Source organism: Haemaphysalis longicornis, unplaced genomic scaffold (assembly GCF_048455015.1).
Source record: "Haemaphysalis longicornis isolate Haplotype H1 unplaced genomic scaffold, Haemaphysalis longicornis Haplotype H1 scaffold_3, whole genome shotgun sequence".
Classification (NCBI taxonomy): domain Eukaryota; kingdom Metazoa; phylum Arthropoda; class Arachnida; order Ixodida; family Ixodidae; genus Haemaphysalis; species Haemaphysalis longicornis.
The window spans coordinates 211,593,397-211,665,485 of record NW_027526335.1 but is presented as its reverse complement, the minus strand read 5'-3'; the positions used below and the strand labels follow the sequence as shown (position 1 = coordinate 211,665,485).

General features: G+C 46.7%; 1 protein-coding gene and 1 non-coding gene across 2 annotated transcripts; both read right to left on the bottom strand.

Moving 5' to 3' along the window:
- Positions 1-11,809: 11,809 nt before the first annotated feature.
- Trnaa-ugc (transfer RNA alanine (anticodon UGC)) lies at positions 11,810-11,881 on the bottom strand. The gene has a single exon. It is a non-coding gene; the product is annotated as a tRNA-Ala (tRNA).
- Positions 11,882-30,719: 18,838 nt separating this feature from the next.
- Positions 30,720-52,157, bottom strand: LOC144175952 (uncharacterized). Its single transcript, XM_077705019.1, has 5 exons — positions 51,824-52,157; positions 46,701-46,762; positions 33,488-33,583; positions 32,027-32,047; positions 30,720-30,838 (listed from the first exon to the last, which is right to left on the bottom strand). Exons 1-5 carry the CDS (start codon positions 51,891-51,893, stop codon positions 30,740-30,742), a joined length of 348 nt encoding a protein of 115 aa, XP_077561145.1. The 5' UTR covers positions 51,894-52,157; the 3' UTR covers positions 30,720-30,739.
- Between the last annotated feature and the right edge of the window lie 19,932 nt (positions 52,158-72,089).

Genomic DNA, 72,089 nt, shown 5'->3' with positions numbered 1-72,089 from the left:
AAGCATTGTAGAGGGGAGGGGCTCACATAAAAGATCAAAAAACGATGTCATAAGCACGCGACAAGTGTTTAACCATTGTACACAAACAAACAAACACAGTAAAGAAAATAGAGCAGATGCACTAGACGGAGCCGTACACGCAATCACTTTTGGAGCAAAAGAAAAGCAAATGGTAAACGTACATCATTCGCCGTAAAAGAACACAGAAACGGCCGATCGACACAAGCGTACAATACACTAATAAAGAAAGAAACAATACACAACGAAAACGAAAAAGCACTCCTTACTAGGAAGTAGAAGACAAAAAAACAACAAATTTGAATTTGACAATGCTTCCCGGAAATGGTCAGGGTTAGTAATGCAAGCTAATGAAGGAGGCAGGTGGTTCCACTCACGGCACGTTTTCGGTAAAAAAGAATGGGAGTAGGTGACAGTGTTTTGGTGCGGGATATGAACTTTGTGACGATGGTCAGGACGTTCAGATATGAAACGTGCGGGTTGTATCCAGCGTGATTTGAGTACATGGTTGTTATGATACACTTTCTGAAATATGCACAGACGGGACAGTTTTCTACGTGTAGCGAGAGGAGTCAGGTTCAGGCTGGATTTCATAGAAGTTACACTGGCCGTACGATGATAGTTAGAAAGTATGAATCTCGCAGAACGGTTTTGTACAGCTTCAAGTTGGTTAGTGAGATTAGTATATCCAGGATCCCAGGTTGACGAAGCATACTCAAGTATGGGGTGCACGTAAGTAACATATAACTGTTTTTTAAAAGAAGGTGCTAAGGAAAAATTTCTCTTTAAGTATCCAAGCATGCGGTTAGCCTTAGATGTTACAAAATCAATATGTCGGCACCACGAGAGATTGTTAGTGATGTACACACCAAGGTATTTTTACTCTACTACGGACTCTAATGGGGTACTGTTAAGAAAATAATCAGGAAAAAATAATTGATTACGGGATATCCTCATCACTTTACATCTAGTTATGTTGAGCTTCATATGCCAGAGTTTGCACAAAGTAGAAATATTATTAAGATCAGATTGTAGGCATTGAACGTCAGAGGAACTAGTAATGTTACGATAAAGCACACAATCATCAGCAAAGAGTCAAAGAGAAGAAGAAATATTACTAAGTAAGTCGTTAATGTATATTAGAAAAAGTAAGGGTCCTAGAACAGAGCCCTGAGGTACACCTGAGCGCACAGGTACCTCAGGGGAGTTAGTTTGGTTGGCAGACACAAACTGAGTTCGGTTAGAAAGAAATACTTCTATCCATTGTAAGACTTGGGGATCAATTTTTAAATTACGTAATTTCAGTAGGAGAAGTCGATGATTAACTTTATCGAACGCTTTGGAAAAGTCTAGAAAGACACAGTCAGTTACAAAAGAGGAGTCAAGAAATGCATGCAAGTCATTGGTAAACGTAATTAGTTGAGTTTCACAAGAGGCGTTTTTTTTTAAACCTCGTTGGAAATTATGAAAAACTGATTAGACTCGAGAAAGTTAACCAAATGAGTGAATATTATGTGTTCCAGGATTTTACAAGGGATTGAAGTAATGGATATGGGACGGTAGTTTGAAGGGTTATGCGCGTCACCTGACTTGTAGAGTTGAACCACCCTGCCGGTCTTCCATTCCCTGGGCAAGTAACTGTCGTCAATAGATCTGGTGTAAATGAAGTACAATATAATTGTACTCCTTAGTATTCTGAAGGAATTTAGAGTTAATGTCATCAGGACCACAGGATGACGACCTTGTTAGTTTAGATATTATGGCTGCAATACCAGCAGGATCAAGAGCTAATGGGTCCATAGGGAAAAAATTACTCTTGCATGTGGGGGAAATCACTGATAAAGGGGTCGGAAAAAGAATTGGCGAAGCTATTGTTAAGTACAAAGGCACAGAAATGGTTCGGAATTGGTTCTCCCGACATGTCTACCAGACAAATGTTACAGTCCTGCTTTGGCTTCATAGTGCTCCACAAACGCTTAGGGTTAGTTTTCAATAAGGAGGGTAAGGTACCGTGGAAAAAATTACTTTTAGCCGTTTTTAAAGCTTTCGCGTAGGGTGCTGCTGCTAGCTTATAGGTAGCCCACCGCACCGGGCTTGACAATTTTTTAGCAGCACGGAAGAGCCTGGCTTTCTTATTAGATAACCTTTTAAGATATCGCGTATACCAAGGAACATTAGTATATTGCTGTACACATTCCTTAAAAGTATGTATTTATTGATTAATTCTAAAACCTTACATCTGTAAGAGGACCATAAGTCTTCACTGCTTTGTTCCATGCCGGATGGCAGCAAATTATCCATAAAGGCGAAAAATTCAGCGTTTATAGCCTCGACGTTAGCTCTGTTACAATCTCTGATTAGTTTTAGCCGCTAAGGTTTTCGATTGGAAGGAAGAGAAAAAGTAAAGTGAAGCACGGCGTGATCACTTAACCCCGGCACGTGCGTAATGGGGGATGTTATGCCAGGGGATGACGTCAGAATTAAGTCAAGCAAAGAAGATGTTGTAGGCGTGACACGTGTTGGTTGATAGACTCGCTGTGATAAACTAAATTCGGCACAGACATTAAGAAAACACGAACCCTCGGCAGAAGCAGGATCGGCAAAGGGACACGCATGCGCCCAATTGATTGCTGAAAAATTGAAGTCACCGACAAGGAAAAGTGGCACACCCGGAAAACGCACGGCAATCTGGTTCAAGCAATCGTGAAGACTCTCGTAAAAACCACCAGCACTAGAGGGGGACCGATAACAAACGCCAAATATGAATTTTTTGAAATTGTAAGTTATGCAACACCAAAGAATCTCTAGATTAGAATGAATCATGATTACAAATGACTCCAAATGGTCACTAACAGCAATTAAAACACCACCACCGACAACCACGGTCACGTCTATATACCCCGTACTTTTTGTTGCACTGAAAGAGCTCATTGGACGCTATTTTTCTTGACAGCCATGTCTCGGTAAGTGCAATAACATCAGCCTCGGATTCATTTATTGAAGCACTAATGCTTTCCTTTTTACTGTACAGGCTACGAATGTTTGTGTAGAGGACGGACACTTTATTCTCATGTTGAGGACCACCACCCCTCGCGCACTCCTAGCTGCCGCTCGGCTGTCCATACACGCGTCCTGAACGCGTCGACCGTGGGGATGATACAGCAGCTGTTGACGCCAAGGGTGTCGGCTTACGTTCATGCACGCAGTCAGCGCTAGCGTTGTACACGTAGTTCTTACCGCAAACAGAGAGCCTATCGTGGCGCAGTTTGTAAGAGGTGTTAAGACCTTTCCCGTACTCAAGCAATTTCTTGCGGGCAGTTCTTGTGGCTACTGAAAGGTCATCTCTAATATAAAAGTCGGTATCGTCCAGCAACGATCGCTTTGACTGCACCAGCTCTTTTGTTTTGTAAGAAGCAAATCTTACTACAATAGGCCTCTTCTTATCTGGAGCATATGGCCTATCCTATGAGCGCGCTCGATATTTTCTGCGGCGATTTCTAAGCCTAGTTTTTCAGAGGCAAACGACAAAATCCTCTGTTCTGATTCCTGACAACTTTCCTTGGGGTTGTCTGCGAAACCGAAAAACAGAAGATTGTCGCACCGCGAGCGGTCCTCGGCATCGTCAAGCCTTCCTCGTAGAGTAATTATATCATTAAGGAGACAATCAGTTCCGCGTACAGAAGCAGTGTCACGCTGACACCCTTCAAGACTAGTAGCCCGCTTCTCAACGTCGTCGAGGCGGGTATTGATGACAAAAATAGAAGCAACGACCGATTCATGAGCGACTTTAAGTTCGTCGACTGCCTTTGAGAAGCTCGTTTGGTTAGCCTCAATTCTAATGCAGCGCTCATCAGTTTCCCTTACCAATCGCCGTATTTCCTCATTGGGACCCGGGTTTACCTCAACGTCACCACATAATATCAAAAATAAGGCACAGAATGGATCAAGCAAGGCTTCTGGGCATGGAAGCACGACAATACAGAGGTCATCTGACCTGAAGCATTTACAAGGTTGGATGGAAAGGGGACTAACCTGTGCAACGAAGAATAACGGTGAGTACATTGCTGTTGCCGTGCATTCATGGCCACTGGCGTGGTCGCCGCTGGAGTGCCCTTTTATGTGGTCCGCCAAGCAAGCAAACGATGACGTTGAGGATGGGATCCCGAGAACGAGGGTATCTTGACAGAAAGCCGGGGGGACCAGGCCGGTTCTGTTCACCAACGATAGGGCTATCGGAATGCATGCGGACGGCTGGCAAAGGAAGTCCGTAGCCGCCACACAGCAATTGTGCGTCGATGTACACGAGTGCGCAGTCTCAGAGGGGGCGATCCAGCTGCAGGCCGTGAGGAGTCCAGTGAACTGCGCAACGAATAATAACGGTGAGTACATTGCTGTTGCCGTGCATCCATGCCCACTCATAATATTAGGGCTGCATAAGCCCATAAACCAAAAATACAGCTGGAAGTAAAAGTATAAACCGCTTTATTAATGAAGCAATTACGACATCTGGCAATTAAAAAATTTATGTTGAGCTAAGGCATCACTTCTGCATATTTTCCTAAACGACGTGACTTCATGAACCTACAAACAAAGAATGAGCTTCGTAGTGCACGTATTTAGAGATTTACAAGCTTAGGAATAGAACTGAGACCGCCATTTTTTTCAGCCTCAGTGTCATAATTTCAACTTCATCACAGTTTTCTTCTTTTTTGTATCGTGTAGCTCCACAAAAATGAAATAACAGTAATATCTATCGCAATAGGCATAACTGACGGACAATTCTCCCCAAAACTACCAGTTTTGGTTTCGTTCTCTGTGCGCCAGAGGAACATATATGTGATGGCGTCAATTGACAACACCAGGGCCAAAAGGGTTAACACCGGCACTAGCATGACTCATCAAGTGCTTCTCCGTGTGCCTCGGCCCATAATACCGACGTAAGGGCTCCCAAACGTAGCCAAGACTGGTTGCTGTTGGTGTGCGCTTCTCAGTCTTTCGCATCCCGTCACAGTTTTTGGGACTGATGTCATACTGCCAAGGTGCGTGCAACCACAGCCACAATGAGAGCACGTCCAGACGGGTTCTGATGTGATAAGAACAGTGGTATCAAGACTTCCATCGTGTTAATGCAGCAACCTCAGTGCTCATTTTATCGAAACAAAAATGAATGAACAAAGCTGTATGTAATTATTACGCTGCAGTTGAACATTTAACGTGCCATTCTACGCTTATTAAGCTGGTAGGCACCCATTGCAGCAAAAAAGACTAAAATAATTGTGTCATTACACCTTTAAAGAGCCACTAAAGGCTGCACAACTCTAACTCGAAGATCCCAATTCATTTAACCATTGGGATTTGCACAATGAACAATGGCTAGCGTTGTTTGAAAATTAACCTTTAAAGCTGTCATTTCTCTTACCTGCACTTCTTCTTTCTTGCAATGCTAAACAGCAAACCACAGACCGCCACACTAGTGCCTTTGTACCAAAATGGCACTAAGAACACCTTATACCTTGTGATTTAGGTTTTTTTTTTTTTACGCAACGCATCTCATGCTCGCCCCTCGGACCTTCCTGCGTCTGTCCGGCGTTGTCCGCACAGCTGCGCCTCTCCTCTCCTCTCTCCGATAGCGAACACTCTCTCCCAAACAACTGCGGGTTGGCGCAGCGCGCTCTCACTCCGTTGCTAGGCGCCGGTGGGTGGCGCTGCGCGCGCTGCGCATGTGCAGTACTCTCTCTCTCCGCGCTCTCCCCTCATTCGGGTGCTGTGAATATAAAGCCGCACCGCGCTCTGACGGTATCAGTCGACGGTCGTCCGCGTTACGCTTGCACTCTCTCGCAGTACTCGACGATTGCTTGATGCAATCGTCGAGCCCCTAACTGTGCACTTTACGGACCACAAGGCACTCATTCTCGTCTGCAATAAAGACCGTACCTGAGCATACGTGTACTGAATGTGCATTGCACGGTGAAAATGGAAAATTACGCCCACGTCCCCTTCGCGTGAGATCCCTGCTATAAGCGTAATAAATACGATGGAAAACGCCAATGGAACCCCCCATGAGATGCGTTGCATCACACCAGGGTTCCCGCGAGGGGAGGTGGGCGTAATGTTTTCATTCATTCAGGCATTTGTTTATCCAAGTCTTCTACACAGAGTTCTGTACAAGAGGAATTAAATTACAAGCAGTATTAGGTATACATGCTTTGTTACACATAATTGCCATTGTAAAATATGCAATCCATGCAATGGGCACGTTTCCCCGTCTTTCTGTACTGTACAAGCAAGCAAAGAGAGTTGAAACAGCAGTGCTCTAATTTAGTCCGGGAGTCGCCGCAGATAGTCCAAAATTATTCGGGGGGTTCTTCAAGCCTTAGGAATACATGGAAAAAGCCTACCGGAATTACCAGTCGGGTTAGGTGTCCCGACCTGCACTGCGTGTGCTAAAACATCCCCCTCGCGAGGGGCACGATCAAATGCAGAGCATTTCTGCGGGGGGGCGCGCCTGCAAGTCGTATGGATTACGTATTGGTTGTTGTTGTTGTAATTGTTGTCTTCCAGCGTAGACATTGTCGATGAAGTCGATGGTGAAACGTGCCGTGAACCCCCTGCCGCGGCTATGACGCAACGTGGAGCGGCTATGACGCAACGTGGCGCGGCTATGATGCAACACAATCCACTTTAATCCAATCCAATCCAAATCCAAGCCAATCGAATCCAATCCAATGCCCCTCGCGAGAGAGTGTTATAGCGCCGAAATCGCCACCACGCGAACGCGTGATGCTGACGTCACGATCACGCCACAGATGTTAGCGACCGCAGCGCGCGCGAACGACATATGTGGTTTAAGCGCGAACCGACCGCGGCGAGAGAGCGCGATGCGAGCGCCCCACCTGTTCTTGCGCGGGAACCTAACGCGGCGAGAGAGGGTGTTGCGCACGTCCCCACCTGTTGTGCGCCCGAACCGAACGCGGCGAGAGAGGGCGTTGCGAGCGGAGAGAAGGCGAGGAGGACGCGGGGGAGAGGGCGCACCTCTGGCCGACGGTTGAATGAGTCAAGGATATAAGGCACGTTCGTAACCTTTCGTTCTGTGTCGGCTTTGTGGCTCACTTTGTAGAGTACCGTGCACATTGCGTTCCGCCCGCAGAGTCGTAGGATCGAAACCTGGCGCCGGCAAGTATTATTTTTTTATATAGTGTAGGGGGAGCGATGCGGACGCGGACTACGGACGCCAACGCGGGTGACATCGTGAGTTACTGAAATGCTCTGCATTTAAAAGTTAGGAGAGAGCATGACGTCACGCAGCTAGCCTTCGCAAGCCCACCGCCGTAGAAGCCGCTCCCTACGCCGTTTCCCTTTCTCAAGCCGCCGTAGTTGGCCCAGCACGTGACCTCCATGGTCGGCTGGGCCGGCAGCGGCGGCAATGGGCGGCGGCGGTCTCCGACTCCGGCGCATCTCGCGTGTTTGGTTGGCGGGAGCTTTTCCCGTCCTTCCTGCATTTGCCTGCTCGGCGATCTCATGCCCGCGTGCGGGCAGGAGTGCCGCGTACGTGCGAAATACAGAAACTGTGAAAAAAAAAAAACCAACATATAGCAGGCTTCGCGACAACGGGCCGCAGAGCAGTTTCGAGCAGACGAAATTGAAGAGTGCGCGGCGGCCCATACGGCGGCGGCGCGGTGGGATCACGTGTTGCAGGGACGCCTGGGCCGACTTCGATTTTACTTTTTGTGCATAGGCTTCACGTTTCTCCGGTGACGCCGTCTCCTAACTTTTTTTCTTCCTCCATGACAAACAGCTCCACACAGAAACGTTACCTTGCCGCAACCATTACTTCTTCATTGAATTACAAGTTTCAAGGAGCGAAATTTTACTCAGAGCGAAGTTATGACATTTCCGAGTACCGCGTCGGCGAGAATAGGCAGTTTTAGAATATCGTACCGTGTTTGCGTTACCGTTTACCGTGTTACCGGAAGCCGCTGGCGGTGGTGAAGCTTACCGGTAAATTACCGTTCGCGGTAACTCACGCGCTCCGCAGTCGACTCCCGCAAACACGGTAAACGGTAACGTAAACACGGTAACGATATGCTAAAACCCTCTAATAAGGAAGCTTCAAACCATGCCTATGAAAGCACTGTGCCGAAAGGTACGCATGGTAACGACATTCAAACACTGCAACATAGTAATAGGTAAGAGAGATATTCCTTGTATTTCAGTGCTTTTCGGGTGATTCATGCTGAACGTTCCCGCGCAGAAGAAAATCAAGAAATAAATAAACGAAACGTCTTACAAAAACACTGTCCGTGAACTACAGCAAAATTGAAGCCTTCCAGAGGGTTAGCGATTTAAAAAAAAACCGTTAAACCGTGTGATCTGGTGCTGGCAAGACGAGAAAGTGAGGCACCAGAAGTGGCAAGAAAACGTTTTAAGTTGAATAGGAATACAGCATGCAAGTGAAACACACGTAAAAAAAAGACATTCAAGGAGATGACTTACGAGGAGCCTTAACGCTCCTTGCAAATGTAGTGAGGTTCACTGCGCTAGTATTCGTTTCCGGCCAAGAACCACTTTCGCTGTCGCAAACCACGTGCCCACAACAAATGAGCTATTTCAGCACCTCGCCTTAAGAAAAGTATTTCGCTAAGCTTTACGTACTAATATTCTTCGTTTAGCTTGAACTCGATGACATAAAGGTTTGGACAAGCGCTAAACAACATTTTCGAAGGTAATACGTAAAGCTAACAATAACTCGCACAAAGCCCCACTGACAGCCATCACCGCACATAGACCCGAGGCCCAACGTCCTAACCTCGCATTTGAAGCACAGTACAAAGAATTTTACTTACCAACGGCCAGAATGAATGCAGCAGCAAATTTGCCGTCTTCCCATTCAATCTCGACGGGCTCTTTTAGCTCTTTAGGGCACTTCGGGTTATCACTCGGCCTGCACTGCAGCTCCACCGATTTCAAGCTCCGCAACGGATAGACGTCCCATTTGGCGTCGTTTGGCCATCTTACCAGAACGTGTGCCGCCATAGCCTCGCAGGGGAAATACGGGACGATATTAGAAGCCAAATGCGGGCCCACCTTAAATTTTGGGCTTTTATTCCGAATTTCTGTTCCACAGCACAGAACGGTGCTCCTCATAGCGATGACAATTCCGCTGCAAGCTGCGACGGTCCCGTGGCGACAAAAGTAATGTGGCAAATGTGATAACGGGAAAAGAGAACTAATCGCTGGCAAACGAAAAAAAAAATCGTCTGACTTATTGCTCATACACGGTCGTTGAAAAATTTTGTTACGGTCATTTTTAGGCATTTTTTTATGTAATTACAGCTAATGAATCGGCGTTGTCTACATAGAGCGCTGGTCTTGCGTGGAAGTTGCTTTAGTCTAAAACAAAATGTCGGCAGGTGCCTCGTAGGCGTTGTGAAATCCCCCCCCCCTCCCGGCCTCCTACCCCGAGACGGCCGCCGCGACAGCAGTCTGTCTTGATTTCACCTAATCGGCGAAACCGCTTCCGCTCACTGACTAGGCAGCGTCACTAGCAATAATTAACCGTGAATCTGGCTAGTCAGTGAGCGGAAGCGTTTTGGCCGGTTAGGTAAAATCAAGACAGACTGCTCTCGCGGCGGCCATTATGCGACACTAAAGGCCCATTCACACTGAGACGAAAGTGACCAGAATTTCGTCGCTTGGTCGCGCGACGACAAAAATTGGTCCAGACCATTCGCAAAAAACGGTCGTTGCGCGAGAAAGCTTCGTAATTTCTGTCGCTTTCGCTCGCTTTTGTCGCAAGAGTTAACGCACCTAATTACGCTGTCGGGGCACGTTGGCGAGCGAGTGCGGCAATTTCACGACGCCTCACGTGTACGCCGCCGGGGTCACCCTGTTGACCCCCCTGACCCTCGAGACAATGACGACGACCCCGGCGTATTCGCTCTGTCGGACTTGCTCAACATGGCTGACCATCAGCGCCGTGATCCGTCGCTTTACAAGATCATCCAACGCCTTAGCTCCGAGCCGGCCGATCCTTCTACGCGTGAATTTATGCTTCGTGATGGCATCCGCCGAAACTATCGCGAGGACGGGCCTGACGAGCTACTTGCACTGCCTCAGCATCTCCGCTCTGACGTCCTCCGCGAGCTTCACGACGCGCCCACAGCTGGTCACCTTGGCGTGGCTCAGACTTACGGCCGCGTGCGTCGGCGCTTTTACTGGCCGGGCCTATACCGGTCCGTGAGGCAATACGTCACGGCATGTGATCTATGCCAACGCCGAAAAACGCCTCGTTTGCTTCCAGCCGACACCCATCAACCAATTGATGTTCCCACAGAACCATTCTTCCGTGTAGGAGTGGACCTTCTCGGCCCTTTCCCCTTGTCCCGGTCGGGCAACAAGTGGATTGCTGTCGCCACGGATTATGCTACGCGTTACGCTATCACGCGTGCCCTCCGCAGCAGCTGTGCCACAGACGCAGCCGACTTCCTCCTACATGATGTAATCTTGCACCACGGGGCCCCTCAACAACTGCTTACGGATCGTGGGCGGTACTTCTTGTCCCAAGTTATTGATGACCTCCCCCCTTCCTGCCGTACGAAGCACAATCTTACAACCACCTATCATCCGCAAACAAACGGACTTACTGAACGCTTCAACAAGACGCTCATGGCTATGCTGGCCATGTACGTGTCCGCCGACCACCGCGACTGGGACGTACCACTACCCTACGTTACGTTTGCTTATAATTCTTCTCGCCTCGACGCTGCTGGCTACTCCCCTTTCTTTCTTCTTTTTGGGCGAGAGCCTGCCTTACCATTGGACACCGTGTTGCCTAACTCGGGGACATTCACAACCGAATACGCATGAGACGCGGTAGCGCACGCTGATTTGGCCCGACAGGTTGCCCGCGCCAGGATATCGACACCACAATCAGCCCAGAAAGACCGCTATGACCAGCACCATCGCGATGTGTACTTCGCCCCTGGCACTTGGTACTCCTGTGGACCCCATCGCGCCACGTCGGCCTGTCTGAAAAACTGCTTTGTTGTTTCACGGGCCCTTACCGCATCCTACGCATGGTAACTCCCGTGACCTACGAAATTGGACCCCTCACGCCTTCGCCGTCATCTCGTTCAACGTCACAACTTGTGCACATCTCCCGTCTGAGCCGTACCACTCCCGCGATCCAGGCTGCCTCTAACCTTGTTCCGTTTTTTGCACCGGGTCGGTGCTCTCGCCGCCGGAGGTTATGTCACGGGCTTTGGCAGATTGGCAATCCAAGTGTTAAGCTATGGCCAACCTCCCCTTCAGGGATATGCGCCACTGCCAAGATGGTACACAGCCTCGAGAGACGACGACGACGCTGCTTGCCTTGCGGACGTGCGCGCTGTTCCGGGGACATTCGAGCTGCTTTGCCCACTGGCTTGTATTGGACTGTTAATACATCTTATTACGAGCAGTGCCTTCATTGCCACGTCACAATATATATATATATACATATATGTATATACCAGAGCGTGATCGCGCTGCACAAGTGAAATTCTTCGGCTAGTTTACTTTGAACTGCTTGCCTCTCGATCACTCCTCAGCGAATTCAGTTTTTATGCAACTCAACCCCCTGATATATATATATATATATATATATATATATATACAGAAAGATAGGTCAGCAGTCTACAACGCCAAAGGACGCATAGGGGTGTGGTTAGGCTCTTTTCTTTATCACTATGGGTAAATAAGTAAACATTTTTTTTAATTATACAGAAGAAAGAAAGAAAGAAAGAAAAACACGCGCCCAGAGTGGGGACCGAACCCACGCCTTTCGATTGCATGTCGAATGCCTTACCAATTCGGCTATCTGGGCGACTGTGTGCTCCTTCACTTTCTCGGCTATTTATATTTACTAGAAGTGTATCTGACGCTTGAGGGTGGTAGCCAGCGCCACTCTCACTACACGGGGAGAAGGGACCTTCTTTTTAACCCCCGGGGCGTGACTCGAACGTCTACAGCCTGTCATGAGCGGGTTACTGGCTGGAAGCCCTCTTATGCTCCCTAGGCATCTAGGCTGCCAGAACCGAGACCCTCGCTAGGCTTTCGCAGAATAATATAGTGAGGAAATGAGGGGTTTGTTGAGGAAATACAGAAAGATAGGTCAGCAGTCTACAACCCTAAAGGAGGCAAGGGGTGTGGTTAGGCTCTTTTCTTTATCACTATGGTTAATTAAGTAAACATTTTTTTTAATTATACAGAAGAAAGAAAGAAAAACACGCGCCCAGAGTGGTGACCGAACCCGCGCCTTTTGATTACATGTCGAATGCCTTACCAATTCGGCTATCTGGGCGACTGTGTTCTCCTTCACTTTCTCGGCTATTTATATTTACTAGAAGTGTATCTGACGCTTGAGGGTGGTAGCCAGCGCCACTCTGACTACACGGGGAGAAGGGGACCTTCTTTTTAACCCCCGGGGCGTGACTTGAACGTCTACAGCCTGTCATGAGCGGGTTACTGGCTGGAAGCCCTCTTATGCTACATAGGCATCAAGGCTGCCAGAACCGAGACCCTCGCTAGGCTTTCGCAGAATAATATAGTAAGGAAATAAGGGGCTCGTTGAGGAAATACAGAAAGATAGGTCAGCAGTCTACAACGCCAAAGGAGGCATAGGGGTGTGGTTAGGCTCTTTTCTTTATCACTATGGTTAATTAAGTAAACATTTTTTTTAATTATACAGAAGAAAGAAAGAAAGAAAGAAAAACACGCGCCCAGAGTGGGGACCAAACCCACGCCTTTCGATTACATGTCGAATGCCTTACCAATTCGGCTATCTGGGCGACTGTGTTCTCCTTCACTTTCTCGGCTATTTATATTTACTAGAAGTGTATCTGACGTTGTAAACTGCTGACCTATCTCTGCTGACCTCTTTTGGCGTTGTAGACTGCTGACCTATCTTTCTGTATTTCTTCAACGAGCCCCTCATTTCCTTACTATATTATTCTGCGAAAGCCTAGCGAGGGTCTCGGTTCTGGCAGCCTTGATGCCTAGGTAGAATAAGAGGGCTTCCAGCCAGTAACCCGCTCATGACAGGCTGTAGACGTTCGAGTCACGCCCCGGGGGTTAAAAAGAAGGTCCCCTTCTCCCCGTGTAGTCAGAGTGGCGCTGGCTACCACCCTCAAGCGTCAGATACACTTCTAGTAAATATAAATAGCCCAGAAAGTGAAGGAGAACACAGTCGCCCAGATAGCCGAATTGGTAAGGCATTCGACATGTAATCGAAAGGCGTGGGCTCGGTCCCCACTCTGGGCACGTGTTTTTCTTTCTTTCTTTCTTCTGTATAACTAAAAAAAATGTTTACTTAATTAACCATACTGATAAAGAAAAGAGCCTAACCACACCCCTATGCCTCCTTTGGCGTTGTAGACTGCTGACCTATCTTTCTGTATTTCCTCAACGAGCCCCTCATTTCCTTACTATATATATATATATATATATATATATATATATATATATATAGGAAGTAGTAGAACTTTGAAGATGGTAGAAAACACAAGAGAAGAAAAACACGCCACATATTTAGGTTACGCTGTGTTGAGGAATGTGAGAATCGAAGGTCTGTGTGCTGGGAGCAGTGTAAAAAGAAAAGAATTTACCCTTTACTTTCCCGTACTGCACAATGCTTGAGAAAGTTGACCTACGTTCCGACTCTCCATAAAAAAAACATCCCCCTCGCGAGGGGCACGATCAAATGCAGAGCATTTCCGCGGGGGGCGCGCCTGCAAGTCGTATGGACTACGTATTGGTTGTTGTTGTAATTGTCTTCCAGCGTAGACATTGTCGATGAAGTCGCTGGTGAAACGTGAAACGTGCCGTGAACCCCCTGCCGCGGCTATGACGCAACGTAGCGCGGCTATGACGCAATACAATCCAACACAATCCACTTTAATCCAATCCAATCCAAACCAAGCCCAGAATAGATCCAATCCAATAGAATCTAATCCAATGCCCCTCGCGAGAGAGTGTTATAGCGCCAAAGTCGCGCCACCACACGAACGCGAGATGTTGACGTCACGATCACGCCACAGATGTTAGCGACCGGAGCACGCGCGAACGACATATGTGGTTTAAGCGCGAACCGACCGCGGAGAGAGAGCGCGATGCGAGAGCCCCCACCTGTTCTTGCGCGCGAACCGACTGTTGATCAGCGCGAACCCAACACGGCGAGACAGGGTGTTGCGCACGACCCCACCTGTTGTGCGCCCGAACCGAACGCGGCGAGAGAGGACGTTGCGAGCGGAGAGAAGGCGAGGAGGACGCGGGGGAGAGGGCGCACCTGTGGCCGACGGTTGAATGAGTCAAGGATATAAGGCGTGTTCGTAACCTTCCATTCTGTGTCGGCTTTGTGGTGCAGTGGGTAGAGTCCCATGTACCTAGCGTTCCGCCCGCAGAGTCGTTGGTTCGGAACCTGGCGCCGGTAAGTATTATTCTTTTATATAGTGTAGGGGGAGCGATGCGGACTACGGACGCCAACGCGGGTGACATCGTGAGTTACTGAAATGCTCTGCATTTAAAAATTCGAACAAGTTAAAAGCACGATTGTGGCCTACGTTTTAAGAAAGAGAACTTGCTTTCCTCAGGGCAATCTCTCGCCTGGCAGGCACGGTTTATATAGGGGTAGGACCCCAGGTGAAAGGAGAGGGAAAGATGGAAGGGAAATTGAGCAAGCTGATTGGTTTGGGAGTGTGTCGGGGGAGAGATTGAGGGGCCGACAAGGTTGTATAGTTTAAGCCGCGAAGTAGGTCACACGGAAGTCAGCTGCTGGTTGATATTCGTGGAATTTTTGGAGAGAAAGGATGAGAGGGTGTTTATTGACCCACGCGAGGTATAGGGAAAGAATCTCAGAACCGCCGGAAGCAGACCAGGCGGTGAGGGTGGGGTCCTTATCAGAAACTATCTGCGAGCCTCAGGTCAAAAGAAAAGATAGAGACGGGGGGAAACTAACTAGGTGAAGGAAAAAAGAAAAAAAGGAGAAAAAGAAACAGGGAAGGAAACCACATAAACCCACACACAAAAGAAAAAGCAATGACCCGGCAACTGAAATGGCACGTGTCACCCACGGCAACATTTCTGGAACAGGCCTGTCCTGAAACTCAAAAACGAAAAGAAAAGTTAGAGTGACGTACGGGGCACAAGACCACGCGGAGTACAAAAAAAAAATTGAAATCCAAAAAGCAAAGGTTGGAGGGATGAGGGCGAGTATTAAGCTAGACGCTAAGGAATGAAAAAAAAATAAGAAATTAGGTGACCAGGTACAGAGCAGAGTGAACGGTCATAGTCTTTGGATGAGGTATATGCACGAAATTGCCTGATGCTGTATTCCCGGGGAATATCGCAAGGATTCCAAGTTGCCCTTAGACGCATTAATTCCAGCAGGTTCCATGGAGTTGAATTTGTGAATTAAGTAGGATTCTCGGTATTTCCTGTCCCTAGGACACTTAAAATTTGACTGAAGTATATATAACTTAAGGTCATCAAAATTCTGGCCTGGTTGGTTGAAATGCTGCGCTACAGCTATGGAGGATTTGCTAAGAGTATCTGCCCGGTGAACATTAAGGCGTAGGCTCATAGGTTGACTCGTTTCGCCTATATACTGTTTGTGGCACATTGAGCATTCCAACATATACACAATGTTGGATGAAGTGCACGTAAAACTTGAATTAATCTTGTGGACATAATTACTGGCTGTGCTTTTTACAACGCAGTCTGTTAGCAGGTGCCTACAAGTCTTGCATCTGGGGCGGGAGCAGCTGGCTATGACTGGTTGCTCTGAAGGCCCTGTTTTAGCATGCACTAAAATATCTTTTAGATTCCTGTTTCTCCGGTAGGTAACCCTTGGTGCTTCCGGGAAAGTCTTTTTAAGTCGGTCGTTACTGGCTAAAATGGGGTAGTACTTCCGCAGTATATTGTTTACGTTTGGGAGGGCGTTTGAAAATTTAGTTATTAGGGCAGGTGGCCTGGCGCTTTCGTTTTGCCACTGTTTGTTGAGAATGTCATCCCTTTTGAGATTAGCCACACGTTGGTACACCTAATCGAGCGAGCTTTTGGGGTGGTTCCTGTTCATAAGGGTGGCCTTGAGTTCGTCTAGGTGCTCTATGTAGTCACTGTCATCACTGCATACTCTTCTAAGCCTGTTGGCTTGTCCTACAAAGATCCCTTGTTTGCAGTGACTGGGGTGATGGCTTTTATAATCTAGGTACTGCTGCCTGTCTGTTGGCTTTCTAAAAAGCGTGGTTTTAAGTTTACAGTTGTCTAGAATGACGGTAGTATCCAGGAAGTTCACTTCTTTTTCAGAATACTGGCAGGAGAATTTAATAGTCGGATGCGAAGAATTGAGATGGGGTATAAACGTTTCTAGAGTCGCGCGACCGTGTTCCCAAATCATGAAGATGTCTTCTATGTAGCGGAGGTAAACCTCAGGTTTCTACGGAAAAAAGCTTAATAGGGTAGCTCCAAGTTGCCCCATGAAAATGTTGGCATAGGTCGGTGCGAATGGAGTACCCATGCTAGTTCCAAAAACTTGCAAAAAGTAAGAAGAGTCAAATTCAAAATAATTGAGAGTTAGAACTAGTTTTAACAAAGTTATGTACACTTCTGGTGCACGTTGGTGCGGGTTCACTGATAGAGATTTTGAAATCCCTTCAATTCCTTCGGCGAACGGAATGTTTGTATACAATGCAGCAACGTCAAGAGTAACAAGGAGGGTTCCACTGGGTAGGCGCCCGCCCATATTTATCTCTTCTATTATGCGGAGGAAGTGGGGGGTCTCCTGAACGAATGAAGGAAGAAGAGCCGGAATGTCGGATCGGTGATGATTCAGAAACAGATAGTGCTTCGGTTGGGGTATTGTTATTCGAAACTATGGGTCTGCCAGGAATGTCGGCAGTGAACAATAATTCTACGGGGACTTTATGGACTTTTGGGAGGAGGTAAAAACGTCCTGAATGCTTATTATTCGGTTTCATGAAATTTAAGTCAGTAGTCGTTATTAATTCTCTAGATTGTAGATCTGTGAGGCTCTGAATGATTGTTAGGCTGTATTCCTGGCTCGGATCATTATCTAAGGGCTTGTAGGGGCAAAGGTTATTGAGCTGCCTATAAGCTTCATCTTTGTATTTTTCCATAGGTAAAACAACTTCACTGCCACCTTTGTCGGCTGGCTTTATGACTATGTCGGTTCTGGCTGATAGGCAATTCAGGGTAACTTCTTCCGACGGAGTTAGGTTCTTGCGCTTGTTTGATTGCTTAGTTGTCGCCAATATTTCTCTTAATACTGATTTTAAGTACAGATCCAATTCTGGAGATTGATCTACATCTGGAGTCCAAGTGCTAGGAGGGTGGAGGGTGCATTCGTGAATGTCAGGTTGGTCCTGCTTCTCCGAAAAAAACTCGCTTAGTCTCATTCTCCGAGAAAATTCAGTGAGATCTTTGTGTAACTCGTACTCATTCACACTGTTATTTGTGGGACAGAAAGTTAGGCCTCGTTCTAGGATACCTTTTTTCGTCGGCCGTAAGTGTTTTGGAAATGTCAATAACGTTGCTGGGGCAGGTAGCGAGAGAGATCGTTTTTTCTATAGGATTACTGGCTGGGGGAGGAGGTTCTATTAAAGCGATCTCTGTATCGAGGGGGAACATTACATGACCTGTACTTCATAGTCCCGGCTATTGAGAGGCTGATCTTCTACAGTACATGCTGCATTTTGCGAGGGAAGTTGGTCACGCTGAAACTTAACCGCTTGCTTATTGCTAAGATCATTTTCCTTACGATTTATGAAAATATTGAGATCTAGTTTCTCCTGCTCGGTTAGTGGAAGAGCTTCAATCTGGTCGTTGAAGAGGCTGAGTTGGCTAGTACAGTGCTCTCTAAGAATTTCTAGGAGGGAAAGAGAAGCATTATTCAGAATATCTTGCCACCTGGCAGCTAGTTTAGGAGGGAGCTCACCAAGGGCACATCTAACTTTTAGGCGGAGGCCTTTGGGGATATTTTTGCTTTGGAGATACGAGGAGTACGTTTTTAGATGAAATCTGTAGTTGGTTTGTTTGCCGGCTAGTTTTCGAGCTTTGAGGAAAGAGCGGGATTTAGGGGTTGGAGCATTCGGCCTACTCGGTGGTAGTCATTTGTGTTTGTTCCGAGCAGACCTCCGGGGTGACACTTTTTTGCTTGGAGTCAGTAGTTTAGTCAGTAGTAGTTTAGTCAGTATATATATATATATATATATATATAGGGAGTAGTAGAACTTTGAAGATGGTAGAGAACACAAGAGAAGAAAAACTTCGAACAAGGTAAAAGCACGATTGTGGCCTACGTTTCAGCAAAGAGAACTTGCTTTCCTCAGGGCAATCTCTCGCCTGGCAGGCACGGTTTATATAGTGGTAGGACCCCAGGTGAAAGGAGAGGGAAAGATGGAAGGGAAATTGAGCATGCTGATTGGTTTGGGAGTATGTCGGGGGAGAGATTGAGGGGCCAAGAAGGTTGTCTAGTTTAAGCCGCGAAGTAGGTCACAGGGAAGTCAGCTGGTGGTTGATATTCGTGGAATTTTTGGAGAGAAAGGATGAGAGGGTGTTTAGTGACCCGCCACGGGGTTTACGGAAAGGATCTCAGAACCGCCGGAAGCAGACCAGGCGGTGAGGGTGGAGTCCTTATCAGAAACTATCTGCAAGCCTCAGGTCAAAAGAAAAGATAGAGACGGGGGGAAACTAACTAGGTCATGGATAAAAGAAAAAAAAAGGAGAAAAAAAAACAAGGAGGGAAACCACACAAACCCCTACCCAAAAGAAAAAGCAATGACCCGGCAACTGAAATGGCACGCGTCACCCACGGCAACATTCCTGGAACAGGCCTGTCCTGAAACTCAAAAACGAAAAGATAAAGTTAGAGTGACGTACGGGGCACAAGACCACGCGGAGTAAAAAGAAAGATAAATAAAATAAATAAAATGGAATTCCAAAAGCAAAGGTTGGAGGGATGAGGGCGAGTATTAAGCTAGACTCTAAGGAATGAAAAAAAAAGGAAATTAGGTGACCAGGTACAGAGCAGAGTGAAGGGTCATAGTCTTTGGATGAGGTATATGCACGAAAATGCCTAATGCTGTATTCCCGGTGAATATTGCAAGGATTCCAAGTTGCCCTTAGACGCATTAATTCCATCAGGTTCCATGGAGTTGAATTTGTGAATTAAGTAGGATTCTCGGTATTTCCTGTCCCTAGGAGACTTAAAATTTGACTGAAGTATATATACCTTAAGGTCATCGAAATTGTGGCCTGGTTGGTTGAAATGCTGCGCTACAGCTATGGAGGATTTGCTAAGGGTATCTGCCCAGTGACCATTAAGCCGTAAGCTGATAGGTTGACTCGTTTCGCCTATATACTGTTTGTGGCACATTGAGCATTCCAACTTATACACAATGTTGGATGAAGTGCACGTAAAACTTGAATTAATCTTGTGGACATAATTACTGGCTGTGCTTTTTACAACGCAGTCTGTTAGCAGGTGCCTACAAGTCTTGCATCTGGGCGGGAGCAGCTGGCTATGATATATATATAACAAAAACTAGAGTCCGACGCAAGTCTCAAAAAGCAAAAACACACATGTTTACTAACGTTTCGACTGGTGGTCCAGTCTTCATCGGAGTACTGGAGGGAAGCCCTCTTATGCTACCTCATAAGAGGGCTCCCTCCAGTAACCCGCTCATGACAGGCTGTAGACATTCGAGTCACGCCCCAATGGTTTAAAAGAAGGTTCCCTTCTCCCCGTGTAGACAGAGTGGCGCTGGCTACCACCCTCAAGAGTCAGATACACTTCTAGTAAATATAATTAGCCCAGAAAGTGAAGGAGAACACAGTCGCCCAGATAGCCGAATTGGTAAGGCATTCGACATGTAATCGAAAGGCGTGGGATCCGTCCCCACTCTGGGCGCGTGTTTTTCTTTCTTTCTTCTGTATATTTAAAAAAATGTTTACTTCATTCACCGTAGTGAAAAAAGAAAAGAGCCTAACCAAACCCCTATTCCTCCTTTGGCGTTGTAGACTACTGACCTATCTTTCTGTATTTCCTCAACGAGCCCCTCATTTCCTTACTATATTATTCTGCGAAGCCTAGCGAGGGTCTCGGTTCTGGCAGCCTTGATGCCTAGGTAGCGTAAGAGGGCTTCCCTCCAGTAACCCGCTCATGACAGGCTGTAGACGTTCGAGTCATGCCCCGGGGGTTGAAAAGAAGGTCCCCTTCTCCCCGTGTAGTCAGAGTGGCGCTGGCTACCACCCTCAAGAGTCAGATACACTTCTAGTAAATATAATTAACCCAGAAAGTGAAGGAGAACACACTCGCCGAGATAGCCGAATTGGTAAGGCATTCGACATGTAATCGAAAGGCGTGGGTTCGGTCCCCACTCTGGGCGCGTGTTTTTCTTTCTTTCTTCTGTATATTAAAAAAAATGTTTGCTTCATTAACTGTAGTGAAAAAAGAAAAGAGCCTAAACACACCCCTATGCCTCCTTTGGCGTTGTAGACTGCTGACCTATCTTTCTGTATATATATGTATATATATATATATAAATATATATATATATATATATATATATATATATATATATATATATATATATATATATATATATATATATATATATATATATATATATATAGATATATAATGGGGTTGAGTTGCATAAAAACTGAATTCGCTGAAGAGTGATCGAGAGGCCAGCAGTTCAAAGTAAACCAGCCGAAGAATTTCACTTGTGCAGCGCGATCACGCTCTGGTGAGGATAGCTGTTGGTCAGTGCCCCATGCTCATGCAGGAATTGCCCGGTTGGTGAAACAAATTAGACGCTACAACATTTAAATCAAACTTCATTTGAAGATGCATACACGCACACACATATCAGGGATTTAGTCTTTGATGACAGTGACCTACAATTTTCTGCCGCCGTATTACAGCGCGCAACAAGGCACGTTTGCGGGCACGCGCAGCTTCGTCCAGCTTATGAGCAGCGGATTCGGTCGCCGCTGATGCCTGCGAGCGGCAATGCAACCAGCGCCCCTCTATAGCCCAGTGCTGCCCTTCCAAGGCCGTCTCGCCGAGCATGACATGCCAGCAGCGCGGCGAATAAACATATCAGATAGGGCGGCGGGGGCAGTGTGAACGCACTCTTTGACCGGCGCTTCATGGTTCTCGACGGCGCCCATACACGGCGCAGCGATGCAGTTCGGCCACTGCTCCCGGGCTCCGTTTACTTCTGCACGGACCTGTATATGGGTTTAATTTTCCCATTTCTTTGCCGTAATGTAATTTTCCTTCTGCTGCTACACTCATGCTTCCGTCCCAATCGTGCTAATGCATTGCATTATTGCCTTGCAGGACGAGTACCTCTACCCAGGCTGCAAAATCACCCGCGGAGAAAGCCTTCTACTGCTGATGGTGCATAGCCTCTGTCACCACTCCAGCAGAGAGGCAACTGAGAATCTCCTTAAAGTCGTGCAAGCACATTTGCCAGATGGTACAGAATTTCCTTCATCAAAATATCTGTTTCTTAAGCAGTTTGCACAGGAAAAGGAGCAGCCAGACATGTTTTTTTACTGTAAGAAGGCTAAGTGCCTTCTTGGCAAGTCAGAAGCCTCAGAAACAGACATCCACTGCCCTGGCTGTGATGGAGCACACAGTGTCAAAGAACTCGAGAAGGAGGGATAATACTTTCTTGTTTTTAACATTGAGGAGTAGGTCCGCCGAATTCTTAAAGATGCAGACACGCATATTGTGCTCACTCAGAGAGAGCGCAGTATGGACATGTCTGACATGAAACACAGCAAAGGGTACAGTGAACTTGGCCTTGGCGAAGATGACAGCTCTGTGTCGTGGAACACTGGTGGTGTACCCCTGTATGAGTCATTGAAATGCTCAATTTGGCCCATCCAGCTCCAAATTAATGAACTGCCGTTGAAACAGCGGGTGAAACGGATAGTGCTTGCTGGATTGTGGTTTGGCGGAGAAAAGCCAGAAATGGACGTGTTTCTAAAGCCATTTGTTGATGAAATGAATAAGTTGTTCATCAATGGCTTCTTGTGGACAGCCACAGATGGCACAAGAAAGCACACCCGTGTGCTTCCAGGACCATGCGTCGTGGACACTGTTCCGCGATGTGGGGTCATGGGCATGATGCAGTACAACGGGGCACACGGGTGTGCTTGGTGTGAGCAGGAAGGAAAGGTTGTCCCGAAAGGAAAAGGTACCGCTCGGGTTTTGCCTGTTCAAAGCGTTAAGGGCCAATTGAGGACCGACGCCTCAATGAGGCACTATGCTTCAGAAGCCGAACGACAGGGTGAACCTGTAATGGACATGACCCGAACCTCAGTTATTTTTTTTCTAGCTTTGTACAAGTATCCAGCTGGGTTCGTAGTGGATTACATGCATGCGGTATGCTCTCGTTTCGTGAGGACGACTGGACGCATGTGGTTCCAGAAGGAAAGGACATTCCTCTACAGCCTGGGTTTGGCCATGCCCACTGTTGATGCACGCCTTAATAGGCTAAGGCTGGTCCATGAAATGCCTCGCTTGCCAAGGTCAGTTCACCTGATGAAATACTGTAAATCCTGAGAGTGGCCCAACTGGCTTCTGTACTTGTCACCAGTTGTGCTCCACGGAATACTGAAAGGAGTGTACTACTAGAACTGGATGAAGTTCGTCTGAATCATGCATATCCTTGTGGACGACTGCGTGGCACTAGACCAGTTGAGGTCCCTGCAGAAGGACATGTTTTCTTTTCTGCAGGAATATCTTTGCTCTGCAAGAACACCTTCCCTTGCACTGGTATTTCGTGGCATCAATGCGGGCAAAAAGGATAGTTCGTGGATTGGTGGGAGCTAGCGGTGGTTCGCCCATTCTATCAGTAAGTTTACACTCAACCACTGGCAGCACATCGAAATGAGCAACGACAAGCACAAGAATTCGATAACGTTGTATCCGTTCTGCATAACCGCAGCTACCCTGGTTCATTCATTGACGATACCCGAAGGCGTATGCAGAAAGGCCCCCATCAAATGAAAGAAAGACTTACATACCTTTTTCAATACCATCGGTGTTTGAATGTTACAAAAAGGCTCTCAAGCCGTTGTGTGGTAGCACGATTTTCAAACCGCATTGCGCACTCGCAAAGTAGTTCCCGAAAGCAAACGACCGTGTCCGGCTAATGAGCAAAGGGGTGTCCTCTCCGGGGTTGAATGCCAGGACTGCGTCGCATCGTACATCGGGGCGACTGGGAGGCGACGAGGAACACCAAATGAAGGAGCGCGAGAAAGACGCTTTCAGGGCAACAAATGCTACACGTGCAGCGACCGAATAGGTCTACGGCTATTGCGGCCACGCGGCCACGCGCGACAGGAATCAAACGCTTTCCTGCTGTGTTATAGATATTGGCCGTCACCACCGCCTGCTGGTCGTACGTCGTCTTGCTCCTGCCTGGGAGAAGATAGGGACTGGGCCATCGTGTCGTCCGTCTGACGTCACGGTCTAAGAAGAGGAAACTGCTGGCGCAGCGCCACCACTCAACATAAAAGGACTGCTCGCCCCTGACCCTCCGGGATATGCGGCCACGCGCGACAGGAATCAAACGCTTTCCTGCTCTGTTATAGGTATGCGCTTGAACCCTTGCTTTTTTGTTTTTGTTTTTTTTTACTTTTTCCGTGGCTGCTGATCCCCATACTGTTGTATTTTGCCTCACCCTCCTGTGGTCTCTCGCGTCATGGGGGGTTGACATTGCAACCAACAGGGTTGGTATCGGATCCTTCAGAAACTGCTGCAGAAATAGGACAGGGGTTGCTGAACGTCCTCATGCAGAGGCCCGCCTATTCTGTGTCTTGTGCCCTAAACCCTGTCTTGCACTATCATATAAAATCGCCTTTCAAACATTCATCCTGCCACAATTAGAATTCGCCTCGCCTATCTGGTCGCCTCACCAGAATTACGTAATAAATATGATAGAATTGGTACAGAATAGAGCAGCCCGGTTCATATCACGTAACTACACTATCAATTCCAGCGTAACACAAATAAAACTAGACCTGCAACTTCCTCCATTAGACAGTCGCCGTAATATTGCTGCTTTGTGCCTTTTCCACAAATATATTTTCACCTATAAACGAACCCGGCTACCACTTCAAATACCTCATTGTTTTTCACGCAGATTGCATATTCAGTCCAGTTTCATGCGTATATACGGTGAAACCAATGCATTTAATTTATCCGCACTGCCTCGTGTCATCCGCCTTTGGAATGATCTGCCTAATAACATTGCCACCATATCTAACCCCGAAACATTTCGCCGTCAGCTACTCCTGCATTACACAATTTAATGCTGTTAAAATATTTTTGTGTAACACCCATTACCAGGATTTTCGTGTATGCTGTGTATGTGTGTGTTTTTTTTCTCTCACAAATTGTAGGCCACAAGTGTTCATGTACGGTGAAAAAGTGATCGCCTTGTTCTTGCAAAATATGTATAATGCATTTACATTTTGTTGTTACAATGTTCCTGTCTTCAAATTATGCTTTGTATTGTTATTACGTTTTCACACGCCCCCCTTACTCCATGCCCTCCAGTAGGGCCTGTAAGGTTTCTATGAATAAATGAATAATCTGTCTAGCCCTGCTTTTGCTCTGTGCTGGGGATATTGAAGCCAATCTAGGCACCAAAGTAGATGATGTGTATGCCTTGCTGAAAGAATGCATTGAAGCCAACAAGAAAAAAAGGGCCCATCTCCCCGCGAGGGGGACTCGAGTAAATGCGTCGCATAGGGGTGGGTGTATTGCGTTAACGTTTAGTGTTTGGGGAGTTGGTGGTAGTGAATGCGTTGTATCAGCAGCTTCTTGACGTAGTTTGAATGAGTCAAGGATATAAGGCGCGTTCGTAGCCTTCGATTCTGTGTCGGTTTTGTGGCGCACTGAGAAGAGCACCATGTACCTCGCGTTCCGCCCACAGGTAGTGAATGCGTTGTATCAGCAGCTTATTGACGTAGTTTGAATGAGTCAAGGATATAAGGCGCGTTCGTAGCCTTCCATTCTGTGTCGGCTTTGTGGCGCAGTGGGTAGAGCACCATGTACCTTGCGGTCCGCCCGCAGGGTCGTGGGATCGAAACCAGGCGCCGTTAAGTATTATTTTTTTATATAGTGTAGGGGGAGGGGTGCGGACCTGTTGTTGAGAGCGAGGAGGGTAGCGTGATGCGGGAGAGGAGGAGTGGGGGAGACGGCGCACCTGGAACGGCTGTTGCGGACGCCGAGTCACGCCGACAACGCCGGGTGACATCGTAAGTTAAAGAAATGCTCTGCATTTAAAACTTTGACGCCACTGCAACTACCTTGAAAGAAATGCAACGAGATATTGCTGATATTAGATCCCGTGTTTGCGCAGTTGAAAAAAATCTACCTATAGTACCCGAAATAGGCACTGATGATTGATTGATTGTGGGGTTTAACGCGCCGACGCAACGCAGGCGATGAGGCGCGCCGTAGTGGAGGGCTCCGGATTAATTTTGACCACCTGGGGATATTTAACGTGCGCCGAAATCTCGTACACACGGGCGTTTTCGCTTTTTGCCTCCATCAGAAAAGCGGCCGCCGCGGCCGGGAATCGAACCCGCGACCTCGTGCTCAGCAGCGCAACACCCTAGCCACTGAGCCACCGCGGCGGGTAAATAGGCACTGGCGTCAAAGCAGTCAATGACACACTTGAGGAAGTCAAAATGACTTTGTCGCGGAATAATGGTGGCCTAGAAGACATTGTCGATGACCTAAATAATCATTCACGAAGAAACAACTTGTAAATCAAAGGTTTAGCGGAAGTCGACAAAGAGGACTATGAGGCTAGCGAGAAATTAGTTAAGGATTTCTGTTCTACACAACTAAAAATAAACTTGGAAACGGGTGACATTGAACGGGCGCATCGAATCGGGCAACCTCGTCCCGACTTTACGCGCCCTTTGATAATAAAGTTCCTAAATTTCAAGACGAAGGAATCTGTTTTGCGAAATGGGCATAAACTCAAAAACATTGAACCTAAAATCTGGCTCGAGGAAGACCTTTCCTTGAAAATACAGTTCGCAAGGAAAATGCTCCGGGATTTCGCTAAAGAAAACAAGGAGAAGGATGAGCGCTACAGCATACGGTATAACAAACGGAAGCTTCAAGGACACATATACTACTATGATGCGGTTTCTGCAAGAGTAGTTCAGGCAGACCAACCGCAAATGCGCTGCACGGATTGACAAACAGTCCAAATCAAGCCTAGAAAAACAAAAGTACATAATTTATCCCTTCTTCTCGCTAATTTCCGTAGCATTATAAATAAAGTTGACTCGTTGCTTTCCGTAGGTCACGCATGCTCCGCCGATATAATACTAGGCACTGAAACGTGGCTTCGAGAAGACATATGCAATAGTGAATTATTGCGTCCTCATTATTTCTCTGTCTTCCGTAAAGATAGAACTTCATCTCGTGGCGGTGGCGTGCTGATAGCAATTAGGAGCTCTTATCAACCTTCCCTTGTTGCCATTGATACCCCTCTCGAGCTGCTCTGTGTAAAAACCCAATTTGAAGGCTGCACGTGCATAATCGGGGTCTGTTATCGACCGCCTGACAGCAAACCAGATTTTGTTGATCACCTGACCCATGTACTCGAATTAATTTATAACAAATTTCCTCAGTGTGTCTTGGTGCTTGGCGGTGATTTCAATTACCCCTCCATTAACTGGGTCACACCATCATCGCCATCATTATCTGTCGGCCTTGAGGTATCCAGCTTCCTTCGTATGTTAAAACTGTTTCACCTAACTCAGTTGGTAACTGCACCTACGAGGGGCGAACGCATTCTCGACTTAATTTTTACAAACAATCCGACAAATGTTGTAGTCCATGTCCTTGATGAAATTAGTGACCACAGAGTAATACACTGTTCTCACCCTCTCCCACTTCCTAACAAAGAAATAAAGCCTAAACGCATACTTAATTACAAAAAAGCTGATTGTGAAAAAATTAACTGTATGCTATCTGAGTCTTCGAGCTCCTTTTCGAGCGAATTTAATAATCGTACAACTAATTAAAATTGGATAGTGTTTCGTGACTTCCTTAAGAAAATTGAAAATACGTGTATTCCAGTCGTTTCCTTCCCATCAGAAACAAGTGCTCCTTGGTTTACGAAAAAGGTAAAACAGTGTTTAAATAAAAAGAAAAGAGCCTACAAAAAGGCAAAGCAACAGTGTCAGTACTTGGAACAAGTATAAAGAATTAGCTCGGGAGTCGGAAAAAGCCATTAAAGAAGCTAATGATTATTATTTTAATGATACGCTGCCGAATTTGTTAAAATGTGATCCAAAAAAGTTTTGGCGCGTAATTAACCCCAAAGATACGGACAGTGTAATAACACTAAAGGACGCAAATGGTTGCACTTTACCCACCTCAGAATGTGCCCACGTTTTAAACAATGTTTTTAGTGAAGTTTTTACCGACGAACCCCCCTTTGACGAGTCCTGTACCGTCGCTCCTACTACAATAACTTACCCAAGTGAGCCCATCATCGTTACTGAAGTTGGTGTATCCCGAGCAATTGCTAGACTTCCGTTCGCTCCAGCCCTGGACCTGATGGCATCAGCTCAAAGCTTTTAAAGTTAACCAGTCACGTATCCTCGTTTTTATTGTGCTTAATTTTTCAACAATTGCTTGATTCTGGGTGCGTTCCTGACAATTGGTAATCTGGTCATGTCAAACCCATTTATAAATCTGGTGAACCCTCGTGTCCAAAAAACTACCGCCCGATTTCTCTTACATCAGTTTGTTGTAAACTCCTTGAACAAATAATTTACTCCCATATAATGCGACATCTCAATACTAATAAATTGTTATTCGATAATCAGCATGGGTTCAGGTACAAGCGGTCTTGCCAAACACAGTTGTTTGAATTAACCACGGATTTACACGACTCTTTGCACAAATTGGTCTATACAGATGCAGTATTTATCGATTTCTCCAAAGCCTTCGACCGCATTCCCCACAAACGGCTTTAAAGTTAGAAGTAAAAACTACCCACTGGATTAATGAATTTCTATCTGGTCGCTCTCAAAAAGTAAACATAAATAATAATATCTCCAGTTCCTGTTGCGTTAGGTCTGGAGTACCTCAGGGATCAGTTTTAGGGCCCTTATTATTCCTGAAATATATTAATGACATTGCAAATAATATAACATCAACAATACGGCTGTTTGCCGATGATTGTATTATTTATAGGTAGATCACAACCGCCAATGACGTAGCTATTTTACAAAGCGATTTATAATCCCTCGCGGAATGGTGCCACGTGTGGAAAATGAAAATTAATAGAGAAAACTAAGGTCATGACATTTTCTTCGAAGCTAAATACTCCATTTCATCAATACACGTTATGCAGTTCAACAATTGAACGAACCTATTCTTTCAAGTATCTAGGTGTGATATTTACTCCTGATTTAAACTGGGCCATGCATCTTGATCACATAACAAAAAAGGCACTAAAAAAATTGGCTTTCTAAAGCGCCGTTTATATATTGCGAACCATGTCACCAGACTTCGCGAATACATTTCTCTCATCCGTACAACCCTCGATTATGCTTCTATTATTTGGAACCCTCACACAGCTATTCTGTCCGACTGTATCGAGTCCATTCAAAATAAGGCTGCCCGGTCCATTCTGCGCTCGTACTCGTCATACCAAAGTGTATCGGCATTAAAACAGATTCTTAATCTTCGAGACCTTAGCACTCGTCGTAAATTCTTCCGTTTGACCTTTTTCGTGTGCTCATATTTTTCCAGCCCATTATGTGTCCAATCGCACTGACCACGATCGTAAAGTCTCGCCCATATTCGCAAGAACCAAAAAGTACCAAACTTCCCCATTTGTGTTATCCGTAAGCGAGTGGAACGAGCTACCCCGCGAGATTGTAATGTTGAATGACCCGTTGGAATTCCAGTCTGCACTGCGCTCATTTCTGAATGTGTAAAGTTCCAACTGATGCTTTTTGTGTGCCCTGTTGTATCTTGTTCCCGGTGCGGCGTTTGTAATCAACTTCCATGTGTTGCTTCATGGGATTGAATGCACTGCAGGTGTGAAATGCGCTGTGTGGTAACTGCCGGTCGTTTCTTCTTTCTTTTTTCTTTTCCAAATGTGTCTTTCGCCCAATTGTGTCTGATCGCTCAGTGCGGTCTTTTTTATACCTATTGACGTTTACCTTGTATAAATTGTATCCCCCGCTATGTAATGCCTCTCGGGGCCTTTAGGGTACTAAAATAAAAATAAATAAATTTGAAAACTGGGCTTGGGTTTGATTATGTCAACACAAAAACCACTAGCACGTGAACACCAGTGGGGCTTCAAAAACCTATATAGCCGTGGTTTATTCGTGACTCAACAACGTGCAATGTTAATCATAGCCCCCTACAGGTTCTTAACGGTGCTCTTGATAAATAGGTTGTTTGCCTCTCTTACGGGCCAGTTTGTTACAGATGATGCAATCCGCATAGCTGGCGAAACGTCTTGTGGTTTTGTTTCAACGCTGTTACGTAACTTGAGCATTTATTGAAACTCAAGGACAGGCACTTTGCTGGGGAAACATTTTTTACGAAGCAACATCGGCTTCACCTCGTGAAGCCGATTCCTTATTGTTAATAAAATATGCAGCTTCCATGAGTTCCTACCGCGTAATAAGAATCTGCACACGAAGCTTTAAGCGTTTAGGTTGATGAGTTTTCGCTGGGCGCCGTTATAACAAGGGTGTTCGGAACAAAAATCCTTTTTACTATTACAGGCTTATTTTGACGAAACGCTGAAGCTTGTTTCTTGTGATTTCACTGGCTAGCGTTTAATAGCAAAAACCAATCGAATATATCAATTGGTAAATTTGTACTGGCAGAGTCATTCTACGGGGATTCCCAGTTCAAGATTGTTCCTCTCAAGATTCGGTCGGGCGAAGCAACGTGACACAGGTTTTCGACCGTGCGGTTTCCTATGCCACAAAAACGATGTTTCCATATAGCCCCTTGTTTAGTCAAACACCTGGGTCGATAAAGAGGATAGCGACGACAACGAGGAATCATTTCACAATTTACGAATGGTCACAACGAGATTGCTCACTCAGTGCATTACCGTACTTGTTCCAACAAAGCTAGATAGCCGGATTCCGCAGCCAAGATTCACGAATATATCGCTGTGGAGCTAAAGCGAGGAACCCCTAGACTGCAATGCTTTGATGGATTATGAGGTTTAACGGACCGACGCTACACGGACGACTAGGCCCGCCGTAGTAAAGGGCTCCGTATTAGCTTCGACCACCTGGCGATCTTTAACCTGCGCCAAAATCTCACACTATACACTGCAATGCTTATACTAGGGCTTTGCCATAATTATACCAAGCGTCTTCTCTGCCACAGATGACTTTATTTGTGTGATTCGTAATCCCGGATTCCACTCTTTGTGTATGAATTTTACTCGGTGTTCACAGAATGGTGAAAGGCGACAGTCTGCTTTGCTGCTAGTTCATTGTTGCGACAAAAATTCCATTCAGGCACCTGCGCCTGACGAAGCTTGAGATGATTATCAAGTTCACGCTATGAGAATTTCGAAGAGCAACAATTAGATGGCAGCAGTGGTATCATGAACATATTTTATTGAGACGTTACACGGCGTAGAAGTCCTTCAGTTGGTGTACTGGAGGTTCCCACACATTGGGCAAAGGCAGCACGAAGAGCGGCTTTCCTCAGTCGCTGCAAATACAAGAAGGCACCTTTATAGTAATACGAGGAGGCTCTCTTGTTCTTTTCTTTTTTCGCGCAGTTTCTTTTATCAGCACTGCACTTCTGGAAAGTCCTCCCGCACGGTATCTCGGTGGCTAATACCATCGTGGGTTGTCGGACCTGAGCTGTGGATTATCAATGAGGCGAAAAAAAACAAACACGCGGGCGACCTTTCACTGGGCGTTGCAAGTTTCCAGCAGGGCTAAAGAACACCGTACCCATTGTCCACGGGACATGTGGAATAGCTAGGGTGTAATGTCACCTCTGAAAATTCATATGTCAATTTGGAGGAGTCTTGAAATAACAAGAACATATAAAAACATGCTCGCTTATCTTGTCTGTCACAAAAGCAAAAAACTTACACTGTGGCCTAACGTTATACCGTTGGGTGGACACACAGAGGGCACAGCGCTTAGATCTACAGTGCTCCCTGTGCGAGGATACCCTGGAATCCACGCAGGGGGTTCTTTTTCTCTGCAAGCGGACGCTTTGATGAGGGCCTGCAATCCTCCGCCATTCGGGCTTGGGTTGTTTGAAAGTTTATTGCTTGAATCAACAAATTAGGCCAGCGTTTCAATTTCATAGCAGATGTATACACATGTTCCTTACAACACATGTAATTTTGAGCCATTGCGATGCCTTTCGTATAAACGCGGTGAGGTTTAGTTGTTTATCACACGAACAAGGTATTTATGAGCACTACGAGAACGGGGTCAAGTAAGGCAGTGAAAATATATCGTATGAGCTAACATGCTTCCTGGCCTTTATAGAAAGAAAGGCTAGAAACATCACGAGCAACGTAACCAGCCTTTTTAGTGGTTTGCTCGTGAGGATGGAGCAGCGTTTTTACCCAGTTTACCCTTGCACAATTGGGCAAGGCAGAAGACGTTGTCTGGTGCAAATAAAACGAACCCGTTCTGAGCTTTATAACACCCCTCTCAAGCGAAGCTGTTATGACTGCGTGACTGATTGCGACGGAGAGGAGTGCAAACAGGGTCAAGAACGAAGCAAGAGCAGAAAAGATTAGTTTGAAGTTTGTGAACCCTTTAACCCCTGACCGCGTGCGCACAACTGATGGTCTGTTCTAGCGTGAAAATGTACAGTGAATGTTCAACTCTCATTGTCTGAGCATGCGAGAACTTCGCCGGACGAACTTACCGGGGAATAAGCGTGCTGCGCCTGCGAACAGAAATCGAAAAAAAAGCTATTAGCCGGTACCATAGCAAGCCAGGTTCCAGGGATAGGAACACGAAAAACAAGTGCGTTCGTGCGGATCATTGTAGCCCGCTGTTTAAAAAATGCCAACTATTTCCCCTCGTTGTTGTCGGCAGTCTCGCGAGATATTATCTCGTACAAACATTTGCCGCTCATTTTCATTTCGTACGTGTTTAAACGTGTCGAATCAGCGTTGGGGTCTTGATGACCGCAATTGGCCTCATTTTTATGATGCATTGCACGCCAATTGAAACGCCTCGAAACTCACACCAAGTGAACAACTTAAAAATGTGATGGCAGTTCTTCTTGTGCCATGCGGTGGTGATATTCGTATGGCAGTAGGAAGGCAAGAACAAAGTAAGAAAAACCTAAATGAGGTTACACCCACGTGAAATCGGCTGAAACAGCGGAGCCATGGGTTGTCTTTACAAAAATTCCGCTCATCTGCGGCTTCTTTCTTATGCATAATGTTAGAGCCATCCTAGCGGCTAATTGTCATATAATTTCTTTCGGTGTAGTTACTGTAAAGAAACAGTTACAGCCGCTTTCTGTATCCATGCTTCCTGCGTTCATGACCATGTATTGGTAGCAGACAATAATTGTGTAACTTAACAAATTCAATGTGAACTATATGTGCAAGTAAATGGTTCATGATGAAAAACAGCGCAGGAAACACGGGGACCAAAGGAAGAGGGGACGACGTCAGCACTGTGCGTCGTCCCCTCTTCTTTTTGCCCCTGTGTTTCTTGCGCTTTTTTTCATCATGAATCTGAATCTGCACCAACTAGCCGAATTTGCCATCTTTAAAAGTAAATAAAGATCGACGTAATGCTTGAGTCCCCTTAGCGGGTACTTGTCCTTAAATGCGTTTCTGGCTACTTTAAATACCCAAAGATTTGAACCTCTCTCTGTAATCCCAGTGTGCGCGTCGACGGCCATGCTTTACTCCGGAACTCCCCCTTTGGAAAAGCCAGCTCACAAAGACCAAGCTAACAGCGATCCCCTTAAAGTTGGCTTCACCTGTTAAAGGAAATGCATTGCTATTAAGACAGTTTTCGAGGGTCAACATAAGCCGTCTTCAGTCAAAATACCAAGGCCCTAGGACCTTTTTATTTTGTGTCAATTTTTTCTTCATGGCAACTGCTTTCAGCGCGGCAGAGAAGCCTACTCCACAGAGAGCGTTACACGAATCAGGATACCACCAGAGAGTACGCGAAGGCCAGCCTTAAGACCGCTCGGCTGTTACAAAACACCCTGGAGAGTTATGCTGGCTCTCTGAGAGGGCGCACGTCCAAGCGACGCGCTGCGGAAATGAAAAACGCGTGATTATATATATTTACATCTTGCCAAAAGCAAGATGTAAATGTGAGATGGCGTGCTTGGCTCGCCGGGAACCACACTCACGTGCGGGTCGTTGCTCAGCTCGCAGCTCCTGGTTAAAACGCAGTCGATGTCTTCACACAGGAGCACCGTCTGCAGGTGGCGCAACGCTGCGAGAGTCTGGGATGGTGATTGGCGGGAAGGGGGCAGGTTTAGTCCACACGTGCCTACATCGATAACCTACATCAATAACATTATCGAAACGTCATTAAAATCCCAATTGAAAGCACTCACGCAGTGAAGCAGCAAATGTAACGTTGCATATGTAATTGGCCGCTTTTAGATTGCAGCCGTTTATATGCACTTCTGCACTTAATTTTTAGAAACTTGCACTTTAAAGGGACACTGAAGACAAAAACTACAAATTGCTCTAACCCAGAACCGGATACGCTCAGCCTGTAAACGAAGCGTTCTATAGGGCATGGCCAGTTTCCTCTCTTTCCTATTTATTCTGAACGCCACTACAGAGAAGGCAACGACAGCGAATTTGTCTCTTTGACGAAAAAAATTATGCGTTCCCAGTCGCTGAATGGTTGTTTGATAACGAATACGCCTAGCCGCACACGTGATAACGCACAGCTGACAGGTGTCGCGACGACCGTAGTCGTACAGTTCGGCCACGGTACTCCAGGAATCAATAAGTACGTTTAGTGCGTGTTGCGTCGCAGCCAAGCAGCATCGGTTGTTACGGCCGAAAATTAGGTCTCGGATGGCGACCAGATCCTGTTTTGCTCTGAAGACATCGACCGGTCACACCCCGAATGAGCATGTAGCACGAATCGACGGCTGTCATCACCGGTGCGTGATGGCGTGGCACGAGTCAAATCCTCCGGCTTGTTCACCTTGGACGGTTTGCCTCTTTATTCCTCTCCAGCGGTCTCTGTTTTTCTCCGAATACACCCCCTTGCAATTGGTGGAGGAGCCGGGGTTTGAGGTAAACCGTTGTACAGCCTGGAACTCCGCAGTCGGACGCTACCAACACCCTTTACCCTTATGGCCGCTGCCGACCAACCGCCTCCACAGATGACATCGGTCATCTGCGCTGGGACGCTCCGTCAGCGCGACCCGCCCTTTTTCATCGGTACAGGTGACTATGACGTTGAGGATTGATTGTCTTCGTACGAGCGAATTAGCGCCTACAACAAATGCGACGACGCTACCAAACTGCACAACGTCTTATGTTCCCTCGAAAAACCTGCGATCTTGTGGTATAGCAACAACGCAACATCCATCAAGACCTGGTCTGACTTCAAGAACAACTCAACTCGGGACTTTGATCGACCAAACGTACGGAAACGGCGCGCTGAACAACGGCTGCGTGCACGGGCGCAACAACCGGGTGAGAACTTCACCAGTTACCTTGAAGACGTTTTGGATCTTTTTCGGCGCGTCAACTCGTCCATGTGAGATGCTGACAAAATCAAACAGATTCTGAAAGGAGTGGACGAAATCGCACTCCACATGCTTCTGTCCAAGGACCCTCGATTCGTGACCGAAGTGATTGGCCTGTGTCAGAGTTTTGATGAACTGCGCCGGCAAAGGGCCTTGGTTCGCCATTCATTGGCGACGGAGGAATCTCTCCCGGCCCTCACGCTCTCTTCAAAAAGATTGCAGCTCGATGCGAAAATCAAGAATTTGTCCGTGAGGAGGTAGCACGTCATCTATCGCTGGTGCCGTTTGATGAGCAGTGCTTCATCCAGCCTGCCTTCCTCTCTGCAGGCGAGTATCCCCGAACAGGTTGCCGAGGCCTTACTGCCTGCTAACGTCGCTACCGCAGCGGTCACACCCCTGGCTGTTCCACAGGTGGCAGCTACAGTCGCTGCGCCGCTCACAGCTACACTCGCTTCAGCTCCAGCTGGCATGCCAATTACACACGCTGAATGCCTCGCACAGCCAGTGCACCCATCTTTCCGCTCGTTTTGGCCGGCGATACTAGAGGTGGAACCTCCAACTTCGCAGACAGCTACTCAGTTTCCACCGACCAGACCCCCAGCTGTGCCGTAGGCGAATCCCTGGCGTACTCCCGACTACCGGCGTACACGTTTCCGTTGCTCGCAAGGGTTCGCCGCTTCCGTTTACTGTGCTGACACTCCTATGTGGCCGCACAGCGATGTTTGCAACCAGACGACCCGCCCTTTCAGCTTGCTTTGTTGGTGAACTGTCGGCAATATCGAACCTGTTGACGCCGTCTTCACCCTCGACGTTTCTAACAACGCACTTTCACTGCAGCTAAATTCGCTCAACGCGATTGATCCCGCCGATACGCCAAACTCTTGTGACATGTTCCAGAAGTCTATCGCCTTCGATTTAGACCCTATGCGGCGCAAAGACCTTATGGCTCTTCTCAGGAAGTTTCAGTCATCTTTTGACTGCAAGTAAGCTCCTTTCGACTTGCTAGCCGTCAACATCGCCATCACATTGACACATCGCCCATGCCATCTACAGTAGCCCTTCACATTGGCAGAGGTACGTGCACATGCCGTTACGACAGCGACCCGACAGGGTGTCGGCACCTGAACGCAGCGTTATTAGTGAGCATGTCGATGACATGCTCCGACGTGGCGTCATCCGACCTTCTTAAAAGGACACTGAAGTGATCTGCAAACATTGCGGGATTACTAGCGCAAATTGTAGTCCGGAGTCTAGAGGCCAAGTTTCTACCACTCTGAGCGCGTTTACGCGAATTTATTTAGAAGAAAAATCAATTCGAAAATGCTGTCCTCCTCTGTGCACCCTTCCCCTTTTTCTGTGGCGCTTCCATGTGACGTCAGGAAGAGGTGACTTGGCTATTCGCTGCGCTACTGCACGGCTCGCCGACTTTCCGACAGAGTCAGTCGGCCCAGCGTTTAGTATGCCGGCCACCGACAAGTCGTCGCAATTCTTTCGCTCAGTTGAAACTAAGCCACAACACGTTTATGAATGGCAGAATGTGCCTTTCTTTACTTTGTTAGTTTGTACACTGTATCAAGCTCCGAGTCCGGGTCGCTCCACACAAGCGCTGAGCAAGTACACATGCGACGCTTCGCTGACTGGTACGCTAGTAGGAAAATCTAAGGCCACTTGAAGACGGCAGAAGGGTCAGCGAAGTGAATATAGGCACTGAGGAAATAAAATCGACTGAAATGTTTACCGTACAGCGCAAAACTAGGGAGCAGGAAGCCCTTTTTTGCGCTTGACAAACGAAGCGGTCAGCAGCAGGACCACACACTGCGAACGCTTTTCCGTCTAAGAAATGCAATTGCTAGACGTAAGATATTGTGGACATTTGGGGGACGCTTACTGCACGAGCGCAATACAAGAAACAACCACCTAATCTGCTTCAAATGCTAAAACTAAATAAAAGTGTAAACTAGTTATACACTATATACCTCGTATTTCTAATGTCAGCGGCGCTCGCTCGTCGCCAAGTTGACTGGAGCGCCACGTATGCAATTGCAAGCGTTTTGCAAGTCACGAGTTCGAATTCCAGAGGGTACATTCTTTTTTTTCTTTTATAAGTTGGCTTTTTTCGTTTTCGGCCGATATTTTCTATACTGAGTTCACCATTTTTGGGCCGTAACGTAAACTGCTCCACGTACTAGTTCACGGAACGCGCAGGCTGACACCGACGCGCTAGCGAGTTCTCGTTGCCCTGCTGTTGCCATAAGCACCGACTGCTTGCGGGCAGTGGGCACAGGCCAGAATCAACAGACCCTTGACCTGGTGCCAACACGCTTTTTACGATACAGACATGAGTGAGGCGAGCTCCTAATATGGGGGGAAAAACATGGCATTTAAGCCTCTGCGGGGGCGCGTAGGGCGTTCATTCACTACGTAGGCCTCGGGTAGTGATTGCTACGATTCCAAGCCGTCCTGGAAGGCTTATCGTATGCATTTTACAGCCGACAACATGGCAGAAGCGCGGTACGGTGATTAAAGAAATATCGGAATGCCCATCCAATGATGCCGTCGGATCTCAAGCATGTAATTTTACAGAACCGAATCCGAAACTTGTTTCAATGCTAACCTTGGACATTGTCCAGTCACGGTGCGTCTCCTCCCGTCGTCACAGCCCTTAGTTGGTGCAGCCGCTGCAAACCGCGCATGGTAGTTTTTCTTCTTTCGCACTTTGTAAAATAATTACCGAACTATTAACCGGATAAGCGATCAAAAGTGCGTTAATTTGAGCCAGTCTTTGCAGTGCAAGCAAAAACAGGAGCTTGACAAATTTACTTCAGTGTCCCTTTAAAGCCCCTGGTCGTCACCTGTGGTGCTAGTAAAAAAAAGATGGGTCCCTCAGATTCTGTTTTGACTATCGCCGCCTTAACAAGATCATCCGAAAACACATTTATCCACTGCCTCGAATAGATAAAGCCATCGATGGTTTTCAGGGTGCCGAATACTTCTGCAGCCTTGATTGGCGCTCCAGGTATTGGCAGGTCCCGGTTACTGAATCTGATCGACAAAAAAACAGCTTCTGTCACGCCAGACGGCCTATATCAGTAATGTAATATCGTTTGTCCTATCCAACGCGCCTGCCACGTTCCAAAGAATGACGGATAACATTCTGCGTGGTCTCAAATCGCGGGCATATCTCTGTTACCTAGACGATGTCGTGTTTTCTTCGGATTTCCAGACTCACCTGACTCGTCTGCACCAATTCAGGGCTTCAACTGAACCTTAAAAAGTGTCGCTTTGGTGCTCGCACATCGACTGTTCTCGGCCATGTCGTGTCAAAGGACAGCATCCTACACGATCCCGCAAAGCTCCGTGCTGTCCCCGTGTTTCCCAAACCGATGTCAATGAAAGCCCTCCGCAGCTTCATCGGGCTATGTTCGTACTTCCGGCGCTTCGTACGAACTTTAACGTCTATCATTGGCCACTGACTAAACTCCTCGGTGGTGACAACAGCCTTTCCTCGTGGTCCAAGATGCGCGATCAAGCGTTTACAACATTGCGGCGTCTGTTGATTTAAGCACCCATACTGCGGCACTACGATCCGAACGCCCCTAATGAAATCCATAGCAATGCCAACGCCGCAGGTCTCAGTGCGGTGCTCGCTCAACGGAAGCCTAACTACGAAGACTACGTCGTTCCGTACGCTAGCCGTACTGTTACAAAAGCTGAACAAAACTATTCGGTTACCGAGAAAGAATGTCTTGCCACAGTCTGGGCTCTTGTTAATTTCCACCCTATCTCTACGGCCACCCTTTCGACACAGTTTTCATTTCATTTCATTTATTTCGCCCTCAAGCGCATTCGCATTACAGAGGGGCGCGGGAAACAAAAATTACAAATAGAAGGCACGATACAGTCATATGAACAGATACGTTAACACTGCTGTGACATGCCATAACGCGAAACAAACGCAGCCAGGGCCGCAAATACAGTGAATGGATAAACACACACACACAAAAACAGAAATGCAGCAGCATAAGGCTTCTATCACAAGGAACCCAGAAAAAAAAGTAAAGAAGCGAACGAACAAATAGTATCAGCACAGTTCACAGATTTTGGTAAAGAACGAAATTGGTGATGTCAGCATGAAACAATACGTTACCTACTATTGAGACCAAATCTGAGGGGAGGCAGTTCCCCTCAGGAGCAGTGCGTGGTTTACAGAAATTAAAAAAATCAATCATGATTACATGTGGTGACGTAGGCTTTGTGGCAATGATCGCGGCGAGACGAAACGTAGAACGGCTGATAAACTGATGGCTTAAGGTTCGGTGATGGTAATTTTTATGAAGTAGGCAAAGCCGAGCTATTTTCCTGCGCGTGACCAAGTAAGGGAGGGACAATGTTTTTGTATTGACGTAATACTACTAGTGCGATGATAGTTTGATTGATTGATAGTAGGGCTTAACGCGCCGACGCAACGCAGGCGATGAGGCGCGCCGTAGTGGAGGGCTCCAGATTAATTTTGACCAGCTGGAGATCTTTAGCGTGCGCCGAAATCTCGTACACACGGGCGTTTTTGCTTTTCACCACCATCAGAAAAGCGACCACTGCGGCCGGGCATCGAACCCGCGACCTCGTGCTCAGCAGAGCAACGCCTTAGCCACTGAGCCACCACTCCGGGTGCGACGATAGTTTGACCAAATGAAGCGTGCAGAGGTATTTTGTACTAATTCAAGAGAGTGTATTATGTTCGAAAGTCCGGGTCCCAGACAGATGATGCATACTCTAGCTTTGAGCGAACCACGGATTTGTACAAAATTAATTTAGTAGCAAGAGGGGTTTTAGAAAAACACCGCCGTAAGTAGCAGAGCGAGCGGTTGGCGTTGTTAATTTGTATACTATGGCATTGCCAACTGAGATCGGATGCGATATATACACCGAGATATTTATAAGTGGTTACTGAAGTTAAACTGGTATTATTATGCCCGTAATCAGCTGGGGCAGAGTTGGTACGGGACGAGCGCATTACTTTACATTTATTTACGTTAAGGTCCATCTTGCACGTGGAACACAATTCAGCGGTATTGTTAAGAACAGCCTGTAACTGGGAGACGTCAGCACTATCAAACATTTCACGGTAGACTACGCAATCATCTGCGAATAAGCGGAGAGAACAGGATACACAGCTCGGCAAGCCATTATATTTATATAATAAAAAGAGCAAAGGTGCGAGCACTGAGCCTTGGTGCACGCCGGACGTTACCGGGGAAAGAGGGGACTCGACACCATTTACAGAAGCGAACTGAGAGCGATTGTTTTGGAAATGTTTTATTCACGTTAAACATACGCTGATCAATGTTTAGACTTCGGATTTTTGTTCGCAAAAGATCATGATTAATTTTATCAAAGGCCTCAGGGAAATCTAAGAAAATGTAGTCGGCTTGAGATCGACGGTCTGTGGTAGCGTGCAAGGAATGGACTAAAGACACTAGTTGCGTTTCGCAGGAATAGTTTTTTCTGAATCCATGCTGGGAAGGTGTAAAAATGTTATTAGAGTCAAGAAAGGTCACTAGCTCAGAGAATATTACATGCTCAAATATTTTTCACGGGACGCTAGTAAGGGAAATGAGGCGGTAATTTAAAGGTGAATGCTTGACGCCGCATTTATGAATAGGGACACCTTCGTCGTTTGCCAGTCACCTGGAACTGCATCTTGATTTAGTGATCGCTGAAAGAGTTCGCACAGATAAATCGATGAAGCCGTTTTCGTTTCTTTAAAAAGTCTTACACTAATGCTGTCAGTACCACACGAAGAAGACAATTTCAAGGAATTATAACCTTAAATATGCCGGCAGGATTTATAATAACAGGTAGCATAGATGGGAAGCTAGAACACAAAATAGATAGCAATCTACAATGAGTGAGGGAACAGAAGTTGTTTACAAAACCATCATTAAGTCAAATAGCCCAATCGTGGCCTGAAAGAGCCGTTCCTTCAGCATGAATCAGGGAAACTTCATTTGTGTCGTTATTAACAATATTTCAAAATTTCTTCGGGTTAGTCGTGGGCATTGACGGAAGCGTATCACTCAAAAATTTAGTTTTGGCCTCGCGCACTACTTGCATGTAGGAATAAGCGGCACTGTGCTACGGTCCTCAGATGAATGTCGTTTGGCTGCGCAAAACAATCTTTTCTTTCTGTTGGAAAGCCTCTTAAGGAAGTCGTTTTACCATGCCGATTTTGGATTTCCTGATACGGTCTTAGTTTGAACGCACATGCGCCTGAGTTCCATCATTTTAGAACAAAAAGCGTCCCAATTTTCTTGAACGGACCGTTTCTCAAAATCAGGTAGATACTCATCTAAAAAAGCGAAACGTTCGCCGTTGAAAGTATCAAAATCAGCTCTTTTATAGTCAATTATGATTTTACGTTTGGTGGGGCCCTGATAATGCTAGCGTCCAAGTATAAATGCAAGACAGAATGGTCACTTAGTCCTAGCACAACTGAGGTGCTGTTTATTAGTTCAGGATTCGTTGTTAAAACAAGGTCAAGAATGCTGGCAGAAGTGCTTGTTACTCTTGCAGGATTAGCTATTATTTGCGTTAAGTTAAACAGTGCAAACACTTCAAGGAATGCCTGAGATTGGGAGGAATATGAGGTACATCGGGGTGGCTCGAATTTCCAATCGATTAAATGGTAGTTAAAGTCGCCTTACAATGTTATAGGGGAAATCGGGTATCGTGTTTTAATATCACTAATTGTGTCGCGCACGTCGTCAAGAAAACGGGGATCAGCCTTCGGAGGACGGTAACATACGCCAAAGACGCGTTTCTTATTATTTATCAAAGCATAACACCCAACTGACTCGAGTCTGGCTGGAACGTTTATACAAAATGACTGCAAACATTTTGAAAACACCAACAATGTGCCACCACCTTGCCTTCCGTCGGGATCGCAACGATACACACTGAAAGAACTCGAAGTAGAAAACAACTCAGAATCACGTGTCCGTGCTTTCAGCCAAGTTTCCTTAAGGCAACAACATCTGCTTCACACGAATCTACAACACTGCTCAAGCAGTCCCTTTTATTGATAATTCTCCGGATATTAGTCAATACAATCGACAAAGAACGTGACGAACATCGAGCATCGCCTCAGTTAAGCATTACGATGATCAACCACACTGGCGGATTGATGTAAATGAGGCAAGGTGCTTGCACTAGTGGAATCAATGGAAGAATCAATAAATTTTTTTGTGGGAGTGTTGTAAGGTGACTGCCGGTAATAGTAGCGCCAGACACTTTCGTAGCTTCGTTGTCAGTAGATTGTGGGTGGTACTCAGACACAAGTTCGCTAACCAAATCAACACGATAATCACACACAACGTTCTGTCTACCAAAAGTTTGTCGTGGCTAATACGAAATACAGGCGAGTTGGGTAAGGCTTTGGAAAATTCCGTTATCTTTTTCTGTGCGACCCTGCTAGACTTGCAATAGTCCTCACTAACGGTTATACTGGCGCCCTTCAGCTTAGAGCACCCTACTACACCCTACTTGAAGCCCTACTATGACCCCGCAGTCGTTTCGTCGTCCTAAGTCGCCAGGATGGTTCCTGCTTCACCGGGGGCAATTGTAATGAAGATTGATTGAAGTGCTGTCACCGTCCAATCCCTATTCACCAACCGGTCAATCCCCGAATGAGCATGTAGCACGGATCGACGGCTGCCATTTCCGGTGCGTGACCGCTCGGCACGAGTCGAATCCTCCGGCTGGTTCCCCTTGGACGGTTTGCCTCTTGATCCCTGTCCAGCGGACTGTTTTCCTTCTAATAAGCCCCCGTGCAATATAAACATACATACATACATAAATATATGTATATATATATATATATATATATATATTGTAAGGCCGATGATGGGCGAGGCAGACCAGTACGCACAAACCGCTTTATTCGCAGGCCGAGCTGCAAGGCGGCAAGATGGCGACCGAACCAGGTTACCGATGATGATCGTTCGAGAAGGTAGAAGAATCGGTGATGATGAGTATATACAGAGATGAAGAAGCCGTGGCCGCAACCGAGCGCCAGTGAAGATGGCATTCCACTGGGACATTGCATTCAGCGTTCCGACATTCCACAAACGAGGCTACCACTGGTCTCACAATATTTTCCCCCCCGGGGCGAGAGCGGCCGCCTGGTCGCGTTTTACTGCGAATTACGCCGGTGGAACGCCTTGAGGCGGGAAACGTGGACAATCTCCGTGCCACGATGACGGCGGTCCGAACTTCCGCAAACGGGGGTGACGCGATAGTTCACCGGTGAGGTAGCCTCAAGAACCTTGTAAGGACCAAGGAACCGGTGTAGGAATTTTTCGCAGAGGCCTGGAGAGCGAACCGGTGTCCAGACCAAGACTTCGTCACCAGGTCGGAAAGAAACGGACCGGCGAACAGCGTCGTAGCGTTCTTTTCGGTCTTGTTGGCTTGCTTCTGTGCGCATGCGGGCCAGGCGCCGACAGTGGTCGATCCGAGACACGAATTGTTCCGGAAACGATGCAGAAGCGGACACAGGAGCGGTAAAGAAACAGGTATCAAGCACGTGCGATGGATGACGGCCGTAGACAAGGTAGAAAGGCGCGTACCCTGTAGTGCTTTGAACTGCCGTGTTATAGGCAAAGGTGACTGAAGGTAATATAGCGTCCCAATTTCTGTGGTCAGGTCGTATGTACATTGATATCATGTCAGACAGCGTGCGGTGAAAGCGTTCGGTGAGCCCGTTCGTTTGTGGATGGTAGCTTGATGTCATTTTGTGGGAGGTATTAGAGGCACGAAGGACTTCGGCAAGGATCTCGGATAGAAACATCTTGCCGCGGTCACTTAACAGTACGCGAGGGGCTCCATGTCGTAGCAGGATGTGTCGCAAAAAGAAGGCAGCGACGTCGCCAGCGCTAGCCGTGGGAAGTGGCGCTGTCTCCGCGTAGCGAGTCAAGTGATCAACGGCCGTGACGATCCAGCGGTGACCAGTGGACGTCGTCGGTAAGGGCCCATACAAATCAATACCGACCACTTCAAACGGCGTAGTTGGACACGGAACAGGCTGGAGGAGACCGACAGGGGGTGCCGTAGAGCGCTTGCGGTGCTGACAGGGTGAACAGGATGCGACGTATTTCACCACGCTGGTCGAGAGTCCTGGCCAAAAGAAGCGACCTCGAATGCGGTCGTACGTCTTTTGAAAGCCAAGGTGGCCGGCGGTGGCGTCGTCATGAAAAGCTTGCAAGACGCGACTCTGGAGAGAACGAGGCACAACTGGGACCCATGTAGCGCCATTTGGGTGGTGGTTTCTGCGATACAGTGCACCGCCTATGAGCTGGAACTGCCGCAGTTGGCGACGTAGGCGGCTATTCGGTGAACGTGTCGAACCAGCGAGCCGATCCATTATTTTCTGGCAGTAACTGTCTGCTCGTTGATGATCGACCAAGTCGCGGCGGTCGTCAGCCGGTGCATAGTCGACAGGTGCAACTGATAATGGCGGTGTATGAGGAAGCGACGCCATGTCGTTTGAAGATGGCATCAGTGGGCAGCTCGAGAGGTGGATTACGGGACCGAAACGCACCTTCCACCACTTGTAAGGCCGATGATAGGCGAGGCAGACCAGTACGCACAAACCGCTTTATTCGCAGGCCGAGCTGCAAGGCGGCAAGATGGCGACCGAACCAGGTTACCGATGATGATCGTTCGAGAAGGTAGAAGAATCGGTGATGATGAGTATATACAGAGATGAAGAAGCCGTGGCCGCAACCGAGCGCCAGTGAAGATGGCATTCCACTGGGACATTGCATTCAGCGTTCCGACATTCCACAAACGAGGCTACCACTGGTCTCACAATATATATTATAAGGGGGATTATAGCTGGGGACCACCAAAACGCTTGGAAAGAGGCAGAGACCAGAGACAGGCAAGGCAGCGCAGACCGATGTCTCGGTGCGTTCTCTTAGAGCGAGCCACTCGCGATGCTGACCGTTCCTCTTCTTCTCTCGCCCAGCGCCTTGCGCCTGCCATCATCATGCGGCACATAGCAGTCCTTCCTCCGCCACATACCCCGTCGGTTGCACAGTGGAGATTGGCGCACACTAAGCGCAAGGTATGTCGTCGTGTCGGGGTCAACTATCTCCAGTACAATATATATATATATATATATATATATATATATATATATATATATATATATATATATATATATATATATATATATTCACTCCCTGATCTTGCACCGCTGCACACTGAATCTTGACAGCGTGAGGTCGGGGGAGGGAGAGTTGCGCATTCAGTACGTCATACTACTGTGCAGAAAAAAATTGTTCACATTTTTTCTCCACGTGCATTTTAAATTTCATGATTTCTTATCTGCTGTTAGGGAGTCAGTGAAGACCCTGGCGCATGTAAAGAATTCACGTGCATAAAGAACGATTATCGCGGCCCCACACGCTTCGTTATACGGGTGTTTGACCGTATACCCCTCTTACGCGTACCTTTTCTAACACTGGGTAGAAAATTTCGAAAGTGTTAAGACAAGCATCGCCGCCACTGGCTACACAGCGCACCTCCTCCAAAAAGTGGTTAAAATTGCGTTGCAAATGATTTAACGATGCGCCTTCAGAAGTTCATTAAATCTTAACTGGAAGTTTTTGTGCCATGTTTGAACATTCAACAAAAAAGAAAGCTAGAAGAAAAACTATGGGATCCCAACCGACACATCAGAAGGCGACCACAAACGCCAGCAATTTTCTTTCGGTTTCGGTGAAATGCCTGCTGCATATTTGGCCAATAATTGTGCTACCCTTATACAGTACCATGGGAGTAGCCACTTTTAATATGACCCTCCACGTGCTTTTGCCTCGCTAAAACCAGAGAAAAACACCTATTTTGGCTAAAGTGAATATTTAAACATACGCAACATCTGCAATACGCAGCCTTCCCTGGCTTCCGCCGGATGGTGCTACCCGTCCACACTTGCCGCGACCCATGTATGCAAGGAGGTTTGGGGGGCTGCTCACAAGCGGCTGGTTCGTCGCCAATACTCACGCAGACTAAAACGGACAATATGATTTTCTTCAACAAAGCGCCAATACTGGTCACGGCTCAAATGAAGAAGCATTTTGCTTAGCGGTCGGGTGTAGCAAATGACGTGGGAGTTTGAAAAAGCACGACCTCCCGCCGCGGTGGCTCAGTGGCTAAGGTATTGTGCTACTGAGCACGAGCAGACTCGTTCGCTTCGCATCCGCGTTTTGTGAACCATTTCTTCCTTGTGCCCATTCATACACAATTACGGCGGAAACGCGGTCGTAAGTAAATCTCCAAAACAAGCGAGCCATTTCTTATTCCAGGCTCCAAGATTTGAGTCGCGTTTGCCTTGCTTTCGCGGGAATCGTGAATTAACACGAGGAAAAGAGAAGAAAACAACATAGGCGAGACGAAGCGCTTCGCCTCGTCAATGTTGTTTTCTTCTCTTGTCCTCGTGTTCATTCGCGCTTCCCGCCAATGCAATGTATTAGCAACTCGCCCAAGCTTCCGCTTTTGCCTTTCTATTCGTCAAACATTCAAACTTAAACGCTGAGAGTTATCATAGGGGAGAATACTAGAACGTCCCCCTGCAAAGGGGCATTTTCCATGAAACACAGAAATTTCTTCTTGTCCACTGCGTCTGAGTTTGTCTTCGTGAGAGCGACGCTTGCTCATATATAGGAATTCACAGTACGTAGAGTTTCGTGTTGTCGTCACAGTAGAACATCTAGAGAGAACAGCAACTTTAAGTGGCCACGTTTCAATACGTGCGATGAAGTTTAAAACGCCGCTACGGACTCACCAGTTGCCCCCTACTTCCTCTGAGGCATTCCACAACCTCGTGTCGGGATTCGGCTGGAAGGCCTGAAATTGGAAGGCACATGGTTTGATATAAAGCTGCTATGATATGTTCTATTTATGAAATGTAGAGTGACGTCCTTATATGTCCTTATAAAACGTCCTTATAAAATGCATTGCATGTAATACCATCTCCTTAAACACTGTCCTTGAAGCTGTTGTGATCCGTTCAATAATATTTAATAGATTAATAACAGTGTGCTCCCTTTACATACCGCCTGACTTCCAGCTCTCGAGCTCGGATTTCGAAGGGCTGGTAGATCAGTTGCCCGAACCTTACATCTTGATAGGCGACCTGAATGCACATAATTCTCTTTGGGGCTCTTCCCGCACCGATGCCCGGGGTCGCCTCATTGAGAAATTCTTAACATCGTCGGGAGCATGCCTTTTCAACAAGAAACAGCCAACATATTATAATATAGGACACAACACCTACTCACACCTTGACCTGGCTATAGGATCGGCAGTACTTCTTCCGTCTCTTGAATGGGGCGTGGACACGAATCCATACGGTAGTGACCACTTCCCTACTTCATTAACATACATTGACAAAGGCCCTACCTGTTCAACTTCCCATAATAGGTTCAATGAAGCAAAAGCAAACTGGAATACATTTACAGAAATCTCCAAACTACACTACACATCTATAACACACCTACACGTACATGAAGCCGCCGAACTCCTCACGGCACACATCCTCGACGCCGCCGAAAAGTCTATTCCCCACGCCTCTGGTGCCCCGCGCAACCAGAGGAGGCCGTGGTGGAATGAGGACTGCAGGCGGGCGCGAGAGGCCCAGAACAAGGCGTGGGGTATCCTGCGCCGGTACCCCACGTCGGGAAACCTTTTATTGTTCAAAAGGGCTAAGGCGATGGGAAAACGTGTGCGCCGTGAGGCAAAACGAGAGAGTTGGCGCTCATTCGTAACATCCATAAACTCTTACACTGACTCTCGCAAAGTCTGGACACGAATACGCAAACTAAAAGGACAACAGACACACAGCCTGCCCCTGGTTAGTACAACAGGGGACACACTGGAAGACCAGGCTAACACACTCGCACAACACTTCCAACACGTGTCCAGTTCAGCACACTACACTAGCACTTTCATGAAACACAAACTATTGGCTGAAAAGAAGTCTTTACTTGATAATGATAAGTCAACCTCCTCTTATAACTCGGAGTTTTCACTTCATGAGCTGAGAGCCGCTCTGAGCACCTGTAAACCCTCAGCTTCAGGCCCAGACAACATCACATATACAATGATACAGCACCACTCACACACTCTTCTAACACTCCTCCAGCCATATCATAAGATATGGCTTTCGGGGCAGATTCCAAACTCTTGGAGGGAGGCTATAGTTGTAGCTTTCCTGAAAGAGGGGAAGGATCCTTCCTTTCCCGCTAGCTATCGACCCATTGCCCTGACGAGCTGCCTTTGCAAGCTTTTCGAGAAGATGATTAACCGAAGGCTTGTGTACTTCCTGGAGTACAATGGACTTCTCGAGAGCTGCCAGGCAGGTTTCAGGGCAGGGCGATCTACACATGATCAACTCGTTGCCTTAGAATCCTACATCAAAGATGCATTTATTCATAAACAGTATTGTATGACAGTATTTTTCGATATTGAAAAAGCGTATGATACTGCATGGCGCTATGGAATTCTTAGCGACCTTAAGTCTTTTGGTTTGTCAGGCAACATGTTAAATATTCTTGCAAGATACATGTCGGAGAGAACTTTTCGTGTGAGAGTGGGCAATAGATATTCCCGAGTTCACGTCCAGGAAAACGGTGTGCCTCAAGGGGGCGTTTTGAGCTGCACGCTGTTTATTATAAAAATGAACACTCTGGGAAAAGGATTGCCACCAAGCATTTCTTACTCGCTATATGTAGACGACGTTCAAATCTCCTTCAAATCATGTAATCTGTCCGTTTGCGAGAGGCAAGTCCAGCTTGGTGTCAACAAACTCGCTGACTGGGCAGACAGGAATGGATTTAGGCTTAATCCAGAGAAGTGTACCTGTGTTGTATTTTCAAGGAGGCGGGGAATCCATGCTGATCCTAATATTAAGCTTAAAGGTGTCTCAATCCCTCTCAAAAAAGAACACAAATTTTTAGGCGTGGTGCTAGATGAAAAACTGACATTTATTCCTCATATAAAACACCTGAAACAGAAGAGCCTCAAAACCATGAATATTCTGAAGGTTCTTTCGCATTGCTCCTACAGAGCGGACAAACAAATACTCCTCCGCGTATTTACCAGCCTTATTGGCTCACGGTTGGACTACGGGAGTGTCGTCTATGGGTCCGCATGTAAAACGGCTCTCAAAATGTTGGATCCAGTGCTGCACTTGGGTCTCCCTCTTGCATGTGGAGTGTTGCGGACGAGTCCCATTGAAAGCCTGTATGCAGAGTGTGATAGGTGGAGCCTTGAACACCAGCGTTCGTATACTTCATTGCTGTATGCTATTAAGACGACTTCTGTAAAAACCACCCATGTAGTTTTATCATAACCAACACCTCATCCGATCCGTTGTTCGGAGCACGGCCATCGATACCCGCTCCTTTCTCTATCCGAGTGAGAGCCCTCGCTGAGGAACGAGGGATTTCATTTGAGGATAGCATGAAGTGTTCTATTGCTGACCTCATTTCGCCTTGGGAGAGGTCAGCAATTTCGTGTGATATTTCTTCTAAACATATCAACAAACGAAATGCGCCTAGAGAACTTATACTACAGCACTTTCTTCAGTTACAACACGAATACCCCCACACCACTTTCCACACCGATGCTTCGAAGTCTTCTTCAGCCGTCGCATGCGCTGCACACGGCCAAAACTTTACCAGTACGAAGACGTTACACAGAAATAGCAGCATTTTTACGGCCGAAGCATATGGTATCTGGTATATGGTAGAACAGAACACTCCATTATCTTTACAGACTCTCTAAGTGTGGTAACAGGCTTACATTGCTTCAGACCTACAAAAAACATTGTCCTCCAGCATCTAATTAAAGCTTTAACCTTTGCTCATCACTCGAAACTGAAAATAATTGTTTGCTGGGTTCCAGGTCACAGTGGCATTCTGGGGAACGAAATTGCTGACCAGAGTGCCGCGGTAGCTGCTCTCCGCAGTAGCATAGATGTACCATGTGTTCCCTACCTCGACCTGAAGCCACTGGTACGGACAGCCTTGCGCAAATCTTGGCAGGAAACATGGGACACACAAACAGAGAACAAACTCTACACTATAAAGCCACACTTAGGTAGATACATAACAGACAAACAAGACAGACACAAGGAAGTAGCCTTAGCCAGGCTACGGATAGGCCACACTTATGTAACACATTCACACTTGCTCACTGGGTCTCAGAGACCCATGTGCAGCAGGTGTGGAGAGGGCCTATCCGTAATTCACATACTAATCACATGCAAGGCACTCCACACCATACGACGCAAACACTTTCCAGAAATATACAGACAACAAATCCCACTACACCCATCGCACTTCTTAGGCGATGAACCAATGTTTACTGTCAAACGAGTTTTTAATTATCTACCAGAAGTTAAATTTCTGAATCTCATATCGTATCATGCATAATCACAACCTGGCCCTGTACACCAGCCATCCTCATTGTCTTTATTTGCTTTTACTTCTGGTGCTATTCACTTTTAGTATGACTTTAATCTGTGGTAGCCAACCATTTTTTTGGCGCTCTTTGCCCCAGTTGGCCTTGCGCCATTAAAATGCAACCATCAATCAATCAGTCCTTATATGTGGCAATCAACCGGCTCCTGATATTCGTGCTATACAAATGAGCCTCTCTTCGCGTTTTGAATTTTCCATTGCTGCGGAGATGCCATCTGCAAGTTTTAACTACTACTAAACGCATTGTACAACTGAAACCGTTCCTGGAAAAAGTATCGGTCTGAATTGCTATTGCAATGGTTTACAGAAAACCGAGGTTGCGAACACAAACAAAACTTTATACTCCACGTGACTTAAAACTTTACATGGCTTAAATAATGTACGGCCGAACTGAATTATCCTTTCCAGCAAACATTTTATGATGATTACACTGTATCAAATGGTAGCATACCTGTGTAAGTAATAATAATTTACAATACTTTTTACACGTTTTTGATACCAGCAGCACATCAGAATGAAAGGCTAATTATCAGAAAGGCTCGTGTGAACAAATTTGCATTGAATACGCTCACTTCGTAATAAGCATTCCGACAAACCAATCCACCGTAAGGTTTTTACTGTCCAAGCAGTGGTAAAACTACACTGGATTGGTTGTTTTGATATAAAACGACCTACGCAAACATCAACATACATTCGCGGATAGGGGGAATTAACTGTCATGAGGAAAAAGCCTTCCACTTTCACGTTGAGCGTTTTCGTTTCAGTAGTTTCAGCGACATACACCTGATTGAGGAATTCACCCAGGTGATGTTTAAATACCAAAGGAAACATGTTTTTGAGCCGCTCGCCGTTATTTTCTCTCTGAGGTTATTATAGAGTTGTAGCAAACCGTTTTCGACGGTCCGCTCCGATATCGGCGGTACGCTCAGCACAACCTGTCGCTGCCTTCCACGCCACGCATGCGCAATGGCGCTTCCGCTTGGAATCGGCGCGGATCCTACCGCGAAAAACGGTCAGCTAACACTCGCTATTGTTTTCTTCTCGTTGACCTGTCGATCCCTGCAGCAGCGTTAGTTAAGGATACTCCAGCTTTCCCTTTCAATGCTTTTGAACCACTTGTTTTTGTTAGCGACGTGACCAGCGAGACTCGCTATACATACCCGCTTCCAAACTCTGCACAAAGGCAACGTGCAACCCAAATTGACAGTCGGTAACAGCAAAGAAGCAGACAAGTAAAGTGAATTGTGTGGACTTTGCTTGCACGTGAGGTAAGCGAAAAGTGTAACTCATGGCCTACAGGGACTTTCGCGGCCGAATTTGAGGTACCGAGTCATCCGAATTGCAGCTACGGGAGCAGAGCTGTTCGCCGTTAGTAACGCAGTTTGCATAACGCAAGGGCGATAGAATGGCGCGAGCCACTTACTGCAGATGCCGTCCTGGGCGTACGCAATGCCGACGACGGCGAAGAAGGCGAGAGCGAAGACGGCTTTCATGGTGGTCTGTGACGGTGGGGGACGGAGGGCAGAAGGTTAGAATAGAGCTGTGCACTAGGTTCTAAGGCCGGCGTCCGTATAAAGCATCTTGCCCCCCTGGCAGGATATACTGGATACTGGAAACCGCATTGCACTGGCACAATTCATGATAAGCTTGCCCTTCTAGGCCCGTCTCAAGCAGAAAGATAAGTGGGTCTGGGTTGATCCGCGTCTTGCTTAAGAGCGAGCATACATCCCCCCTCGCGTATGAAAAACAGCTTAGACACAACACTTGTGCGTCCCTGCCCTGAGCTGTCATGCCTTCTCCTCCAGAAACTGACAGCCGCCAAGATAAACGTATTTTGCTCTGTGGACGCGACGCGGAAGTTACCAACCATGGATGCAATAGATATGGGAAAAAAAGCAAGGAGGCACTTGACAGAGCTTATGCGTGGGATTGCATTTTCCTTACACTTATAGTTACAATTCTGGCCCAGAAAGAATGGACATCCGGGAAGATAACCGTATTTTTCTTTTTGGTGCGCTGCGGTAGGACAAAGTTTCGCAGGCCCTTTGTCGGGATAAATGGCTGCCCACAGTCCGCCACCCACTGGCACCGAATACTTAAATGCTTCATTTGGAAGTTTTTATCAACGCTTATCAAAAAGCACCTCAGGAAATTTAAAATTGGTTCTTTATGCAGGCTAGTGAATTCAGGTTTTAATGGAGCCGGCACAACCAATTTCTGCTTTATAATTACTGGGAACGTTACGTTTCGCTACAGATAGAGTGCCGTGGGCGGTTGTATTGAAAGTACCCATATTACAAGTATAAAACTTGATGACGAACTTCGTACTTTTTTATCACATTTTTAGTGGAAAGTTTTCAACTGCGTTTCCTTTGTAATTATTTCCTTTTACATTCTCCACATTTCACCTAAACAATATGGGGGATATCGTGCCAGTCATAAAGAATAGTTAATCACTTTTTGTAGACGGATTGCACGGTTTCATTCTTATTGTTTATGGAAGTTTTGTAAAATCATTCCAATTTACCTAAACTGTGTCTAGAAGTGTTGCGTGTGTGCCCGTCCGCGCGTGCGCACCTGCATGGGAAGTACACACGCATTTTGACACGTATTTGTAGACACGCATAGGTGCGAGGACTACCCTGTGACTTCATCTCTGTGCCCTCACCATTTTTCTAGGAGTTCGTCACAATGTGTTCCTAGCGCTAAGCGTATCCTTCAGAAAACCAGTGCGTGGCATGAATTCCCAGCTGAATTCGTGAGGCCGGCAATTTTCACCAAAGCCTTACGAAAAACCAATAAAGTGAAACGAAAAGATGGAATTCATTCTCCGAAAAGGAGCCGAGTTCTTTCGGCTGTCGTGAAGTAAAGTAACCTTGGCCAATACAGGCCTATTTCTAGTTTAACCACTTTTCTTTAAGTCTGGGAAACCGTATGCGATCTATGCTTTCACCTTTTAGAGACGAACAGAATATATTGACAAATACCAGTATAGACTTCCAAGGGTTTTTTTCAAAATTGCGCTTCCAGACCAAATGGATTTATACTTGAATCCATTGAAAACAAAAAAAATATACATTAAAATTTTCAAATATATCTCCAATGCCTTCGGTTCTCCTAATAGATAAGTATTGTTGTATAAATTGCATATTAAAGTATACGTTGTGCTGTAAACAATGCTATCCAATCGTATTTCACTAATGGTGCCTTTACGTTTTAATAAATAATCATAATTGCTTTAAAAGAGAACGTGTTTAACGTTTTTTATGGTCCTTATATATAACATTATGTTCTCACCTTACATTTACCATCAATGTATTGCCCAAATCGATTATTCTCAACCCGCACTGTCCCTCCTTCGTCAAGTAAAAAGACTACCAGCACGTAATATCATCTGGCACCCCACCTAGAGCACTTCACGGGCCCGGGCCGGCCCGAAAGCCCGAGCCCGACCCGGCCCGCGGGCCGGCCCGGGCCGCCCGAAGTCGATTATCGGCGGGCCCGGGCCGGGCTAAGGCTCGACGCCATGGGCATACGCCCGGCCGTTAATAGTTCGGATGTGAAGTGTAGAAAATAGCATAAAAATGAATATTCTGAGTTTACTTTTACGCGCTTCTTGACGTTAGTTGTACGCATTGTCTTAAAAACGTATTTTGCTAGCTCTGAGAGTCACATACTGTAATTTTAATCACAGTTCATGCACTGCATCAATATTTTATATTTTGGTGTATAACATATAAAAGATACGGTTACAAGGAATGCCCTAGCGGTGAAGGAATTAATTAAGACACCCTGGAGCTGTGCATCTATGTCCATGTACGTGTGTTTTAGATGTCGAACAAATCTAAACGCGGCTGCAGTGGCTGGAAATCAAACTCGCGTGCTAGAGAAGCGCCACCGCTTAACAACCACTGCAGGAAAAATATTTCAACGCACGCACATACTCGTGGATTCAAATGGGAACAAGAAATTTCAGCAATACTAACTTATGTCCGAGACAACCACGTGAAGTTGCCAAGAGTGTGGTCCCCAAAAATGATGGTTTTTCTCGTGTAAGAACACGGGCTATTATTACGCCGATGTGGCGTGAACTGCAGACGGTGTGAGCTAAACTACGTGGACTTTTAAACCACTGCTTTTTGCGTTTCAATTCAGGACGTGCTTCTACAGACTAGATGCTCCGTCTGATTTCCCACTATGAAGACAATGGACCAAATATAATAAACAAATATTCTTCAGGGTCTAAGACCAGGCCTGGTCACACACACGCGGGCCCTACCTAGGCTAAAAAAAATGACCGGGCCCGGGCCGGGTAAAGGCTTGAGACGACGGGCCCGGGCCGGGCCTGGGCTAGGCTCACGTATGAATGCCCGGGCCCGCGCCGGGTTCGGGCTCGGTGTTATGGGCCCGGGTAGAGCTCGGGCTTCACAAAGCGGGCTGGGGCCAGGCTCGGGCCTTAAAATCAGGCCCGTGCAGTCCTCTAACCCCACCACCAGTCCCCCAAAGGGAACGAGGCGGCACAGGCCGCTTGCCGTGCTCATAGACACCGGGCCGTTGCCTCAGAGGGAGAAAACAACGACCGAACAGCCCCAAAGCCAGCAACACTCCACACATACACCGAGATCTTATTCCCCTACAAAAACGATCACCATCGCTTCCCGCCTCTTCATTCACAAGAACAAACGACGGAGAATCCACTTTCAGGCGCCTACAAACTAATTCGTATCCCCATAACACCCTACTAAACTCTATGTACCCCACCCAATACCCCGCCGCCTGTAACGTCTGCCCTGTTGCTGGCACCCTATACCACGTGGTATGGGAGTTCCAACGGACCCCCACTCTAACCTCAAATCCCAACCCTACCTATGACCAGTGCATGGACTACCTGACCAGCTCTGTGCGCTCGGACCAGCGCCGACTGGTGGAACGGGCCCGGACGGCCAGCAATCTGCAAGACATCTTTGAATAAGGATGTCTCTCACTGGGTGAGGCTCTAAGAACACCCTCCTGCTCATTACTACGATAAAAGTTTGTCTCTCTCTCCTCAGCTAAATTTGTAATTTATTTATACGATCCCAGCCTTTTATTTCAGGCAATATTTGTGAAGCTCCATTTAAACGGCGGAATGATATTTTGCTGCAACTTCGTGAATGGGCATTAAGTACTAGACAACCAATAAACAAATGCCCAAAATGAAACCCTTTTAGATGCGAAGCATATCATGGTCGAGGCTATGTCCCTCCCTTGTCGTTGTGTTGTTGCACCGTCCACACCCCCCCTGCGCATGCTCAGCTTCTCACTAGCCCAGACCCTTCTATGGCTCCTGGAGCGACAGTGTTGCCGATGTCTATCTGGGCCGGCACGAGACGAGCTCGCTTCCCCTTTCAGGGCTCCTGGAGCGACAATGCTGCCGGTGTATTCTTGGGCCGGCACGAGACGAGCACGCTTCACGTGCCTTCGACGTTTCATCGTCGTCGGCAGCCGCGTGCGTCAGCGAGTTTTGGCGGGCCGTGATTACAAGCAGCCCACAACCATCCGGGGAACGTGCATCGACCTCATCTTCAGCAACTTTAGGGTTCATCCACTGCAACAGCCCTTGACTTTGCATTTCACAGACCATAAGGCGTTCATAATCAAAGCTGAACGCAAACCACAGCTCGACGTCACCTACGTCGAACATGATGATGATAATGCTGAAATCAAGAAACACATACCACGTACAACGTCTCCCTCTTTCTCTCTTTAATGCCTCTCCACTCTAACACCCCCAACCCCCTTCAATAAAATTACACCATCTTCCCGGAGGGGAAACCTGAGTAGTATGCGAAACAGCCATGGGGTCAAGGTAATTTCCCATTTCGTAGTTCCGGTAAGTGAAAAGTGTGGTAGTTACCATGGAAACCAAACGGTAAATATAACGGTTGCTACGTACCTCAACCTCACGAAAACAACGAACTGAAAACTAATGGGCACTTGAATGGACCCCATGCCTGCTTCGCATACTACTCAGGGTTCCCCTACGGGAAGATGGTTTTTTTTTCCTCAACGGCTGTCCCAACCAAATAATAAACAGTGTGAAGCCTTTTTGAGTAAACTTTTCTAAAAATATAGCCAGGGACATCCGTGAAGGTGAATTTGCTACAAAAATATCACGCGTAACCGGTCCACTGCACAGTGACGAAGACTTAATCACCATCATCATCACAAGCCTATCTACGCCCACTGCAGCGCAAAGGCGTCTCCCATTATTGTCGAATTACCTTGGTCCTGTGCCAACTGTGGCCAATTTATCCCTGCAAACTTCTTGGTCTAACTTTCTGCCACCCCTTTTAGGGGCGAAGCTCCTTAGGGCGTGGGTCTGTCCATCCTCGACGTATGTATGTAGCCACCTCTAGTTTAGTTCTTGGATTGTTTATTAGATGGCGTGGCTACCTCTAGTTTAGGCTGTCGAGGGGACGAAAAGAAGATTAGAATGCTGGTGGACGAAAAGCAGAGAGGGGAATATTGCCTAGGACAGTTACCACTTGTAACAGAAAAAAAAAGTATTTTGTGCCTAATAAGCTTTTTGTGCCTGCCCTAAGCAGCGCTAGTATTGAACCAAAAGTGTAAAACATAGGTATATTAGTTTTTTTGGTAAGATGACATGTCATCACCCCGATACAAAGGGGAAACCAATAGAAATCATCATCATCATCATAGTTCTTGGATTGTTTACTAGATGGCGGTACTTGTATATGATGAAAAGATGCGCTTGGATTGTTTACTAGATGGCGTGGCTACCTCTAGTTTAGTTCTTGGATTGTTTACTAGATGGCGGGGAGCGTTGTAATAAAATCCGTTCGCTGTTGGCGCGCGCTCGGAGTCGCCAGATGGATAAGGCTGCAGATGTGCGAGCCCGCGAGGCAGAAGCTGCGCGACGCCGCCGCCAAGATCCTGCCTTACGAGAGCGGGAGGCCGAAGCGTGTCGTCTGGCTGCGCGACGACGCCGCCAAGATCCCAGCGTTCGAGAACGAGAGGCCCAAGCGTCACGGCAAGGCCCGAGGACCCTGCCGTACGCGAAGCGGCACGGCTGCGGCGCGAAGAGAATCTCCAAAACGTCAGAGAACGGGAAGCGGCGAGAAAGCGCGCGTATCGGCAGGCAGACCCCGATGCAGTGAGAGCTCGTGAGGCGTCTGCAAAACGCATCAGGCGAGCTCAGCCCCAAGGTGCCGACGCGCGGTTTAAGCGAGACTTTCTAGACGTTACGTTCGGACACAGATGTAGTGGGCGAACTTTCACTGAAGAGTCACGGTTTTACCGATGATTTCCTCTCAGGAGCTTCGCCCACTCATCATGATTCACCCCGTGGATATGCTGTGAATTTTTTACGCTTGTCTTCTCTAGGGATCCACTCTGTTACCCTTAAAGGGACACTGAAGTGAATTTGTCAAGCTCCCGTTTTTGCTTGCACTGCGTAGACTGGCTCAAATTAGCACACTTTTCATCGTTTATACGGTTGACAAATCGGTAATTATTTTACAAAGCGCGAAAGAAGAAAAACTACCATGCGCGGTTTGCGGCGGCCGCACCAACTAAAGCTGTGACGTTAGGAGGAGCCGCACCGTGATTGGACGATGCCAAAGGTGAGCAACCAAACAAGTTTCGGTTTCGGTTTCGGTTCTGTAAAACAACCGTTGGCGTTGTTGGATGGGCATTCTCAATAACTCAGTAATCATCGTACCGCGCTTCTGCCATGTTGTCAGCTGTAAAAATGCATTAAGATAAGCCTCCTGGGACGGATTGGAATCGTAGCATTCACTAGCCGAAACCTACGCAGTGCATGAAACCTACGCAGTGCATGAGTCCGCGTACCCGCAGACGCCCAAATGTCATGCGCTTTTCCCCTATATTTGGAGCTTGCCTCCCTCATGCCTGTGTCGTAAAAAGCGTGTTCGCACCAGGCCAAGGGTCTATTCATTCTGGCCTGTGCCCACTGCCTGCAAGCAGTCGGTGCTTATGGCAACAGCACGACAACGAGATCTCGCTAGCGCGCCAGTGCCAGCCTGCGCGCGTTTTGTGAACTAGTTCGTGGAGCCATGAACGTTGCGGCCCAAAAAAAGGTGAGCTCAATATAGAAAACATCGGCGGAAAACGAAAAAGTTAACTTCCAAAAAAAAACACGTACCCGCTGGGATTCGAACCCGTGACTTGCAAAATACTCGCGGTGGCACACCTAGCAACCCAGACCGCTCGGCCACGAAGCGGGCTCGGCTGGCACCGGTAATATAGGGTATATATTGTACAACCAGTTTACACTTTTCTTTAGTTTTGACATTTCAAGCAGCTTAGGTGACTATTTGTTGTATTGCGCTCGTGCAGTAAGCGTCGCCCGAGTTTCCACAATAGCTCACGTCTAGCAATTGCATTTCGTAGACGGAAAAGCGTTCGCAGATGTGTAGTCGTGCTGCTGACCGCTGTGCTTGTTCGCCCAGCGCAAAAAAGTGCTTCCCGCACCCTAGTTTTACGCTGTACGGTAAAAATATCAGTTGATTTTATTTCCTTAGTACCTATATTGACTTCGCTGACTCTTCTCCCACCTTCAAGAGGCCTTATATTTTCCTACTGGCATACCAGTCAGCGAAGCGTCGCATGTGCGCTTGTGCAGCGCTTGTGTGAAGCGACCTTGACTTGGAGCTAGATACAGTGTACAAACTAACAAGTAAAGAAAGGTAAATTCTACCATTCACAAACGTGTCCTGGCTTCGTTTCAACTGAGCGAACGAATTCCGACGACCCGTCGGCGGCCGGCGGACGAAACGCTGGGCCGACTGACTGTCTGAAGGCCGGGGAGCCGTGCAGTAGCGCGGCCAATTGCCAGCTTATCCCCTCCTGACGTCACCCGAAAACGCCGCAGAAAATGGGCGAGCGTAAAGAGAGGAGGACAGCATTTTCGAATTAATTTTTCTACTAAATAAAATCGCGTAAACGCGCCCAGGGTTGTCGAAACATGGCCTGGGGACTCCGGACTACAATTTGCGCAAGTAATCCCGCAATGTTTACATATCACTTCAGTGTCCCTTTAATGACAACCGGTTATCTTGCCTTCGCCTTACAGGCCCTGCGCACGTCCATTTCTTCTTCTTAATTTCTACTAGTATTTCATGAACACGCGTTTGTTTCCTGACCAACTCCGCTGTCTTCTTGTCCCTTAATCTTACACCTATCATTTTTTGCTCCATTGCCCTCTGAGTAGTTCTCAAATTAAGTTGAATCCTCTTAGTGAGCCTCCAAGTTTCTGCCCCGTAAGTGAGTACCGGTAACATGCAGCTGTCATACACTTTCTTCTTCAGGGACAACAGCAGGCTCCTATTCATTATCTGAGAATATCTGCCGTATGCACTCCACCCCATTCTGATCCTTCTAATTATCTCTGCCTTATGGTTGAAATCCGGGGTCACAACTTGGCCTAAGTAGATATATTCTTTTACCACTTCCACTACCTCCCCCTATCCCAAACTGCTCTGCTGTCTCGAGTTTATGATCATTACTTTAATTTTCTGCATATTAATTCTCAGGCCCACGGTTCTACTCTGTTCGTCGAGTGCGGAAAGCATGCTTTGCCATTCGTCCCCCGAGTTACTTAGCAAGGCAACGTCATCAGCAAATCTGAGGTTATTGAGGTGTTTTTCATTAACCCTTACTTTCACCTGTTCCCAATCCAACGTTCTGAATATTTCTTGTAAACATGCTGTGAATAACATTGGAGAGATTGTGTCCCTTGTCTGACGCCCTTCCTTATATTTATATTACTGCTCTCCTTGTGGAGGGTTATGGTTGATGTGGACCCATTGTAGATATTCTCTAGTATTTTTACATAATGCTCATCTACCCCCTGGTTCAGTAATGCCTGAATGACTGCTAGGGTTTTCACCGAATGCAATGCTTTCTCATAATCTATGAAGGCTATATACAGGGGTTCAGTATACTCAGCACACTTCTCTATCACATGATTGATCGTGTGAAGATGGTCCATTGTTGAATACCCTTAATGGAGCCCTGCTTGTTCTTTAGGTTGACTGAAATCTAAGGTTGCATAAATTCTCTTAGCGATTCACTTGTTAAGTATCTTGTAGACGACTGACACTAAGCTGATCGGCCTGTAATTTTTCAAGTCCTTCTTGTCACCTTTCTTATGGATTAGGATGATGTTCACGTTCTTCCAAAATTCCGGTACACTTGCGCTAATTAGGCAATACGTATACTGGTTTGCCAGTTTTTCAAGTACAATTTCTACTCCATCCTTCAAGAGGTGTTCTGTTATCTGATCCTCACAGGTGCTTTTCCCCCTTTCATTTCTTTCAAAGCCTTAATTACTTCTTCGGTCATTACTGGTGGGATGTCTATCTCCTCTGAACTAGTTTCTCGTTCTGCATTATCCTGGATGTCCCGCCTACTGTACAGATCCCGATAGAACTCCTCGGCCGCTGTGACTATTTTTTTCTTATTTGTGATGACATTGCCTTGCTTGCCTTTAAGTGCATACATCTGATTTTTCCCCACGCCAAGACGCCTCTTCACTGCTTTCAGGCTACCTATGTTTTTTACAGCGTGTTCGATCCTCTCCATATTATACTTCCGTATGTCAACTGTCTTGCGCTGGTTGATTAACTTCGAAAGTCCCGATAGTTCTATTCTGTCAGCTGGGGTGGAGATTGTCGTGGTATGCCATTTCCTAATTAGATCTTTAGTCTCCTGGGAAAGTTTACCAGTATCCTGTCTAGCCATCTTGCCCCCGACTTCTACTGCACACTCCGTGATAATGCCTGTAATGTTGTAGCTGGTTTCCTGTCTCGTCAGCTCGGCTTCCTCGGTAAGAGCTGAATATCGGTTCTGCAGCGCTATCCTGAATTCTTCTACTTTACGCCTTACTGTTAGCTCATTAATCGGCTTCTTTCGTACTAGCTTGTTACGGTCCCTCCTCAAATCTAGCTTAATTCGAGATCTTACCATAAGATGGTCACTACATCTTACCCTTACGATCACTTCCACATCCTTCACTACGACAGGGTTATCCCATAATGTGAAGTCTATTTCATTTTTATAGTCCCCATTCGGGCTCCTCCACGTGCACTTTAGGATCTTCTATTTACAGAAGAAGGTATTCATTATGCGTAGGTTATTCCGTTCTGCAAACTCAACTAGTAGGCTTCCCGTGCTATTTCTACGGCCCGGACCATAGTTCCCAACTGCCTTGTCTCCAGCCTGATTCTTGTGTACTTCAGCATTGAAGTCCCCCATAACTACGGTATAGTATGTTTTTGCTTTAGCCATTGCCGATTCCACATCTTCACAGAAGCGTTCCACTACCTGGTCGTCATGGCTAGATGTGGGGGCATAGCCCTGTACCACCTTGAGCTTGTACCTCTTATTGAGCCTAATTACAAGACCTGCACCTTTCGTTAATGCTATAGTATTCTTCTATGATGCTAGCTATGCTTTTATTGACTATAAATCCCACTCCCAGTTCTCTACGGTCTTCTAGACAACGGTAACATAGAACGTCAAATATTCAGCACCGTAAAGGCTTCACCTGTTCTCCTAACCTCATTGAGCCCTATGACATCGAATTTGATGCCCTTTAATTCCTCGAACAATACCTCAAGACTCACTTTACTAGATAAGGTTCTCGTGATAAACGTTGCCAGGTTCAGATTCCAACGGCGGCCTGTCCGGGTCCAGGTATTTCTTCTGCGTCACAGGTCTGACCGCCACCCTAGTCAGTTGCTTCGCAGCCACTGGAGACTGAGGGCCGAGGGTTAATTGGCGTATCCATGGGAGCTTGTGGCCGTTACTACACCAGGGTGGCCAATCCTGCTCTGGTGAGGGAGTGCGTCACCGGCAATGGTCCCCAGGGTCAGGCCGCACCCCAAACTCCAACTGCAATTTCATCATTGCGCGGTTTTTTTTGGCGGTGGGAATTGTCCGGCACCAGGATTCGAGCCATGGTCTTTCTGCACGCGAGGCCGATGGCCTATCTCTATTCTCTACCTCTACGCCACCGCTGCACCGCCGTGCGGTGCAGCGGTGGCGTAGACACGTAAATAAACGGCGGCGTAGATACACGGCGGGGGATTAGCGCGGCTCTAGAAGCTTCGCAATTAGAATTGTAGACACGTAAATAAACGGCGGCGTAGATACACGGCGGGGGATTAGCGCGGCTCTAGAAGCTTCGCAATTAGAATTCCTACACGGTGGGGCCACTGGCCCACTAAAAAAGAAGAAATTAAAAAGTTGCCCGGGGGCACGCACCGTAAAATATTCTCTAAACACGCAGCTTATTTTCTTCCCACGGCGGAGACTGAGCTGGGTCCTGGGAGTCTTGCGAACGCGAATGCTTCCGTGGTTTCTGAGTTGGCTTTTAAATACACGTCGGGGGACTAACCCGCTATAGAAGCTTCGGAATCAGAATTCCTACGCGGCGGGGCCAGTGGCCGAATACGAAAGAGAAAAATAAAAAGTTGCCCGGAAGCACACACGGTAACATTGTTCTCTAAACACGGAGCTTATTTTCTGCCCGCGGGGGAGACTGAGCTGGGTCCCAGGAGCCTTGAGAACGCGAATGCTTCCGTGCTTTCTGAGTTGGCTTTTAAATACACGTCGGGGCATCAACGCGCTCTAGAAGCTTCGCAACTAGAATTCCTACGCGGCGGGGCCAGTGGCCCACTAAGAAAGAAGAAAATAACAAGTTGCCCGGGGGCACATACTGTAACATTGTTCTCTAAGCACGCAGCTTATTTTCTTCCCGCAGCGGAGACTGACCTCGGTCCCGGGAGTGTTGCGAACGCGAATGCTTTCGTGCTTTCTGAGTTGGCTTTTAAATACAGGTCGGGGGATTAACGCGCTCTAGAAGCTTCGGAATTAGAATTCCTACGCGGCGGGGCCCGTGGCCCAATAAGAAAGAAGAAAATAACAAGTTGCCCGGGGGCACATACCGTAACATTGTTCTCTAAACACGCAGCTTATTTTCTTCCCGCAGCGGAGACTGAGCTGGGTCCCGGGAGTGCTGCGAACGCGAATGCTTTCCTGCTTTCTGAGTTGGCTTTTAAATACACGTCGGGGGACTAACCCGTTCTAGAAGCTTCGGAATTAGAATTCCTACCCGGCGGGGCCAGTGGCCCACTAAAAAAGAAGAAAATAAAAAGTTGCCCGGTGGCACGCACCGTACATTGTTCTCTAAACACGCAGCCTATTTTCTTCCAACGCGGAGACTGAGCTGGGTCCTCGGAATCTTGCGAACGCGAATGCTTCCGTGGTTTCTGAGTTGGCTTTTAAATACACGTCGGGGGACTAACGCGCTCTAGAAGCTTCGGAATCAGAATTCCTACGTGGCGGGGCCAGTGGCCCACTAAGAAAGAAAATAACAAGTTGCCCGGAGGCACACACCGTAACATTGTTCTCTAAACACGCCGCTTATTTTCTTCCCGCGGCGGAGACTGAGCTGGGTCCCGGGAGTCTTGCTCAACGCGAATGCTTTCGTGGTTTTTGAGTTGGATTTTAATTCCACGTAGGCGTATTAACGCGCTCTAGAAGCTTCGCAATTAGAATTCCTACGCGGCAGGGTCAGTGGCCCACTGTGAAAAAGTAAAAAAAAAGTTGCCCGGGGGCACGCACCTTAACACTGTTCTCGAAGCACGCAGCTTATTTTCTTCCCGCCGCAGAGACTGAGCTGGGTCCCGGGAGTCTTGCGATGGTGGCTTCACAACGCCGCTCTTTGGCAAACGTACCATGCATTCAGGTCACATTTTCCGACATTGCAGTCACATTAGAAGTAACTATCATCTTGTACTGCACCCTGCACAAACGGTGAAAAATTCAAGTGGTCGCCTTTGCAGGGTGGAAAAGCACACGGCAATCCTTAGAAAAACTGCGAATGTTTCTTTTAGGCTTCAACGACACCGTGTTGTCAACAGAACTATAAACAAAGTCCTACACACTCAATGAACTCAAAAGGGTTGTACACGACTTCTGCTGGTTTCAGCTGGCTTCCTAACTCATTATGGCAATTACAATGCAGTGGTGCGTCCTGACGCGCTTTTTTTCCCACGGCATGGTGGGGCACTTTTCCGGGACATTTAGAGCCTTTCCTGTACAATCGGGACAGTTTGCAGGTATGTTTTCCATTCTAGAATAGCTCATATCGAACAGAAACCAAGGTGGGCGCATGTTTCACCACATGACGTGCACCCTTACGTTGGCTTCACTATAGTGTGTCGAAGAGCCCGATAAGTTTTTATTGCGAAAGCGTTAGTTAACTATGTCAGTCAAGAAACCGGCATCCATGGCACACAAAATTCCCGAAGGATGGTACATAGAATGGGCGAAGCACAGCACAATATATGGCGGACCCCTGAATCTATAAAAAATTAGCCCATGAATGCTCAGCACGATGCAACATGTCCCAGAGAACCTCCTACAAAGTAACTGATTGAGTTGAACGAGAAATTGGGTAAATGGATTCAAAGCAGGATCTTCGAGAATGCTAAGTGAGCAAAGACCCCTACTCTACCATAGCTTGAAGATTCTAGCTGGCTAACGGGCAACCTAGAGAAAGGGTTATGGCGTCTGGATTAAAAATGTGTTATGAATATGTACACAGTGTTATTGAAGAAATTTGAGCAGGCTATTTACACGAGCACAGTCAGTCAACTTTCACTAATATGTAGTGAACGTGGGCTGCAAAAACATCCAATTAACCGAACTTTTAATTAAACAAAAGGCCCAAGAACAGCATTGTTATTATTCCACAGCATGTTTGCCTTCTTCATTTCGTTCAAAATTTTGACTTCTGCAGCAAAGTCGAGCGTGTGACACCGGTTGCCACGATAGTTGAGACTTATCGATAAAATCGACGCATTCACCACAAAACTCGCTCACACGGTGCTGTGAGCACCAAAGAAGTCCGAGGACAATAAAAGGGACAGATGCATAGAATTGAGCGACTTCCCACCGGCCCTCCATTTTGTCAACTGTACAAACCTCAGTTGCGATAGCACCACGTCAGCACAGAACACTTCACTGTTCTACCGTTTGAAATTGTTGAATTTTATATAGAAATGACAGTCACCTCGATGGCCGTTACTCAAGATAACTTTTGGCCAATTACTAATAACAAATTATTGAGCAATGTCTTCCACTGTATTCTACATAAAATTGCTGGGGCCAGCACACCAGCTCAAATAACCCAAAGTTTGTGACTTGAACTTCAAGCTAACAATAGTTGACTGTAGCAGTGAATTTTAAGCGAGGATAAAGTTAGAGTACCAAAGCCTGTTTCCAGCCATAGCGCCAATGAGAGGCTACAGGGACAAACGGGCAAGCCTCTCAGCCATAGCTATCAAAAGTGAAAGAAAACGTTGCAAAGGGAAACGAATGATGACGATAATGAAAGGACACGTGTTTAACACTGGACACGTGTCACCGTATGCACCAAGTCACTACCATGCATACAATGATTGTGCTGCCTTCCATGCGACACTTATTTTACAAATTTTGTCGGTGCCATGTGTACTGCGATGGACTCTGAACTGTCTACATCATACAGCAGCCGTGAAAATTGGTAACACACATGGTAATACATAGGGCATCGCTTCCATATTACAACACTAATACTTTCGCATTCACTACACCACAAATAGTGCTAAGATGATCCAAACTTTTCTGCGTTCATTAACCTAAACCAACACAACAGTACCAGCATAAATGGGACACTACAAACACAACTCGATACAACTGATTTTTCTATATTTCAGCGGTGTGGTTACAAATACTCCATTAAATGCCAGCTACCTTCTAAAGTCCTGGAAATTAAGGCATGGAGCAATTTACTCATAAACCCGCACATTGAGCATTGGCAGCACAGGTTGGATTTCAGTTTAGATACTCTAAGCACCCTGAAAGGCATAACACAGCGCAATACACAACATGAAGTACAGGTTATAACTAAAGAAAGCAAGAACCAGGCAAAAAAAGGCACACAGGGAAATAGGCAAGGTCAATATGTTACAGATCATAGTGCCTACTGCATGTACATACACATTACAAACAAAAAGCAATTGGCACACCTGAAACAGTTCAAATATCAATAATTATGAGCTGAAGTGTCATTATTACTGAATATTACTATGACGTAACAAGTTTCATTTATTCTTCAACACCAGAGATAACTTTGAATTCTTAACTCCATACTTTTTTGCGTGCGCGTCCTCGTTTATGCACATGAGCATGGGGGTTGACGCGCCGCATGGAAAACTCGGATGCGCTTTCTCCATCAGCGATGTCCTTCGCTATGCTCTGCTTTACTGCAGATTACTTTCACTACCAAACATTGTGGCACTGGCGTGCCAACAATGCTTACTCAGCTCCCTAAAAGGCGTAAAGTGCTATGGATGCTTACTGCCCGACGTTTTGTCGATTTTGTTGTCCGACGCCCGTGCCGAGCCATGGCCGAGCAAAGCAGCCGACGTTCGACCCTTTTCTCTCTCTGTATTAACAGATGGCGCAACACGCGTAAACGCTCTCTGAAGGTACTTACAGAAGGGAAGTAATATTCGCGGAAAAGTTTTAAATGCATAGCATTTTAGTAACTCACAATGTCACGCGGCGTTGGCGTGCCTTGTCGTAGTCCGCATGCGCGCCTTGTCGTAGTCCGCATGCGCGTCTTGTCGTAGTCCGCAGCGCGCCTTGTCGTAGTCCGCAGCCAGGCCACTACACTATAACAGAAATTTTCCGGCGCCCGGTTTCGAACCCATGACGCCGCGGGCGTTCGGAACGCAAGGTGCCCGGCGCACTACCGACCGAGCCACGAAACCGACACAGATTTCGATGCACCAACGCGCCTTATATCCTTCACTCATTTCTCGTTTGTTTCGAAAGCGCCACAAGTTGTCCCGCGCCTCCAAAAGATGGCGACACGGGTCCCGCGATCGAGAGATACGACTTGCCGGCGCACCCCCTCGGAAATGCTGTGCATTTGATCGTGCCCCTCGCGAGGGGGATGTCTTTTTTCATCAGTTTACATTTTAGGTTTGCAAGTAAACCTGACTTGCGAACTTTCCTGAATGTATAGCTTTTGTTTTATTTTGGTTTTTTGTTTGTTGTTGACGTAACCGGAACTTTCTGGCTTCCGCCCACAGCGAGACGGAATCACGCGGCGGCTGGCGCCCTTTGATGCGGCGATTGCGGCCTCTTAGCTGCGGACACGTAAGATGGACGCCACCGTCGGTCCGCGTGCCCACGTCATCGTCGGAGCTTGCGCCGAGATCGGCGTAGTCACGATCGTGGTCGTGCGTGCGTTTCCGCGGGCGCTCCAGCGTGTCCATACGTCGTCGTTGTAGCTGCTCGCGGGCAGTGCCACGGCGACGCATTCGGGCCGACTTGGTCAGGCAGGCATGCGCTGATGTCGAGACCGCCGTGTTCTGGATTGTGTCGGCCGGTGGTGGAGTAAGTGGTGTCTCGGTGGGAAGCACTGGCCTGCCACGAGCTGTTGCACTTTCCTGCTCTTGCAGGATCGTTCCGCAAGACTCCATCAGCCTCCTGAGGCTGCGGGGGCAGCAAATAGCTGCTCGTTCGGCGGTGGAGCAGTGCCTGCGGGCTGCTGCAGCACTCGTTGATGGTGGCACCAGCCTTCCGCTCGCGGACGCTTTCGCAGCTTCCATCCTGTTCTGAAAATAAGTGTTGCAACCGACTAAAGACAGGTGGGAAGCGCGAGTATAAACAACATACTTGCGCGCGCGTGCGGCGTATTCACCATTGACTAGAGCCATGGTGCACTCTTCCAGGCGGCCACATCATCTGATATCTGGGCACGCGTCTCTGGAGGGGAATGACGCGGCTAAGGCCGCGAAAGCGAGAATATCGTCCGGGTGTTTTCTGTCTAAGAATCGCCGCTACCATCGGATGACTATCCAGCTATACAACCAACATTAAAAGACAATCTAAAGCGACACAGTCGCAGACGGTGTATTGAACCACCACCCCACGACAAACCACGCAAGAAAAACGCCAGGACGTACCTCCGCCCCCAGGCTAACATGTGTTACCTCCACACCCTCTTCCAGTCTGTTCACTCCACCGCCACTTATATATTCTGCCCCGACCATGTAATTTCTGAGTGATTTGTGAACGCTCCTTTACCTTTTCTTTTTATCCCAACCTCAGCCCAATCTCTCAGCAAAAGGAAGGCATGCTCGAGATGCTTCAGAAGGTCAAGAGGGTTCGGCTGCGGCGACCAGCCAGGGATTTCTGTACTCAGAAGATTGTTCTCGACATGGGCTCCATCAACAGAAAACCCTGGTTCACACAGAGTTTATTTCTCCTCCTTCCCCACCGACTCCTAATATTTACACTTTTTCAAATACATCTTGAAAAAGTGGAGAAAGCTGCGATAGGATTGCATCTATATGCTGTAATCCTTTCTTTTAGCGAAATATTATTTCTGTGAAAGCTTACCCATTTAGCCTCCGTGAATATCTTGGAAGTGAATTATGAAGCTTTCTTCTATACTGTAAGCTCCCACTGAATTAATGCTTTCATAATATAGATTTGCGATATACAGAGATATGTATTAAATGCCGCTCATCTCTTTTTCCTTTACCCATCCGTTTCCAATAAAGTTTTTTTCTGTCTCTCTACCTGTCTCTCTCTCTTTCGCTCGTTCATTGGGGTATTGTGATCCATTGTTGAAACGCTTTCCAAAACCAGCGTGTTCTTTTATTTTTAAACTAATGCTTGCAACTACTTTGGATAACAATTCCTTTACTAAATACTTTTTACTCAACAGAGCATATAGTAACGTGTTTGTAAGTTTTGAACTGTCTCACACTGCCCTTTCAAGAATTTCAATTAAGTTCGCATCTTCTTATGCCTTTGGCACTTTAGGGACCAAAGGCAAAAGGAGGATAACTCCTCCAGCTTATCTATGTGCTTAGAGCAAGAAACAGGTATCAATTCCTTTTTCGTTCCTTTTAGGGCCATTTCCAACTCACCGATGCTTACGGTTCCAACTTGCCCAACAAACATATTTGTTGGACATTTTTCTGTAATTGGAGGGATGTGTATAAATTGCTACAAAATGTTTGTGTTTTTTCAAACAGGTCACCAGTTTCTTTGTTAGATTGCCCTCCTCGTGTATGAATACATAGTAATTATACGTATCCGTTCCCATTTTCTTCGTGACTGCCTTAAACTGCCTCTGTTCTTTGGATTTTCCTCAATTTTCCAAGCTGTATTCGCGGATACCCACAATATTGCTCTTCTCAAGCGAATTTGAGAACTTCGACAATTGATTTCCATTCCTCGCGCTTGATGCTGTCAAGCATCACTATGATTTAATTAGGTACTTCGTTCCCTGCGATAGCTGAATACATTTGTTTCCTGTTTCGTCCACCAGAAAGAGCTAGTGCTGACTCAATTACTGTCTCATTCACCGCGAGAATAATACGGTCAGCCTATGCTAAGGATTGTAAAGTTCCAAAGGGGCAATTGCAATTTCTTTTGCGTTTTTTTTTTCACAACTAGAGGTTCAATTTTTGTACAAACTGTCTTGTTCCTTTCCAATCTCCGATTTAGTGCACTTCTACTTATCCCCGCGCTGCCATCACTGCCTCTAACTTTGACATCTACAGGCACATCGCGCACTACAGAAGATGCCCTGATTGCAATTACAACCAAATAAATTTTGTTTGCGATTGGCCATTCCAGCCTTTCCATGTCTTTTACCTTATTTATTTTTGGTAGAATGCATTCATAACACCGACGTAACATCTTTCGTTACAGCCACCAAGATTATCAACTAGGCCATTTCGAGCGCCTAGACCGTCTCGTCTCACTACACGATGTCTCATTTGTATTCCCTACTTTCGTGGCTGGCAGCGGCTCCAAAGCATTTAGATTGCTCCCTGTGGGGGTACTTACATCAGTGTTATGGCTACTAATAGGAACGCTAAAAGCGAGGTTTAGCGAGGGATATCCAGCAACGGAACCGGTCGCGCCCTGCATTAACATCCCCGCAACGGTTTGTCTCACCACAACCTTCAACTGTGCCGGGCACACCGTCACCCCATAACAGTTATTACTCAGCTCTTCTGACGGAAAAGACATAGTTCATCTGTGCAAAAATAAATTTGTATGTTCTCAACTCGCACTGAGAAAAGGGGAAACACAGAGATAACTGATTTCCGCGGGAGTACCTCATAAACAAAACACGAAAAACGGAAAAATGTTTCATCGGATTATCGCCAATGCTTGACCTTCCTGAAAATCATGTCCCATACAAAACTTTCATAAGATGCAGTACCTCGTAAATTATGGAGCGCAATCTATCGCGTTCGTTGGATTGGCGGCAATCGTTCCTCATTTTCGCTTTGTTAATAAGGTTTGCGCAACTCATAGGGGCTATCTTTTGTTTGGTATTTAAATAGAAACAGCCTGTCCGAGCTGTGTGGTCACAATATTTCAATGGACAATTTATACGTGTGTGTTTTCCTGACATCAAGAATTCTATATTTGGCGTAGTACGGAGAAACGTCCCAAAAGAGTTTAATATTTCCTTTGCACGAAGTGCTCGATTTCGAAGTGCGTGTAGGTGATCTAAACTTGTTCTTTTTGCGGTTGATCACACTAATGAACCGTAACTCAAGCGGGAGTGTATAAAAGCAACATATATAACGCTTTTTAATGTTGACAAAAAATACCTGAGCTTATTCAATATGCCTACGGCACGAGACGTATGTACTTTAACTACATCAATACGTAGTTACCATGATAGTTTTTCCTGAAATACAACACTCAGTAATCTAACTTATATTTGTTGTATTTCGGAATCCAGTAATCCACTCTGTGTTTGTGTTCCTTTTGATTTGAAAAGCAGGTATTTTGTTTTACTTACCTTCAGTTATATTTTATTTACAGTTAGCCATGAGCATAAACGGTCTAAGCAGGTGTTGGCCTGACCAAACAAGTCGTGCACATTCACGCCTGAAAAAAAAAACACGATGGTGTCGTCTGCATATAATACTATATTTGTATGATCTTCGATATGTACAATGTCGTTTCTATGTAGCAGAAATAAGAAAGGCCCAAGAATGGATCCCTGCGGGACTCCGTATTTTATCTGCAGTGTTTCAGAAATAACCCCATTTATTGATGTGAACCGGGTTCTGTTTGCAAGATAGCTTTTAATAATTCTAACGTGACACCACATATCCCATAAAAAGGAATTCTTCGAAAAAGAACGTCATGTTGAACAAAGTCAAAAGCTTATTTGAGATGAAGGAATACACCAAGTGTTATTTTCTTCTCTATGTTCTCAAGCAATTTTTCTTTTATTCCTAGAAGGGCTGTGTTTGTAGATTTGTTTTCGCAGAAACCGTAATGCCTTCAGCTAATATGTTATGTGTGGCCAAAAACCCCGAAACTGTTTTTCGTATTTTTGAAAAAAAAAACGGAGTACGGAAATAGGTCTATAATTATTTAAATCATTTAATGAACCGCCATTATGAAGGAACCCTACCCGAGCTAATTTCATTTTTTCGGAAATACACCTGTGGAGAGAATTAGATTGCAAATATGTGCAAGCCGAAAACATACGGTATAACTAACAGCTTTCAGCGGTGGTGATACTGGTCCGTTGCACGCATAAACACGTCAGA

Excerpts from the sequence above, each read along its gene's own strand:
- LOC144175952 (XM_077705019.1), bottom strand. The coding sequence starts at position 51,893 with ATGAAAGCCGTCTTCGCTCTCGCCTTCTTCGCCGTCGTCGGCATTGCG. Across the intron at positions 46,763-51,823 it reads CGCCCAGGACGGCATCTGCA|GCCTTCCAGCCGAATCCCGA; the intron begins GTAAGTGGCTCG and ends TTCCAATTTCAG. Across the intron at positions 32,048-33,487 it reads AGCTGAGCAACGACCCGCAC|GCGCAGCACGCTTATTCCCC; the intron begins GTGAGTGTGGTT and ends TTCTGTTCGCAG.